This window comes from Erpetoichthys calabaricus, chromosome 12 (genome assembly GCF_900747795.2).
Source record: "Erpetoichthys calabaricus chromosome 12, fErpCal1.3, whole genome shotgun sequence".
In the NCBI taxonomy this organism is placed as follows: domain Eukaryota; kingdom Metazoa; phylum Chordata; class Cladistia; order Polypteriformes; family Polypteridae; genus Erpetoichthys; species Erpetoichthys calabaricus.
In genome coordinates this window covers 22087639-22159727 of record NC_041405.2, presented here as the reverse complement: position 1 = coordinate 22159727, position 72089 = coordinate 22087639, and the positions used below count along the sequence as shown (strand labels likewise).

The 72089-nt window shown below is 40.0% G+C and overlaps 4 protein-coding genes and 1 non-coding gene across 7 annotated transcripts; 3 read left to right on the top strand and 2 right to left on the bottom strand.

The window, feature by feature from the left end:
* Window positions 1-2814: 2814 nt before the first annotated feature.
* mpst (mercaptopyruvate sulfurtransferase) lies at window positions 2815-9257 on the bottom strand. The gene is made up of 2 exons (XM_028815218.2): window positions 8626-9257; window positions 2815-4039 (listed from the first exon to the last, which is right to left on the bottom strand). The coding sequence occupies exons 1-2, from the start codon at window positions 9212-9214 to the stop codon at window positions 3741-3743; spliced, it is 888 nt and encodes a 295-aa protein (XP_028671051.1). The 5' UTR covers window positions 9215-9257; the 3' UTR covers window positions 2815-3740.
* A 15161-nt stretch (window positions 9258-24418) lies between these two features.
* Window positions 24419-31093, top strand: rps19bp1 (ribosomal protein S19 binding protein 1). The gene is made up of 4 exons (XM_028815217.2): window positions 24419-24595; window positions 26619-26792; window positions 28014-28111; window positions 30075-31093. Exons 1-4 carry the CDS (start codon window positions 24457-24459, stop codon window positions 30216-30218), a joined length of 555 nt encoding a protein of 184 aa, XP_028671050.1. The 5' UTR covers window positions 24419-24456; the 3' UTR covers window positions 30219-31093.
* Window positions 31094-35529: 4436 nt separating this feature from the next.
* LOC127529836 (MIEF1 upstream open reading frame protein-like) lies at window positions 35530-39315 on the top strand. Of its 3 annotated transcripts, none has more exons than XM_051934807.1 (2): window positions 35530-35639; window positions 39057-39315. In XM_051934807.1, the coding sequence occupies exon 2, from the start codon at window positions 39096-39098 to the stop codon at window positions 39306-39308; it is 213 nt and encodes a 70-aa protein (XP_051790767.1). In that variant the 5' UTR covers window positions 35530-35639; window positions 39057-39095; the 3' UTR covers window positions 39309-39315. The 3 variants fall into 3 exon arrangements, with proteins under 3 accessions (XP_051790767.1, XP_051790768.1, XP_051790769.1); XM_051934808.1 differs by having other exon boundaries at window positions 35552-35678; XM_051934809.1 differs by having other exon boundaries at window positions 35638-35692.
* A 331-nt stretch (window positions 39316-39646) lies between these two features.
* On the top strand, window positions 39647-49903 carry mief1 (mitochondrial elongation factor 1). Its single transcript, XM_028815216.2, has 4 exons — window positions 39647-39806; window positions 42048-42228; window positions 42771-43048; window positions 46908-49903. The coding sequence occupies exons 1-4, from the start codon at window positions 39660-39662 to the stop codon at window positions 47712-47714; spliced, it is 1413 nt and encodes a 470-aa protein (XP_028671049.1). The 5' UTR covers window positions 39647-39659; the 3' UTR covers window positions 47715-49903.
* A 13701-nt stretch (window positions 49904-63604) lies between these two features.
* Window positions 63605-63678, bottom strand: trnai-aau (transfer RNA isoleucine (anticodon AAU)). Its single transcript has one exon. It is a non-coding gene; the product is annotated as a tRNA-Ile (tRNA).
* Between the last annotated feature and the right edge of the window lie 8411 nt (window positions 63679-72089).

The following is a 72089-nucleotide window of genomic DNA, read 5'->3' as shown; positions in this document are numbered from 1 at the left end:
GTGAAAAAAGTTTACTAGAGGTTTTTGCAAGTTTATGAAAAATGAAAAAACAGAAATCCCATGTACATAAGTATTCACAGCCTTTGCTCAATACTTTGTCGATGCACCTTTGGCAGCAATTACAGCCTCAAGTCTTGTTGAATATGATGCCACAAGCTTGGCACACCTATCCTTGGCCAGTTTCGCCCATTCCTCTTTGCAGCACCTCTCAAGCTCCATCAAGTTGGATGGGAAGTGTCGGTCCACAGCCATTGTAAGATCTCTCCAGAGATGTTCAATCGAATTCAAGTCTGGGCTCTGGCTGGGCCACTCAAGGACATTCACAGAGTTGTCCTGAAGCCACTTCTTTGATATCTTGGCTGTGTGCTTAGGGTCGTTGTCCTGCTGAAAGATGAACCGTCGCCCCAGTCTGAGGTCAAGAGCGCTCTGGAGTAGGTTTTCATCCAGGATGTCTCTGTACATTGCTGCAGTCATCTTTCCCTTCATCCTGACTAGTCTCCCAGTTCCTGCCGCTGAAAAACATCCCCACAGCATGATGCTGCCACCACCATGCTTCACTGTAGGGATGGTATTGGCCTGGTGATGAGTGGTGCCTGGTTTTCTCCAAATGTGACACCTGGCATTCACACCAAAGAGTTCAATCTTTGTCTCATCAGACCAGAGGATTTTCTTTCTCATTGTCTGAGAGTCCTTCAGGTGCCTTTTGGCAAACTCCAGGCGGGCTGCCATGTGCCTTTTACTAAGGAGTGGCTTCTGTCTGGCCACTCTACCACACAGGCCTGATTGGTGGATTGCTGCAGAGATGGTTGTCCTTCTGGAAGGTTCTCCTCTCTCCACAGAGGACATCTGGAGCTCTGACAGAGTGACCATCGGGTTCTTGGTCATCTCCCTGACTAAGGCCCTTCTCCCCTGATCGCTCAGTTTAGATGGCCGGCCAGCTCTAGTAAAAGTCCTGGTGGTTTCGAACTTCTTCCACTTACGGATGATGGAGGCCACTGTGCTCATTGGGACCTTCAAAGTAGCAGAAATTTTTCTGTAACCTTCCCCAGATTTGTGCCTCGAGACAATCCTGTCTCTGACGTCTACAGACAATTCCTTTGACTTCATGCTTGGTTTGTGCTCTGACATGAACTGTCAACTGTGGGACCTTATATAGACAGGTGTGTGCCTTTCCAAATCATGTCCAACCAACTGAATTTACCACAGGTGGACTCCAATGAAGCTACAGAAACATCTCAAGGATGATCAGGGGAAACAGGATGCACCTGAGCTCAATTTTGAGCTTCATGGCAAAGGCTGTGAATACTTATGTACATGTGCTTTCTCAAATTTTTTTATTTTTAATAAACTGGCAAAAATCTCAAGTAAACTCTTTTCACATTGTCATTATGGGATGTTGTGTGTAAAATTCTGAGGAAAAAAATGAATTTAATCCATTTTGGAATAAGGCTGTAACACAACAAAATGTGGAAAAAGTGATGCACTGTGAATACTTTCCGGATGCACTGTAGATAGATAGATAGACAGATAGGAAATGCACTATATAACAGATAGACATGCAGACAGACAGACATTATAGTATAGTAGGAAAGATTAGACAGATAATGTGAAAGGCACTATACACCACAGACTGACTACAGTACTAATAATACATTTTATTTATATAGCGCCTTTCCCATGCTCAGGTAGACAGACAGACAGGTAGATGTGAAAGGCCCTAGACAGACAGATCTTTTATCTGCTCACCAGATATTGATGTTTTAAGATGGTGGTATGCAGCGTCCAGAGTTTTGTGTTGCCAGCACAATATTACAGAGCTGGTTTAGATTGCCAGCCTGGCCACTGCCTTATCAGAATGTGGACTTTCTCCCCATTTCTGGGTTTTCCTTTTATATCCCAGGGACATGCAGAATGAGCGGATTGCGGACCCTAGACTGGCCATAAACTGGGTGGGCAGGTTAGAAAATGCAGATGTATACAATTGACCCCTACTGGCGTCTATCAAGCAGATTGTTACAAAGCGGAGGGAAAGCAAAGGCACATCTTTTTAAAATATCAAAATAATTTTAATATCTGTCCTGTACATTTAAGATCTTAATAGAAAGCAAATCTTTGAAGTATAGTAATTTCAAACCTTAAATTAAGGCGATTTGGGTTTTTAACACTATATAATTGTACTTTTATTTATAATAATACACAGATTATACAGAACCATATTTTTTAGACAAAATTATTTGCATTTGGGGTTCACCATTCAAAAAAATGTTTCATGTAAAAAATAGGCTTTTTTTTACTCTTTTATTCAAAAGTATTCATTTTCTGTATCCGAGTATGGAAAAAATTATTTTGAGTGCTTTTGCCCCCAACCTGTTCTGTAAAGATGCATGTTTTATTTCAGAAGGTGGTATTAAGTTGCTTCACTTCAGTTATCACCCGTTAAGTGCCATCGAAATGAAGACTGAAGACGGCAGGCTGATCAGGTGTATGACAGGTAAAGTATGGACTCTTTAAATCCAAACCAACCAGTCTCTTTTCAGGTAGACATGAACACATATGTAGAATATATAACGTAAAGAGATAAACTACTACTGCGTCTGTAAGTAAACCAAACTGGTAACAACTCATTCACTTACAGAGCAGCCTGTATGGCTAAGTGCCTCGAGTATCCATCCACCCTCAGGAATGTAGCCCGTCATGTCTTCCAAGAGCCATCATTGCCAATAAAAGCACACGTTAAAAATACAGTGCTGGCTTAGCAGGAATGGATTCGGGAGCTCACGCCAGCCAAGTTACCTTAGTTTCACTTTAACATCCTTTCTTTTAGGCCAGCCCTTCCATTACCCATTTACAGTAGAGCAGAACGCGCACATGGGGTAGGCGACTTATCAGCTCTTCGGGGTGCCAGTTTCCAAGAATGGGTGTGGTGTCCACAGCAAGGAAGGGTTTGGTCTCTATCTAAACCAGCCACGAGCAACACACATTTCTTGAGCCTTCAACTCTCCAGGTTTTTTTTTTTTAATCCTCTGACAGTTGACGTTATCAGAGTTTTAACCTGAAGTAATTCCTCACTAGGAGGTCACAAAAATATGAAAACCCCACACAGATAACCAAATGTAAGAGATCCTACTCAAGAAAAGCATGAAATTTACACTTTGGAAAATCCCTTTCCAATATATGCAGATGTGCATTTTAGAAATTTTCAATTGGGAGGTGACGTGCTCTGCTTTTACTCACTTGGTGACAATGACAGCCAGGTGATGCATCATTTAAGATGTGCTCTTTTATTGGTTTCACTTACTAGTGCAATTATTTTTAATGTGGGGTGAGTACATGTTGGAATTACAGTGAAGATGGGGAAGTTGTGGTGGAGCACTTGCGCTTCTCTTTTTATAACACACAGCTTATTGAATTGCTCGTCAGCTTGTCCAGGACACCTAACCGCCTAACAGTAACGCTAAGTGTGAGACCTAACTTTAGTTTAACTTTCAGTCACTAGTCACATTTAAGAGCTATAGTGACAAACAAGCATGCCCCATCACCACCACCAAGTGTATTGCATTTAAAACCAAATGATAAGCCTCTTGCTATATGAAGACCACACTGTGACTTACTGAGATGTGAATGGCACATAATCGTATCAAAATGAAGGCACAGGGAGGATTGTACACAAACTGAACATTCACTAACGTTTCTATCTGCATCTGCCGAGACTGGTATCACATAGGAGCCGTTTTAACCCATCAGTAATGCTTCCCCATGCCTTCAGACAGGACATGTTCAGGGAGGGCACGGGTATACCACTCGGACCAGGCCCCGTCATAGATAGTCACATCTGGCTGGCCACACTGGAAAGCAGCCAACGCAACGTGGCAAGCTGTAACCCCTGAGCCACATGTTGCACAGATGGGTCGTGACAGGTCAATACCCGCTCGCCGAAACATCTGCTGCAGCTCCTCTGGTGGCTTCTGCAGGCCGGCCTCTGTCAGGAAGCTGTAGAATGGCATGTTGATAGAACCTGGAATGTGGCCGGGCTCAGTATCTAAAGGAACAAAACACAAAATAAATTAAAAAATGAGAGATTGAACTAATGTATATCAAGTCACACTGAAAGGACGATTCAAAAGATTTTTTTTTAAATATTTTGATCAAGTATATAAACAAGTCCACTAAACTTCAGGCACTTCTTGATGTTGTAGCAACTGTAAATGAGAAAAAAGGGCTTAACAATTAACCAGAAGACTTCCTGCATGGCCTTGTCAAAATGAAATGATACACCAGCCAGCCATATTATAGTCAAAGGTGAAGAGACACTGAACGAGCCAAAGAGTTTTCTCATCTTGGAAGTTTGGGAAATATGAGAAGGAAACTGCATGATAGCAATTGCAAAAAGCACCTTTTGAAGCTTGGAGAAGGTTTTAACAACAAGATCTAAGACCACCTAATGAAATGCTACATCTGGCTGATACTTCTCTGTGGGGAGCGAAAGGTGAACTGTCACCAAGAAAGTGAAAACTCAGTTGGCAGCAGTAGAGACTTCCACATATCGCATGGGTTGATACGAGTCTCCAATTTTACACACTGACAATAATAAAAAAAAATAAATAAAAATGAGTACAATTGCAACCGGACAGATCTGATTTCTGAGGAAAAAACAAGCTGGAGATGTTAGTCCTGAAAGGTGACATAAGAAGAGGGAGACCACGATGAACCTACTTAGAGACTGGATGGCTGATGCTTGTGGTGGTGTTTGGAAGAATATCAACTTTATCAGGATATGTCAAAATACACAGGAGGATGGGTTAGTTGCCAACATCAGTGTCTTACTCAACACTCGCATTCAATGGAATACAAAATGTTTTTAGCTTATCGAGCACAATAATTCATCAAGTATTTGTTTAAATTTTATATTCAACTCAGTGCATAATGTTTTACAACTTTGGGGTGAAATAAACTAACACACCAATATGACAAGATGCCAGTGATTTACAGTTCCTATATCTAAGGAGAGGTGTAAGTAATCTCCATCTCCTTGTTCATTACTCTCTTTTGACAGAAAAATACATGATTTCTTTGAACGTAGATAGGTACTATGATTATTTTTTGACAATGTCATGTACCTCACCATTTCTGAATACACTATATTAGTAGTTTTTAAACAGATTCCTATGCCAAATAAACCTTCACCTTACATAAGTAACATTCTTCTTTGTTGTGTGTGGTAAACAGTAATCAATGTCAACTACTGGTGAAAGGCCTCTGGTAGACAAGGCCAAATGTTACTACAAAAGACGCATCATTAAAATAATTGTGAGGAGAATGGGCCATTCAGCCCAACAAGTTCTCTAAAGTAGCATCAAGTCCCACTCGCCACCATACTACCTGATAATCTATTCCATGGGTCTGTGGTTCTTTGCTTGAAGAAAAGCTTTCCAACTTTTGCGCAAAATCAGCCCTTAACAATTTTCCAACTGTGTTCTTGTTGACATACTGATTTTAAAGTAAAAGCTTGGATCACCTGTGCTAATTCCCTTCATAATTTTAAATACTTCAGTCTTGTCCCTCATTAATCTCTGTGCGCTTAAACCAACAGCTTCAACTCCTTCTCTTCATAGCCCTCAGTCCCAGAATCAGCCCGACTGCTCTTCTCTGGACTTCCTGTAGTGCTGCTATGTAGGACAAAATCATCACTTTGGAGTATTGCAAGGATAACTTTATTACGTATACCATGAGCTAATATAATAAAGTTAATGTACTATGACAGAATGAACATTTTAGCTTTGAGTTTTCAACTTCTTCTCTGTTTTAGGCATTCCAGAATTGTAGTTATCCACTTTTGGAGTGACGTCTGTGTGTCAGGATGTGAGTTTGTGGACATCACTCAAAAAGGAATCGCTCCCTCCAGCCATTAGGTGAGTGAAATACTAGGAGCCTCTTCATTTTGAGTAGGTAGGTAGGTAGGTAGGTAGGTAGGTAGGTAGGTAGGTAGGTAGGTAGGTAGGTAGGTAGGTAAACTTTATTAATCCCAAGGGGAAATTCACAAAGCAGTACTCCATGAGACTTTGCCATACAAAACTAATGATTTTGCAATTTTGTTCACCAAATGTATTAAGGAGAAAAAACAGTATCCAATTTTTCAATAAGATATTCTTCTATTCCATATTACACAATTAAATACTGACTTGTAATATTGATCACAGCTTCAAGTTGGGAAAGTTGTTTTGGGCACATTTTATTTTTTTCACAAATGCTTATATTGATGCTGTTGTCTCTTTCTCTCTGCATAAAGTTCATATAAAGATGCAGAACTGTACCGAATTGCGCAACACAGCTTAGCAACAAAAATGGGAGACGTTGGACTCTGGCATTTTACAGAGCAATGGTAGACTAGAAATTTGCTACACTTCACATTATCCTCCAAATTTGCAGTGTCCCAATGGCACAGGTGCCACTTTCCAGTATCCAATTCATATGAATATATTTTTATTTCAGATGGTGCCTTTTTTAGGGAGCAGAACCCAGTTGGCTATTTTTTCCCTACATTTATATTTACTACATTTACATAACACTTTTCTTGTTATTCAAAGCACTTACACAGAGGGGAGCCATTTCAACCACCACCACCAATATGTAGCACCCACCTGGATGATGCCATGGCAGCCATTTTTAGGCCAGTACACTCACCACACATTAGGTGGTGAAGTGGAGAGACAGGGGGATAATTAGGGGACCTGATTAAGTATTTGCGACCCGAGTTTTCATAACAGTTTTAATCGCGCCCCCCCTTAACGTTTTTTTGAAAGGGGCCCACTAATACCAATTTGTTCTTTTTTAATTAATGATATATCATAGATGCATATTTTATTATACCTACTTAACTTTTATCGACATTTATCTAACTCTATATTTATTTTTCTAGTATCAGAATGTAGTTTGTTTTGGTTTCAATAGATATATTTTTCATATTTTTGATTCTGGTTTTCTTTTTTTCACATCTTCGCGCCCCGCCCCACAGATTGAGAACCACTGAACTAGGCCATGGTGGGCAATTTGGCCAGGACATCAGGATACACCCTGCTTATTATAAAGGGTGCCCCAGGATCTTTTATGATCACTGATAGTCTGGACTTCAGTTTTACATTTCATCCAAAGGACAGCACCGTTTCTACAGCGCAGTGTCCTTGTCACTGTACTGGGGTCCACATACAGACCACAGGGTAAGCGCTGACCTCGCTAACACATATCCCAGCAGAAACCCAAGCTTTTCCTAGATGGTCTCCCTGAACATGCTTAGCTTCAGGTGGATGACCTCTTATAAAGTGCATGTGGTATCAACATCTCAACAGACTTGCATATCAGATTGACCCTGTGTGATTATGTCCTTAAGTGACACACTGGCCGAATGGCTCTGGTGACGCATGGTCCTGACCTGGATTATTAAGAACTCAATGTTTTTGGTTGGTTGTGGTGTTTTCTCCAGGTGTGCCCCTAGCATTAAGCACTTATAGGGGCTTAGCTCCCCTTATCGTTTCTGGCGCAGTCAAAGACAATGCACGGTGGAATATCACGGGGGTCACCTCATCAAGTTTTCTCCCAGGCATCCATACCTGTTAAACCGCAGGGGTTAGGGTGGGAGTGTTTCAGGGCTTGGCTCTCGACGATAAGCTGCTGGGCAGACAGAGGAGCCCCCCTCGCTCCCCACTGTATGCCTCTAACAATTACATCCCATAATAATGCGTTCTGTCATAAGTGACGATTCTAAACTGGACTCGTAAGTGTGTGCATGCGTGGGCTCAACAGGCTTGCGCACCGTCCATGTCTGGACCTGCGGTACGCCCGATGCACCGGCATAGACTCCTTACTAAATAAGATTTGATTTTATATTTAAACCACGCTTATTCGTCTTTGCTTACCAGATCCCGCATTACTAAAAAGTTGCGAATGACATTTGTGTACTGAAAGTAATTTTTAAATCCAAATGGGTGTAAACTCACTTATAATATCTGATAGCCGCCATTAAAAGTTTAGAAGGCAGCATCGATCACTTCCGACCTTACTTTGTAACTGACCTTCCTTCAGCATATCCGGGAGACCTTGAGATTGACGTACTCCGACCTCTGACCCCGGACACACCCTCCGAGTCTGTCACGTAGCTTTTTACTCAGCAGATTTGCCTCCATTGACAGTGTCTAACTGTGCGACTGTTGCCAGTTTTATGATGTATGCGACGTCTCAAGCGCTCAAAATACGACTGGTGCATTTTTTGTTAGATGTTAATGCATTTTGTCCACACTGTAAAAATTATGAATGGATAAACATTAAATAATTTGCTTCAATACTTTGTTTAACGGAACTCCCCAAGAATGAAACTGGAAACCACATGCACTATACTGGCCTCTTTCGGTACAGTACAAAGCGGTATGTCGATCGTGTCATTCTAATTAACAATCTAATTCGTTCATTCTTAGTTCCCGAGCTACACGTTGTAGTTTAAAGCACGGTGGCAGGGGTAGCTGATGTCCTATCACCCGCGTATTTTTATAAATTCGGCCTGTCGCCCCTGATGAGCTGTTTGCTCTTAATCATCTCGCAGCTTGCGAAAAGTAAACGGAGGTGGAGTGTACGTACTGTCTCTGGGCTCCGGCTCGATCCCCTTGAATCGGCCCTCCGACCTTGCATCCACAACTTGAAACTTCTTCGTCTCTATGTTGTCCAGTATGTCCTCGTACGTTTTCACCCAGCTGCGGCACAACTTCGCCCGAAATTCACACGGTTCGGGTTTCTTGCGGTCGCTGGTGATAGAATGGCCCTCCTGGGTCCAGTTTTTCAAGCCGCCATCCAGAACCGACACGGCATCATGTCCGAACACCCGGAACATCCACCAGACCCGCGGCGCCGCGAAACTGCCGAAGTCGCTGGCGTCGTAGACCACGACGTGGGTGCTGTTGCTGATGCCCAGGTTGCCCACATACTCTGCGAACTGGCTTTCGCTCGGGAGCATGTGATCCAGGGGAGACGTCTTGTCGCAGCATTGGTCGATGTTGAAAAAATACGCGCCGGGAATATGCCGCTGCTTGAACTCCTTGTATGGATTCCTCTTCAGTTTAGGCAGGTACCACGAGGTGTCCAGCACCCGCAGGCTGGGTCCGACAAGTTTATTTTTCACCGCATCAGCGAGCCACTTTGCAGAGACCAGAGAGCGGATCTGCTGCGCCATGCTGGATTTTCCTGCCACCGTGACGTCAGCAACAGTAGTAGTTCAGCAGACACCGCCCCCACCCGTCAGCCAAACACGTTAGGTGTTCTGTCGGTCACGCCCACGGGAGGGGCGGGGCTGCGTTATTGTACGGGTATTCCCCCAGCATCAGTACCGAAATTTACAAATCTTTATTATTAAACAAAATGCGATGTTTGTCTTTTAAGTCTTGCATAATATTTGAAAGAAATTGATTACTAGAGTGTCATGATGGTGTAATCGTTGAGTATTGGCGCTGCTCGAGATTTAATAAATTTAATAAGCTTGAAGTCTGCACATCGTTTATCTGGGCACTCTGGTTTGAACATACCTGAAAGTATACCCTGCAGTGGATTGGCATGCCGTCGACACACCCTGCCAGGATGTCCATCTGACCATTTTCAACCTTGATAATCTCCAGTAGGGTTATGGGGAACCTGGAGACAATTCTGAAAAGCATCGAGTGACACCTTAGAATGCTCATCTCAGTTTCTAATATTACGTGTTGGTTTCTAAGTAACTATTTTAGCTGCATACAAGCCGGTTTTGCCAGAGCAGTCCTTCTCTTGATTTCCCGATCAGTTCTTCCATATTGTGTTAACATGCTACCTCAGTAACAAAAGTGATTTTCAGATTTTACTTTTAACTGACATTCTGGCACTACTTTGTCTTTTGTAAACACAATACTGTTTTGTTGCAATTCAACTTTATTTTCTTCTCATCACTGTCTTCTACTCAAAAATGTAACATTTCTTGTTGTTCGTCTTCAGTTTTAGCAATAAATACGGTATCATCTGCAAATCTCCCACTGGTGACATTGACACCTCCTGCCCTTATTCCTTTCATTTCTTCAGTGTCTCTTGGAATCAATTTGCTGTACACTAAAACCTTCTGACAAAAGAACACAACCTTGGTGCAAACCTCCTCCTATCGACTTCCACTCTCCAAATTCACTGTTGATTCGTATAGCCAGGGCCGGATTTTCCTATAGGCTAACTAGGCTTCAGCCTAGGGCCTCAAGACCAAGAGGGGCCTACATTCAAATTGTTAGCAAAATTAAAATTACACTATTCTAAAAACAGTGAACACTAAAACACTGAACCGAAAATAAGGAGAAATTCTACGCATATGACTAATAAACAAACATAAAAATGTATTGGTTAAGATCAACGCGTTCGGCTCATTGGGTCTGTTCGTTTGTATATACTAGATTGCACCAAAGTATGGTTCATACGTTCACTGATTGCTATGGCAAATATTGACGTGCCTTATGCTACTAAGCTCTGGTTTGTTCTTGCATAAATAAAGTGCAGATTGGTGTAGATTGGAACAGACAAACGAACAGACCTATTGATATCCCGACGTTCGGTTATATTCGTGTTACTTCGATAATATGAAACACGTGTTAATGTTACTAGAAAAGATTCTTATTTTAGGATTGCGTACACAGTCATTTGATTCTCGCCTTTTGAGTTCAGTAGGTTCAATACTTTAGTGAAGTGTTTATAGACTATTGAAAATTTTTTTGTGACAATATCTTCATTTCGCGGAATTCTAGGTAAGTTCTTAACATATGTTTTAATTTGTATATTTTAAAATGTATATTACGTGCTTTATTTTATATTTTCATGATTATATATATATATATAATTCATTATTCATAATTGCTATTTTTTTCAATGAGACAAAATAACAGTTCCATACAATCTTGATTGAAAAATGATAATTTAGTTTCATTATTGAATTAAAGATATTTTGGAAATATTTTTTAAATTGATTAGTGTTTGAAATTCAGAAATTATGAAATTAACATTTATTATTTTATAAACAATGACTATTATAAGAGACGTGCTATTCACGGAAATGAGTTTTTGTTTTACTTCAATTTATTATTCGAAAATGAATTGTTTATCGAAAATTTTGATAAACAAAAGAAAACTTACCACAGTTCAAATACGTAAAATGTTATTTTTTGTATTAATAATAAATAATTAACTTTTATTTATGCACAATAATTAATAATTCAAATATTTTGTTCTAGATTCTAATCTAAGAATGAGTAAAAGATTTGAAAGTGGCGCTTGCAAACGCAAGAAAAAGAAAATATGATAATTTTTATTGCGTATTTTATTTTCGTAGTCAAAGATTTTCATTATTTGAATTTTGTTTCTTTGTAAATGTTGTGTGTTATTTTTGATTAGTTATTGTTACAAGTACTATATATGGTGCTGAGAATAAATGTCCAAATAAGTGTTCTCGACTTTTTTTTATTTATTATCCGTGCCACATTTTTTATAAAGGTTAGTACCAATCACAACATGTTTCATTTAACATATTGATATATATCACAGTAATGATGTATTTTATTATCTCTCATGTAATTTACAAACTTAAAAATGGAAGGTGAAAGGGCCTCATAAGTGGAATAGCCTAGGGCCTCTTTTCATATAAATCCGGCCCTGCGTATAGCTGCTGTTTGTTCCCATTACAGATAGATTCATTACCAATCAAATGACTTTTCCATCAATTGGTAGAATTCTTCAAATGTTTAACATTTCTTCTTGCTTCACTTTATCAAATGTCTTTGTGTAATCAGTGAAGCACACACACACATGTAAAGAAATGTACAGTATATGTGAGTATGTCTTTATATAAAGTGCCATGTTGGATGCACTGGCATCCCAGCCAGGATGGAGAGTGAATCCTTGCTTAGCCAGCAGGCCATAACAGAAGGACAACATGAGAGGAGGTGCCAGGCCAGGATCGTTATTGATTCCTATCTCAGTCACGATAAAAGAATAATGGATGGACAGAGAATGGCTGGGGATTCTGAACAGTTCACTCCCCAGTATAAGAGGCGGCAGTGCTCCTCTGGTTTGGCCCCAGTCTGGACACCTGTAGTGTTTTGAAGGGCGACGTTGTCGGGGGTCCTTGGGTGCTGCCGGGGGGATGTTGTCGGGAATACACCTCTCTGGTTTGGGTGGCTTCTGTATGACCTGGAACTGCTTCTGTTATACCGTAGCTCCGAAAGTACTCCTGAGTCTATCATGAAAGGAAGTGGTCTCGCTTCAAGGGCTGAGTCAGAGTCGGGAGGGCAGGGGGCAAAACTCAGCTGGAGGAGTGAAAGGAGACGTTGTGCTCCTTGGTGATTGTGCTGTGCACTTTGAATGCTGGAAAAAAGAAAGTATTGTGAATCAAGAACATTTATTTGCACCCAGGACTGTCTTGGTGTAATTGAGTCAGGGTGTTGGAAGCTTGGTGGTGCCCCTGGAGGTCATGTCATTTTATGTGAGTGCATATCCAATTAAATTCTTCTTATAAACATTGCATTTATTGTACGTTGTCCTTCCACAAATCCACACTGCACCTCTGAAATGTCAGTTCTGATCTTAACTTACCATCTGTTTAACATGACTCTTAAAGACATCTTTATAACATGACTCTTCAAACATATTGTTCATTGATTTTCACTTTCTAGTGTCTATTTTTTTTTTCTTTTAGTAAAGCAATAAATACTGACTTTATTAAGTCATTAGAATTTTTTCCACTGTTAATGTTTTTGTTAAGCAAATTAATCCAGTTTCACCAGCTGCCTCTTTCAGTTCTGCTGGTATCTAATCTGGTTTTGGATGCTTTCCATTTCTCCGTCTTCTTTTCAACATCACGTTCATGTTTGTGTTCTTTACACCTAGATGATCAGACTTTAATTGACTGAGCCAAGGCAGACCAGTTCCCAATGAGTTAATGGATGCTGAAATAATTCAAGGTGAGACTTCTTCTTCTTGTTCTGTAGCTATTCCCTATTCCTACAATAAAGTCTTCAACATGATTTTTAAGGCCAGGTGTCTTTTCTGATGCCAGCCCTCCCAAATTGTCTGGGTGATTTAAAGGAAATTAAAGTGAAAAATGAGGATTCAAAAGAAAACGTACACAAGGGTGAAAAAAACGCAACATGATGTTAAATAAATGAAAAAGTTGGAGCTCTTGTCTTCCTCAGTTGCAGGTCCAGAATGAATGCCAACCTCTGGTGGCCTCTGGGCTTTCATAAAGCAGTCCTGAAAGGGGCGGGGCTACGTTGGCACAAGTGTTTATGCAGGGGTCTGAACTGCAGTTCAAAAAAGGAGAAGATGTTACCAACAATGCCCATGCTCTTCTTGGGGTGGCATTGCTTATTTTGAAGATGTCCCCTAATCGCTTGTCGTTATCATTGAACATATTGAGGGAATGCCAATGGAGAAAGGTGATTAGACTAGAGTGATTATTAGAGGGAAATGTCTGCAGGATCATATGCAGAGAGCAGAGTAAAGAGTGGGGACAAGCTTCTTTTCAGGTGAAAAGGAATAAAAGAGCAAGGAATGAGGCTAGGAAGGAAGGTGGTCACACAGATAGATACCACATGACCTGAACACTGACTGGAGTAGCAAGTAAAACAAGATTGTTAGCAGGGAGGATTAAAGCAAGTCTGTACAGACTGGGATGTCATAAGACTGGTTGGTGAGTAGGCCAAGTCCCCAAATGCTTCTCGACACAAAGCCATTCGAAGACACGATTCTTGTGGAGAGCCTGAATTATTTTCATTTTTAAAGAGACTGATAGCAAGTCTTGTAAAGGTCACAGGTAGGCCAAATTGGATTCACTGTCTCTCAGTATTACAAGATCAGACCATATCTGTCAAAGCAGGCTGCACAACTCCTGGTCCAGTCTTTGATCTTGTCATGTCTGGACCACTCTAACTCGCTGCTGACAGGAGTACCTGCATTGGCACATCTGGTATTCAACCAGCCAAGGCGGGCACATGTCACTCCTCTTTTCAGATCACTCCCCGTGACACGTATTAAGTTCAAATCCTTGAAGCTTGCCTACAGAGTAGTCAACGAGTCAGCACCTATATATATGGAGACACTTGTGAGACCCTCTGCTCCTACTTGACCTCCCAAGTCTGCTGTTGAATGATGTCTGGTCATGCCATCTGTGCGTGTTATGAAATCTCAGTCCAGGCTCTTTTCATGTGCAGCTGCCCACCTCCATTTGAAATTCTGACACCCTCAATGCGTTTAAGACGCCTCTTGTTTGGTGAAGATCTGCCTAATTAGATTTTTAGAATCTAGGAACTGTAACTCGCTAGTATTTTGTTTCTGAGCTCTTCACTTGTGATTGTCAATTTTGTAACCTTGTCCTGTAACACTTGTTCCCAAACAGTCCTCCAGACAGATGTTTACTTGATTATGTTGACCTCCTTTGCAACTCGCTTTGCATAAAATGTAAATGTAACTGGATTCCATGTTTAGCCATGGAAGAGAATGGTACGTGGGACATTACTAGGTGTCACACATGTGTGCTTGTGAGACAGTTTATGGTCTCAAACATGTGTAAGTTCCTGCCAGACCAGGGTTGGCACTGCTCACTAATTCCTTTTCGTCTTCCCCTGCAGACCAGCCGACAAACCCTCCTCTTAAAGTCACTTCTGATCCTCAGAAGCCAGCCTATACCACTTCCTTTTCCGGTCTTCAGGAACGAGCCAACATCACTTACTCTTCCAGTCCTCAAGATCCCACCTCCAGGTCAGGACAGGTCAGGATGGGGAGCATGCACTGATACAGCACATTGCCGCTCCCACCACATGACAAAACAGCTTGGGATCCCAGTTGGCAAAACCCAGGCAAACATGCGGTTCAGTCCCACCCCCTGGAAACGATCCTCTATCTGCCACAGCCAGGTGTTACATGGGTGTCTCCTTGGCCTGGTCCAGCCACTTGGGTCCTCAACAATGAGGATCATGTGAAGCGGATCACCATCGGGGAATCGCGTCACATGGCCATAGTGCCATAACTGACGCTCCCTCACAGTGCAGGTAAAGTGCCTCATTCAGGACTCCATGAGCAACACAAAGTCAAACCAGCAGTACCTAAAGATTCTCTGAAGAGACACAGTACTGGAGGAGTCCAGTCTTCATCTCAGATCACTGGATAGTATCCATGTTTCGCAACCATCTAGCAAAACAGGAAGCACCAGGACTCTAAAGACATGGACCTTCATCCTTTTGTTGAGATATCGTGAGCGCCACACACCCTTTTCCAGCGACCTCATGACCCCCCCATGCTCTCTCAATCCGTCTACTGACTTCATAGGAAGAGTCACCAGAGATAAGAATGTCACTGCTGAGGTAAGCAACTTTCTCGACACCTCCACCTGATGTCATTTCTGGATCCCAGAATTCCATCATCCCATTACGTCACTTCCTGTTTATTAGCTATATATGGCAGCCATCTTTCATTTACTTCCGTTCTGTTTTGAGTTCATGTCTGTAAAAAACACATCAACCCCACCTTTTTTTTTTCAGGAATATGGGGTGGATCCCCAAACATTTTCTTTTGTTTCGTGTGTTCTTTTACACAGGACAGGCCAAGAGTTCTGAATCAGCAAGAGACACTCCGGCGCTCTGCGTGTCACGAATTAAAGTGAAATGTGTAGGTAATGGCTGGTCTCTTTGTCATTCGATAAAAATTTGAAAAGAACTGATCTGACATCCAACCTAAATTTATATTTAGTGGTGGGGAGTGGTTGGGGGAGTAGTATAAATCTAGCAAAATTAAAAGGAGGCACAATATTCATTTTAATAATATCAAAATGGATTCTAAAAGAGAGTGGGAGCTTAGACCACCTTACCGTTAGAGGCACTGGCATCACAGAGTCTGCAGCAGTAGTTGACAGAAGCCATGTCTGTGTGTAAGGAAGAGATGTCCGTTCCTATATATCTGAGCAGGGTGGACACAGATGGCCATGCTGACAGAGGTCACTATATTTTAAACAGTGGGCTTTGACCAGTTTATTTACTGTGCATGGGGGGTGTCGGAAGGGACATCACCGAAATAAAGGAGACTGTCATGTGTGTATAAGGACATTAAGTGTTGTGAACTGTGGTGGGAGTGAGAAGTTGAGAGTTACGGAGAGCAATAGCTTAACAGCTTGTGTGGAAGATGAATGTTCTCTTTGTTCCCTTGTACTAATCCTTGTCTAAGGAGTTAAGCAGAAGTAAGCTTTAAAAACATGCTTTGCTGAGCAAACAGAAAAATATTTGTCAAAAGGACTCAAGGTCTAAGCATTCCACACTGAGACTGCCTTATCACGTTTTCCCTTAGTTTACATCTGAACGCCATAACAAAGGAGCCAAAGAATCAAGTTGCACAAGGAGCATTGAAGGGGCTCAAGGATTGTGTATAATAAAGTGTTGACTGTTGCATTTTCATAATGAATATTAAATCACGCATTCTAGGGGTATAAAAACTTTGCCCCACCCAACAAACAGTGTTCAGAAGAGCCCTGACGCTGTCATGTAATATTGATTGCCTGCTTTTCTGAAACCTGCTCACTGTGACGATGAGAAAATAAAGCTGCTATATGACCACACCTGCTGTCTTGTCTAAGTGATCGTCCACACTTGAAAGAGAAAGTTGAACCTAATAATGGTGGTGCTGTGGAAGAAACATGCTTCACTCTTAGATCAGGAGTAAGAACGGCAAGCATTTTATGAAAAACTAGCTGTTCCCTGCGGCTCTGCCCGCGTAGTAGTGAAACAGAACAAACTTTAAAAATCATTAAACAGACAGGTATCGCTAGCTAACTGGAGGCAAGGTACGCACCAACACGTGGCCAGAGGTAGACTGACTTGAATGGAGGCTGGCACGTGACTGAGGAGGGCACCGCACCCCTCCCCTCGGCCCATTGCGTCTCTCTCGGATTCGCTCAAATAAATCGGTACCGCAAGCGAACTATGATATTTAATGTAATGCAATGAGAGAAGTCATAAAATCAACCGGAATGTTCAAGAAAATGATAGAAAAAAACCTGCTCTAAATCTGTGAAGTACAATACAATACAGTTTACAGTTTATTTTTGTATAGCCCAAAATCACACAGGAAGTGCCGCAATGGGCTTTAACAGGCCCTGCCTCTTGACAGCCCCCCAGCCTTGACTCTCTAAGAAGACAAGGAAAAACTCCCAAAAAAACCTAGTAGGGAAAAATGGAAGAAACCTTGGGAAAGGCAGTTCAAAGAGAGACCCCTTTCCAGGTAGGTTGGGCGTGCAGTGGGTGTCAAAAGAAGGGGGTCAATACAATACAATGCAGTTCACAGAACAGAACAATTCCTCAATATAGTAAGAAATAAAAAATATAAATTTTAGAAGTACAGAGCAGAATTTAACAGTAGATGATATATCCCATAATAAGATTTGGATTTGTATAGAGTCCTGGAGACCTCATCCTTCAAGCTGCCTCCCCCATTTGGCCATTCCACGGCTGAAACAGTGCTGGGCCAGCCAATCCGATGAAAGGACCCCTCTTTCCCACGATTCCCGCGATCCTCCATCTGGGATGACTTTTCCTTAGGCAGGCAAAACAACTTGGCAGGTGGGCCGTGGCACCAAGTGCCACATTTGAGTACCGAGATGAAAAACAGAATAAGTGAGGGTTAGTATACAATTATAACTGTCATGTTACTTATGTTTAAGTGCTAATGACTAACAACAGAGATGCAGTCTGTACAGTTAATCAGCAGCTCTAGTCAGGGTGTGCTAAACTGAAGTAGTGAGTCTTCAGCCGGGATTTAAAAGCTGAGACCGAGGGGGCATCTCTTATAGTAGCAGGCAGACCATTCCACAGTTTAGGGGCCCTGTAACTAAAAGCTCGACCTCCCACTGTTATTTTATTAATCCTTGGAATCATAAGCAGACCGGCATCTTGAGATCTTAATGTGCGCTCTGGTTTGTAAGTCATGATAAGTTCAGACAAGTAAGCCGGACCTCGACCATTTAATGCTTTATATGTTAAAAGAAGGATTTTGAAATCTGCCCTAAACTTAACCGGGAGCCAGTGTAAGGATTTAAGAACTGGAGTTATGTGTTCGTATTTTCTTGTTCTTGTAATAATTCTCGCAGCCGCATTTTGGATTAACTGGAGGCTGTATAAAGAACAGTTTGAACATCCAGTGAACACCGCACTGCAGTAGTCAATCCTACTAGAGATAAATGCACGAATTAGTTTCTCAGAATCCTGTTTATTTAAAAAGCGCCTTAATTTCCTAACATTTTTAAGATGGAAGAAACATGTTTTGGACAACTTTGTAATATGCGCTTTAAATGACATGCTAGAGTCAAAGATAACTCCTAGATTGCGGGCTGATTCAGTAAAATTGACTGGGATTCCCACTGAGTTAAATGATGACAAAATATTGTTGTGATCAGCATCATTCCCTCCAACAATTAACATCTCTGTTTTATCTGTATTTAAAGACAAGTAGTTCTTATTCATCCACTCTTTTAATTCACTAACACAACTAATTAAAGACAACATTGGAGAAACTTCATTTGATTTAAATGAAAGGTATAACTGGGTGTCATCTGCATTTGAGTGAAAATTAACATTATGTTTCCTAATGAGAGATCCCAGTGGAAGCATGTACAGTGAAAACAGTAAAGGTCCCAGTACTGAGCCCTGCGGGACACCATATTGAACTTCTGTGTATAATGATGGAGTACTGTCAGCACATTTCTGTACATATTGGAATCGATTTGATAAGTAAGAACTAAACCAAGTAGTTCTCTCATTCGCTAACTAAGCAGAGGTAAGTTATGCCCCAAGACTGGTGCATGAGTGAAGAGGACCCCCACCTCCCCTCCCCTCGGCCTGCTGCATGTCTTTCAGATTTGTGCAAATAAATTGGTACCACAAGTGAACTACGATGAGAGAGGCCACAAAATCAACCGGAATGTTCAAGCAAATTATAGAAAAAAACCTGATCTAAATCCGTTAAGTAGTTCTCTCGTGAAAAGCTGACAATCAGACAGATGTTGGATTTTATATATATATAGAGAGAGAGATAATAAGAAGAACCATGGAGGGATTCACACGTCATGAACATATCAATCCCATTTTGTGAATGTCACGGGATGTTTTCTGTAATGCAGCCCTAGTTGGCCCACGATATGTCCTGCACAAAGACCCTTCAAGTAAAACAGGGATGCTACACTTTGATCGATTAAATTACAAAATGTGTCCCTTGTCACTTAAAGGTGGGGGTCTTTGAGGAGGACAGCTAAATAACCTGATCAATAAAACCTGATAACATCAAAGCTCGGCCAAGCAGCTCGATCAAAGAGTTCAGAAAAGACTCCTGAAATGCAGCAGACGGTGGACAGGCGACCAGCCTCAAGTTTGGTTTTCTTCCACAGTGCATTCTGTTGTCCAGTCCTAATATGGCTTCTGTGTTCTTCTGTATTTGAATGTCAGTCATTTTCATTTTTTTTTTTACTAGAAATACTATCAAGGAGCTTTTTTTTTTTAACAATTTAGTAATGACGGTGTCTGGCCCCAACAACCCAGAAATGAGTTGCTCATATATGAAAATTAAATAAATGGCTGAAAGAAGATGGAAAAGTGACTGCTTTTTAAAATTTTGTTTCATTTTTAGCCGAGAGGAGCAAGGCTATAAATGAGAGTGACATTGATCCTGCTCTTAGTCCATGCGTATGTTTTATCTGTCTGAACTTTGATAACGCATTGTTTGTTCTTGAAGGGTAAGGAGCTGAACCATCAACTACAAAGTTTAAAGTTCTCTCAGTCTGTCCTGTCACCTTCACTATGTCTGACAAGGAGAGTTAAACTAAAGGAGCTCCAACTTTATAATTACACGTCTCTTGAGCGTGCTCTCGACGTGTACAGTGGTTTGCCATTGATTGTTTTATATGTGTATTACAAAGCCAATCTCTATGTTATGTTTACAATTAAGGTGCAGAAGATCAAAAGGTTACTCTCCTCCTGCTTAATTTGCTGTAGATTCACAATGAGTTTGCAAAACCAGCATTTGAAAAAATGTCAGAAAGCCTGTTTGTCAGGCATATATCAGGAAGTCCAAATCAGTTTCTACTAGATTTGATCGGTTAGTCAAGCAGGGGTGTCCAACTCCGGTCCTGGTGGGCCGCAGGTTTTCATTCTAACCCTTTTCCTAATCAGTGCTCAGTTTTCACTGCTAATTAATTTCTTTTCCCTTCATTTTAATAGCCCTGTTTTTAAGGATTCGGCCCTTGGAATTGATTTGTTTCTTCATTAAATGGCAGCTAAACGGAAATGAGATGTGAAACGAGCTAACAGATGACCAGGTAAACTGCAACATCAAACTCTGGCCAATGTCACTCCAACCAGTCTCTTAATAAGAAGCCAGTTCTTGCTGTTAATTAAAGCCATTACTGAATATCAGGACTTGTTGCTGCTCTCATTCTGCTGATTTTCTGTTTTTTCTAAGACCACCGTCAAGATGTTTTGGTGACCTGAGCAGACCAACGTGACCGAGACCTTCACCTTTCTTTATTTTCAGGTTAGCTGGTCATGTGGTGGCTTGTTTTGTGTCTCATTATTGTTTAAGGAAAAAGAAACAACTAAGGGGTCGGAGTCACGTCAATTAAAACAAAGGCAAAACAAGTTAATCAGCAGCAAAAATGGCTCACTAATTAAGAAGGTGGTTAGAAGGAAAACCTGCAGCCACTGCAGGCCACCAGGACCAGAGTCTGACACCCCTGGTAGTGTATACTGTGGTCGAAATAAGGCACTGCAGGCTCCCACAGGAACTTACTGGGGCACCAATCTGATCGTCCACGTTTAATACAGTCCAATAAACGAAACATAAAACAGGCACTTTGTGTGCCTCTGCAACTAATGATTAACAAAATTAGTAGGCCGATCTTTTCTGACAAGTTTTTCAGAGTTTTATCCTGTAATGCTGTTCTTCACTTCCCTCTCCCACTTGGACAGAGGCAGTAGTGCTGTAAGAATTATGTTTCTAGACTTCTCTAGCGCCTTCAACACAATCCAACCTCTGCTCCTTAGGGACAAGCTGACAGAGATGGGAGTTGATTCATACCTGGTGGCATGGATCGTGGACTATCTTAAAGACAGACCTCAGTATGTGCGTCTTGGGAACTGCAGGTCTGACATTGTGGTCAGCAACACGGGAGCGCCACAAGGGACTGTACTTTCTCCGGTCCTGTTCAGCCTATATACATCGGACTTCCAATACAACTCGGAGTCCTGCCATGTGCAAACGTTTGCTGATGACACTGCTATCATGGGCTGCATCAGGAGTGGGCAGGAGGAGGAGTATAGGGACCTAATCAATGAGTTTGTTAAATGGTGTGACTCAAACCACCTACAAAACCAAGGAGCTGGTGGTGGATTTTAGGAGGCCCAGACCCCTCATGGACCCCGTGATCATTAGAGGTAACTGTGTGCAGATGGTGCAGACCTATAAATACCTGGGAGTGCAGCTGGATGATAAATTAGACTGGACTGCCAATACTGATGCTCTGTGTAAGAAAGGACAGAGCCGGCTATACTTCCTTAGAAGGCTGGCGTCCTTCAACATCTGCAATAAGATGCTGCAGATGTTCTATCAGACAGTTGTGGCGAGCGCCCTCTTCTACCCGGTGGTGTGCTGGGGAGGCAGCATAAAGAAGAGGGACGCCTCACGCCTGGACAAACTGGTGAGGAAGGCAGGCTCTATTGTAGGCATGGAGCTGGACAGTTTGACATCTGTGGCAGAGCGACGGGCGCTGAGCAGGCTCCTATCAATTATGGAAAATCCACTGCATCCACTAAACAGTGTCATCTCCAGACAGAAGAGCAGCTTCAGCGACAGACTGAGGAGATTGTTCCTCCCCCAAACTATGCGATTCTTCAATTCCACCCGGGAGGGTAAACGTTAACATTATATAAAGTTATTGTCTGTTTTTACCTACATTATCATCAATCTTTAATTTAATATTGTTTTTTGTATCAGTAAGGTGCTGCTGGAGTATGTGAATTTCCCCTTGGGATTAATAAAGTATCTATCTATCTATCTATCTATCTATCTATCTATCTATCTATCTATCTATCTATCTATCTATCTATCTATCTATCTATCTATCTATCTATCTATCTATCTATCTTCACATGTGTCTTGGTGTGACTACTGAAGCTCCTCTCTGTGGGAAGTGCTACTCCAAAATGTGGTCTTCTGTGTGTGTGTTAATGTTCAGGCAGACTGCATTGAAGAGTAAAAGCTGTTCGGTGTCACTGGCATCCCTCTTAGGAGATCAAGCACAAAGGTTTTTATCATCTCTCGAGTAAGTGAAGAATTGTGACAGGAGCTAAATGTCAACTTCAAGTGTTCAACAGATTGACTTGTTGGACGCCATTTGAGCACTTTCAGAGCAAGACGTCCTGTCTGGGAGTCTACAGACATGTTACCTCAAAACCATTCTACACAACCTCAATGACGTTTGGACCATTTATTAAAATTCTAAATATATTTAAAGAGATTTGCATTCCCTACTAGGCTATTTTTTTGTGCTCCAACTTCAGTACATCCGGAGGAGCCCGTCAGTGTAACCCGATGAGGATTCTTTGGTTTTACTGTCCAACTTGAGAAGAAGCAGACTTCAGAACACAGAACTCCAAATGTTTATGGGGATTTCATGGAACATAAAACATTTTATAGAAAGTTCTAATTTAGATTGTTCAGTAAAAGAAAATATAATTCCATCCATCCATCCTCTTCCGCTTATCCGAGGTCGGGTCGCGGGGGCAGCTGCTTGAGCAGAGATGCCCAGACTTCCCTCTCCCCGGCCACTTCTTCTAGCTCTTCCGGGAGAATCCCGAGGCGACCCAGGCCAGCCGAGAGACATAGTCCCTCCAGCGTGTCCTGGGTCTTCCCCTGGGCCTCCTCCCGGTTAGACGTGCCCGGAACACCTCACCAGGGAGGCGTCCAGGAGGCATCCTGATCAGATGCCCGAGCCACCTCATCTGACTCCTCTCGATGTGGAGGGGCAGATGCTCTACTCTGAGCCCCTCCCGGATGACTGAGCTTCTCACCCTATCTTTAAGGGAAAGCCCAGTCACCCTGCGGAGGAAACTCATTTCAGCAGCTTGTATTCGCGATCTCGTTCTTTCGGTCACTACCCATAGCTCATGACCATAGGTGAGGGTAGGAACATAGATCGACTGGTAAATTGAGAGCTTCGTCTTGCGGCTCAGCTCCTTTTTCACCACGACAGACCGATGCAGAGCCCGCATTACTGCGGACGCCGCACCGATCCGCCTGTCGATTTCACGCTCCATTCTTAACTCACTCGTGAACAAGACCCCGAGATACTTGAACTCCTCCACTTGAGGCAGGATCTCGCTCCCAACCCTGAGAGGGCACTCCACCCTTTTCCGGCTGAGGACCATGGTCTCGGATTTGGAGGTGCTGATTCCCATTGAACGCTATAATTCATTGAACGCTATTCCTTCAGTGTTCGTTAAACTAAAAGAGGGTATGTTACAGTTTTTCTTTACCACTGTGTCTTTTATTAAAATCATTGTTATTAAGCAATATAAACTTCAAAGGAAAATATTGTAATACAATTTATTGAAATAACCCTGAGTAGGAACTATACCAAGGAAAGGGTAAAAGAAATTGCATATTCAAAGATTATACAAACAGGCAGCACTAGAATTAGAGCAGAAGGTCTTTCTTTTCCTGTTCCCCCAAAACAAACAGAATTGCAGTTTAAAGTTTTGAATGAGTCATAGTCTTTTAATGACCTCTTGAGATTGGAATTTAATGTAACTGTAATAATTGGTTTTATTGTAATGATATAGAAACTACAAATCATGTTTCAGGCTCCTATACTTTAGTAGAAAGTTTTGGTGTTCTGTAAACAACCGACTTTGTGCAGAAAATCTAATCCTACCTACTTACCTGCCAGTTACAGGACATTATTTTTGGTGTGTTTATAAAGGTCATTATCAAATTTCTAACTTTAGGTAAATACTTTAAACACAAATTCAGATTTTTAAAATTTCATATAATCATTACTTTTTATGAATTCGCATTATTTTTAATTCCAAAAAAATTCTGAAACCTAATCAAGTCCTGGCATTTTCATGTTTTGAAGACTTTTAATTCAACTTAGATCCCGTCTTTTCAATTATTTGTATTATTTTCAAAGTTTAATATACTGTATTTTCTTAAACGACATATATTTTAATTATGTATATACTATACGTTTAATGATTTCGATATACAGTACGTAATTCAGATTACATCGTTAATAAAGATTGACTAAATAAAACACAGAACGCAGAATTCTGTGACATTAGTGCCGCCAGAAGTGCGGACAGTTTAGTCGACGGACCGGAGGTGAGGCGCATGCGTGATTCTTGTGCGTCTCTCGGCTTTTACCCAGATAAAGTAACCCGTTCTTCACAAAATCTAAGTGTAGGCTTCACTGAGATGTCTGCGTCTTTGATCCGGAAAGGCCTGGATCTGTTCAGCGATGATATAAAAGGTAAAAAGAGATTCAGCATATACATATCGATTTAATAACAATGACAATGAGTATTACACCGGCGTGCGAGTTCAACTTTAAAGTGAGATATATTGTTTTCGGAACTGCGGCATTTGCATCATTGAATGGATGAGAATAATTGCAGATATAATTGAGGTAAATACATATTTATACAGGTAATTTATTTGAACACAGGAGCTTCATAATATTGTATCTGTCGCGTAAATATATACACGCAGCATTGCTAAGCATGGCTGGCGCATGCGCATGTTCCGAGTTCTCCCTTTGTTGAGTTTGCACGTGCTCTCCGGTTGCTTCAGTTTCTACCATCAATCCAACGACATACAGGACAAGTGGACTGGTATTGCTAAATTTGTCCTAGTGTGGGTTTGGTGTGTACGTGTGTGTTTGTTTTCACACTGTGATGGACTTGCACCCCGTCCAAGGATTGTCCTTGCCATGCGCCTTGTACTTCCGGGTTCCCCGTCACCCACCTCAGGATTAGAAAATGGTATGGCATGGTATTATTGAGCAGGTAGATGGCACTCGAGTGACAAGACGCATATTTCATACTCCAGACAAAAGCACTGGCCGAGTAATAAATGTCTGAATGTCAACAAAAAAGTCAAAGAAGATTGTATTTGTCATGTGTATATAGGACCTTGATATTCTGACTTTCATATGCTAATCAGCCTGCAACGTGGCGCCATACTCAGTGAGTTGCACTAACTTACTTTAAATGGTACAGACTTACTTAAAATATATAATCAGTTATTGGTGGGGGACATAAAGCAGCAGGTGGATATTGTCAATGAAATGACAGTTGGAAAGCTGAGGCATTCAATCGCTGGAAAACTGTCAATGCAGAACTCTGTGTTGCTCCCTCCCTCATTGTTCTGAGAAAGAATATAAACATAGTGCCTGAATGTCCACCGACAGAGCAAATTATTAGGAATACCGGTGAACCTGCTTATCCATGCAATGATCAAGCAACAAGAACTGAATAAAAGTTACAGGTAAACATTTAGTTTTAATTGCTTTGGAGTTTAGTAAGTTTAGTACAGATGTTTTTACATATAGGCAGGGTGGTAGCGGAGAGGTGGCATTCCTGGCTTGGAGCACCAGGGTTTGCATGGCCGTTGTGTGTTCTGCCTGAGTATTTCTGGATGGATTGGTATCAGTGAGTGCGCTTGAGTTTGTACGATTACCTGCTTTAACTGCAAACACTAGAAACGTGTCACCAATACTTCTCAGTTAATAAACTACATTTAGACCTTCATGTGATGTGGAGTAAATAACACCCACCCCCTTTTTACATGCCCAAACTTAGCCCCCTGTGATTTGTGGAAGAAACCACCACATCACACTGTTCAAAATATCTGTAGGAAATAACTGAATTAAAACTAAGCTGATACTTTATTTATGGGAATTTGCTACTGGATTGCACACAGCACCCTGTTGCAACTGAGACCTGCAAAGGACCACCGTAATGTCCATCACATTTGCTTCTTGCCTTACTGGGCTGATGAACTACGCCATTCAGCACATGAGGGATTAAATGTATAAGAAAATAGGTTTTGTTCTTGTCACTTGAGTGCTTAAGCTCTTTTATACTAGTAGTCACTACATGGCCACAGTACACACGTGCACAATATTGTCATTGTCACCAGCCCCAGCCGGAAAACTCTTTGCGACATAACAATTATTGTGAAATAAAGCGATGACTTTTTTTTTTGAGTTTCAGGAATAAGCTGTTGTATTTCTGGAGGGTGAAATTAACATTTTCACACACCTCAGGATTGCACATTGATTACGTTACACACCAAGCAAATGGAATAAAAAGTGTCAAGCATTAGAATTTTCCAATCATTTGTGCTGTTGTTCTCTTGCATAATTTATGAAAAGTTCTGTCTGCATTCACCGTAAACAAAAAAAAGATAATAAAAATAACAGTCTGGAATACAACAGTATCTGTGTTTTAATGACACCTAATGCTTATAACAAATTTTTCTTCCTTCCGCAGATGAAACAAAGACAGAAAGACAGAAGAAGAAGAAAAAAGCAGGAGCTGAAGTAATGGAGCAGATTAGCTCCAACAGGATTGGGGTCAAGCGGCAAGTAAGGAGAATACGAGGCATGGTTGGCAAGAAGAAGAATCAGGCCACCGTGAAGAGCAAAGTTGTTAAGTCGGCTGTCGGTATGTGTTCCAGACAAAATGCAAAACTGGCATGATAGGGCAAGGATGGTATTAACACTAAGATTGGAATGCCTGCTAATGTTGCCCTCATTTTTCCCTGTTAGGGAAATCTACTGCATTGACTTAGTTCTAATATATTGATATATATATATATATAAATACTATATTGCAAAAAGTATTGATACACCTGCCTTTACACAGGGATCTGCACTGGCAATCGGAAGGTTGCCGGTTCAAATCCCATAAATGCCAATAAGGACTCTGCTCTGTTGGGCCCTTGAACAAGGCCCTTAACCTGCAATTGCTGAGCGCTTTGAGTAGTGAGAAAAGCGCTATATATAGAATTATTATTAATACATAATCCCCGTCCTCCAAACTTTGCCCATGGCACAATGCAGTCAGACAAGTACCGTTCTCCTGGCAACCGTCAAACCCAGACTCGTCCATCAGATTGCCTGATTCGTCACTCCAGAGGACATGTCTGCACTGCTTCAGAGTCCAGTGGTGCTGTGCTTTATACCACTGCATCCGACGCTTTGCACTTGGTGATGTAAGGCTTGCATACAGCTGCTCGGCAATGGAAACCCATTCCATGAGGCTATGTGCGCATTGTTCTTGAGCTAATCTGGAGGCCACATGAAGTTTGGAGGTCTGTAGCTATTGACCCTGAAGAAAGTTGGCGACTTCTGCACACCTCAGCATGCGCTGTCCCTGCTCTGTGATTTTACATGGCCTACCATTTCATAGCTGAATTGCTGTTGTTCCCAGTTGCTTCCATTTTGTTATAATACCACTAACAGTTGACAGTGGAATATTTAGTAGCAAGGAAATTTCACGAATATTGAACAAGTGGCATCCTATTACGGTACCACGCTTGAATTTACTGAGCTCCTGAGAGCGACCCATTCTTTCACAAATGTTTGTAGAAGCCGTCTGCATATCTAGGTGTTTGTGGCCATGGAAGTGATTGGAACACCAGGTAATTCAATGATTTGGAGGGGGGGTCCCAATACGTTTAGCTATATTTTAAATATACACTATATTGCCAATCTAATAAAATATATAATATATAAATGTAATATATATATAAATTTTGAAACTATTTTGTAGCATTTTGTACATTAAACAATAAATCTTTGTATGTTGGGTTTTGGGTGCACCAAAGAACAGGCTAGTGTTTTTTCAAGATTTTTACTGATTAACATTTGTTTTTTCTTCTAGAGGAATATAAGAAAAGAGCAAACAACAGTCATCTAGAAAAAAACCTGAAGTATATGCTGTATACAAGGTTTTCCCCTGACTGTTCCATAACAGAGAAGGTGAGACAGAAGTTTAAATAAATAAAGATCTGTTTCATTTTGTAGATGACCTTTTAGACAGAAACTTTTGTGATAAAAATTATGGTTTGCCTCATCATCCATACAGTCATAGTTTAGTAACACACACGAGCTACTAAAATATTCTTCAGCTCTAATCTGGGCCCCAGTGCTAAGACTACTGATTTTCATTCTCATTTCTAAATTGAGCGTTATTTTATAAATAAGATCTTTTTTATTTAGATATTATTGTTGTTTGTGGTTGTCACTATTAAAAATCCTAACTATAAAATTGAATAGTTTAACAAAAATTGAGTGCAAAAATGTCAGAGAAGAGTGAACACTTTTTATTGCCATGGTGTTTCAGTATTTTTTTCTTTTTTTGCCTCATTACCGGTGTAGTGTCACATGAGCATGGCACTAAGGGTGCAAAGGCACACTGGCCAAATCTGGGCATACACTTTCTTTAAAATGTTGGTTTTTGTCAGGAAATACAATAAAGTTTGTGTAGAAGTCCCCCGGACAAACTGACCTTACTTTGATTTTTTTCACATGCAGAAATTTCTCAAGATAATAAAGTTGATCGATTATTAAAGGAATATATCGCCCAAAAAGAAATATATATATATATATATATGTTATTTAAACACTACGTTATTTGTAGTAATATCTGAAGAATATCTCAAATTTTCATTGAAATGGAAGTAACAAAGTTTCTTACAATGGGCTTCATTGGGGCCAGCACTGAAGAACAGAAAATGATATTAAGAGATCTCTCTATTATAAAAAAAAAAATCTTGGAAGGAGACGGGACGTAATTTTCTTGGAAAGACACTTATACGTCCCGAGAGAAAGAGATTCAACTACGCGTGGGGCCGAAAATAAAGGACAAAGAGTAGATAACAAAGTAGAACGTTGTAAAGATTTCAAAAACGTTGGCATGGTACACATGCACAGCAGGTTAGAGATAATGGAAGTACGAAAATTCAAAAGTCAAAAAAATGATAATAAAGATCGCATTAGCACAAACAAATGGAAATTCCATCCATCCATCCATTTCCCAACCCGCTGAATCCGAACACAGGGCCACGGGGGTCTGCTGGAGCCAATCCCAGCCGACACAGGGCACAAGGCAGGGAACCAATCCTGGGCAGGGTGCCAACCCACCGCAGGACACACACAAACACACCCACACACCAAGCACACACTAGGGCCAATTTAGAATTGCCAATCCACCTAACCTGCATGTCTTTGGACTGTGGGAGGAAACCGGAGCGCCCGGAGGAAACCCACGCAGACACGGGGAGAACATGCAAACTCCACGCAGGGTGGACCCGGGAAGCGAACCCGGGTCTCCTAACTGCGAGGCAGCAGCGCTACCACTGTGCCACCGTGCCGCCCCAAATGGAAATTATTACATGAAATAATTGAACGGCAAAAAGAGATTGAATATATTGTTTGGATTTAAACTTTAAATATTTCTTGACAATGTGAAAGAAAAAGGCCAGTTAACATTTTTGAAATAACAGACATCTCCAGAGTTTGTCAAAATTTCTAGTAGCTGTTTGCCATAAAACTGAGTGAGATTTTCAGCAGGGCTTTGGGTGAGTGATGAGAGGAGTGTCAGAAGATGGCATGAGCAGGAGAAGTCGGGTTTCAGACTGTTTGTTATGTAGAGGAGTTTGAGAGAGCAGCTAAAAATTTTTGGAAACTGGCACAAAGACAGTCTGGTTATGCTATGCTGAATTGCGGTATGTCTGTTACTGCTCTCTGTGTTATTTCTGTCAGAAAGTTCTGTTTGTAATAAACCGGCAATGATGAAAAGGAAGGGTTAACTGTTTTTCTGGATGGATTTATTGTTTTGAAATCATATTTTAAAGGTAGAGTGTATTTTTATCTAATACTACATATCAGAATTTCGGAAAACATCATTATGGCTAACTGTATCTGTCTTTTGATTTTTAAGGTTATACACCAGAATTATGGCAGAAAATCCCGTGATCAACCTAGTCAAAAGAAGGAAAACAAATCTGAGAAGTCTATATTCACAGAAGCAGATTTCCAGCATTTCCAGAAGGATTACTTTGGACGTCAAGTGGAGAGGAAATGAGATTTTACAAGACACTACTTGAAAAGGCGCCTTTGCTGCTTTTTGAGGGTTAATGTGTAACAAATGAATTCAGCCTGAATGTTTTGGAATGGACTTATTTCTCTTCCAGAGAGAGAGATCAACATTTGGAGAAATTCAAAAATGAATATGTGCCAAGGTATAAATCTGTTACTATTCAGGCCTGAAGAGAGATGGCAGAAAACCACGAGGGCCAGTTGTGCTCTAGTGAAATGTGCAGAATGTAATGTACTGAAGTTAATAACTGCCACCCACTGTGAATGTCTTCTTTCACTTTTTATTGTCTTGGTAAAGTCAACATACTTTACGTTATGATCATTGTTAGGGGGGAAAAAAAAATGAACGAAGAGATTTGGTATCATTTCAGTAATGAATTGCATTGGTATAATTTCATTTTGTAAATTACTGGGCAACCTTTTTTGGGTACTGGCAATAAGCAGAAGGAAATACTAAACTTTTATTCATATAAAAATAATAGTAATAATGTAATAGAATTGGTTTACACTGCCTGCAAGGATGATCCAGCCGTCTACAGTGCACATATGTTTTGAAAAAAATCTGCATTTCAGAAAGATGAATTTTTAATTTATAAAGACAATAAAACAATTCCTAAAATCAAACAAACCTTTTACAGACATTCTTGCTACTGCCTAGTAAAACCTGGATACATTATTAGATAAAATGTATATACACTCATAGGTTGATTTTTTTTTTTTCGTTGAAGATTGGCTGCTGTCAATTCTTTATTACATCATTTATATTAACCATTACTTCATTATCTTTAACATGTGTACTGTAGTATGGCTGACTCTTCATGATTTGTGTACTTATTTATCTAAAATAAATGAATTTATAATATATTCTGCTTTGATTTATTTATTTACTTGGAAGCCTGTGTGGGAAACAATCTCATTTAGTTTATACATAAAAAATTGCTTCCTTGTTACTTTGTTTTTCCATTCATTTGTACATCAGTTTAAAGTTGACCTTCTGTGCAAATCAGTCAGTTTTAGAATTTGCAACTTCAACAATAATAACTTGGAGAACATTAATGAGATACTGTGAAAGATAAAAATGTTCAAGTTTACACAAATTCTGCATCTTTCATTCTTGTTTCCTCAGACATCACCAATGCAGCACGCATATATCTAGGATGTGGAAGGAAAGCCCATACAGACACGTCACAAAGAATTGGATTGGTTTCTTTCTTGTCTCCCTCCCATAAAGGCTATTGTCACACTAAAGTATTGGTCTGATATTGCACCTTTACTCTTCTCTCGGCCATTCAGTTTTTGTAGACTTTCTAAGGTGATTATTGGCCTCACGGTGGCTTACGTCACATGTCTACTGCTTGCTCAGATGACACATTTTGACTCCATTTCTAGGAAATGTGGTGCAATTCTGTTTCTTGATTACTGATTTACTGGTGCTTAGAGGAGATCCTAATGCTGAATATGCTTTTGAACTTGATTCCTAATTTATCCTCTTAGAGTTTTCTTTGGTTTTTGTTATAATATCTCTCCTTCACATTTACCATGTGACCAATGATTCCTTTGGGAATCTTGACTTTTTATCCATAAAATGTGATTTTTGACAGTTCAGTCTTCCTTACTGCATTTTTTTTAATGCTTAAGCAAACAAATGTTTCACTTTCAGATGTTTTAATGTCTTGACATATACATAATTTGGCCTTTAAAGTGTGTCTACAAATTATTTTTAATCAACAGAATTTGAAAAACTTGACCGTGTCTGAATACTTTTGCAAGGCATTGTACAAGGGAGTGTGCAAGATAGTAGAAACACCCATCAATGCAGTAGTACCAGAAAGTATTCTGATTGCTTCATTTTCTGCACACTTTATTGTGTTGTACATTTACTTTTAAATAGATAAATGTCATTTCTCAGTACCAATCTTCACTCAATAATCCGTAACGACAAAGTGAAAACATGTTTTCAGAAAGGTATCACATTCTTTAAAAATCAAAAACTGTCATTCATATCAGTATGAAGAGCCTTAATCCAGTACTTTGTAGAAGCTCCTTTGGCAGCAATTACAGCTTCTAGTCATCTTGGCAAATCTCTACAAACTTTGCACTCCTGGATTTGAGCAGTTTATCTCAGTCTTCTTGGGAGATCCTCTCAAGCTCCGTTAAATTGGATGGCATGTGTCTATAAACGGACATCTTCAGGTGTCTCTGCAGCTGTTCTGTGGGGTTTAAGTCTAAGCTTTGTCTAGGCCTCTCAGGGACACACAGAGACTTGTCCTGAAGAAGCCATTTCAGCATTGTCTTGGTTGTATGCTTTGAGTCATTGTCAAACTGAAAGGTGAACTGTTGCCCCATTGTAAGGTTGAGGGAACTTTAGAGCAATTTTTCTTCAAGGACTTCTCTGCATTAGGCTGAATTCATCTTTCCCTCAATTCTGGCCAGCCTCCCTGTCTGTGCCACAGAGAAGCCTCAAACCAAAAATAGTATGATGCTGTCATCACCATGCTTTACCATAGGAATTTTATTACACAGGTGATGAGCACTACCTGGTTCTGTCCGGAGATCAATTTTTGCCTCTGGAGTTCTGTTAAGAGTGACCACTGGGTTCTCAGTCACCTCCGTGACCCCACACTTACTCAGTTTGACCAGACAACTTACTGTAGGAGGAGTCCTGGTGGTTTCAAATTTCTTCCATTGCACAAATACTGGGGCCACTGTGGTCCTGAGAACACTCAAAGCATTGCAAATGGTTTTATATCCTTGTCCCAATTTCTGGTCCACCACAGTTTGATTGCACAGAATTCTATAGATTTCCTTCAACTTCATGGCTTCATATTTTTTGTCCTGAAATGCAGTGTGAAATGGTGGACCTTATATACACAGGTGTGTGCCTTTCTAAATGATGTCCAGCCAATTCATTTTTCCACAAGTGGACTCCACTCAAGGTCTGGACGCAACTCAAGGAGAATGAAAGTAAACTGGATATACCTGAGCTAAAATTGGAATGCAACAGCAAAGGGCCTAAATACTTCCATGAATGAGAGTTTTCAGTTTTTGATTTTTATTAAATTTGTAAACCTTTCTGAAAACACTTTTTCACTTTGTCCTTATGGGTTATGGAGTGGAGTGTGTAAGAGTTGAATTTGAACTCTGGTCTAATGTGCACCTAGCATGTGCCGAGTTTCACATTTTTATCTTCTGAGATTATGCTTAGAACACTTTTTAGTTATGTTATGGCAAAAATATACTGTACAAAGCTTAATAGAAAATGTCATATTTTAAGGCATAATCATTGTTGTATTCTAATGCTTGGGCTAAGCCTCCAGTTGATGATCTCAACTGGATTAAAAAGGAAAAGCCCATTGTCCCGCAGACCTTGAGAAACGAAATGATCGTGCAAACCCTTTGCATGTAGCATACTTTTGCACACATTTTTAAAGTCGCATACTCCTAACCTGACAGGATGATCAATCAAGCTAGTGGGCCAGGTTAGTTGTGGTTATTTAAGATATCAACGTTTGTCATGTCCCGTTAGCAACTGGGTGTAACCAATCATGTTAAACATTTTCTGATTGTGTAATGAATTCATTGGAATTGTGATCTAATCAATGAAGTATAAATATAGAGCAGATCATGCTCCTTTCTTTTGTAACACTTGCTAATAAGTTTCTTCCTCATGCAAGAGTTGGATGATAAAGAAGAATGACTGGCGTTTTTTTCTGCCTGCTGTATTGCATAATAAACCAAGGCATCCAGTGGTGGGTAGGGGTCTGAATGCTTTTGCAAGGCACTGCACAGGGTGTGAACAAAATAATAGAGACAGCCAACAATATATTAATCTCTCTCTTTAGGTGCCACGTCCAATGGAGATGTTGGTGGCCATGATCCTCGACATGTCTCTTTTCCTTGCTATACTATACATTGTAACTCTTGTTGTTCCCTAAATATTTCACAGCATTTCCACTGATGGCATTTCTCTGCCTTCCTATTGCTCTCTTTCTGTTACTTTTACCCAGCATTGCGTCACTTTCAGTGCCTTCAGTTCTGATCCTGTTTCCTAAATATTTTAATTATCTATTTTTTATCAAGGGTGGCACAGTGGAGCAGTGGTAGCACTGCTGCCTCGCGGTAAAGAGATCAGGGTTCACTTCCTGGGTTCTCCCGGCGTGGAGTTTGCATGTTCTCCCCATGTCTATGTAGGTTTCTTCCAGGTGCTCCGGTTTCCTCCCACTGTCCAAAGACATGCAGGTTAGGTGCATTGGTGATCCTAAATTGTCCCCAGTGTGTGGGTGTCCTGCAGTGGGTTGGCATCCTGGCCCGGGATTGGTTCCTGCCTTGTGCCCTGTGTTGGCTGGGATTGGCTCCAGCAGACCCCCGTGACCCTGTGTTCGGATTCAGCAGGTTGAAAAATGGATAGATATTTTTTTTTATCAAACTCAGTAAATGTCTTTTTCCCTGTGCTCTCTTTTAATACTCTTTCATTTGTTACTATATCTGTCCACACATGTTAATAGCCTTCTTCTCAAGCACTTAATAAGAATTCTGAGCAGAGTCACGCGGGGCTGAAGCATATTCCAGAAAGTATAAGGCACAAGGCAGGGACAATCCCTGGGCAGGACGCCAGTCCATCGTAGGATGAATAACGACACACACACGGTCCAATTTCGCATTGCCAGTCCACCTTACCTGCATTTGTTTGGACTGTGGGAGGAAGCCGTAGCACCCTGTGGGGACCCATGCAGGAACAATTAACATGCAAACTCCACACAGGGAGGTCCCGGACCTGAACCCCGGTCTTTCTGCGACTGTGCTTCCGTGTAACGTGCAGTGTTGTTAAGTTTATGCACGATTCTTTGTCGCTCGTATGATGGAGAAATACTGTATTAAGAACATTTTCAATATGACTGATACATTAATGTCGGCGTTAATTAACTCTATAGCAGCACATCACCACAAGACTAATGGGCATGGGAAAGGCGCTATATAAATAAAATGTATTATTAACTGTGCAATATAATCCAAATGTGAGTAACGCGGAAGATTTCAAAATGTTTACGTTACGCAAACTTAATTTTTTAAATTTGCATCCGATATTCGATAAACGCAACATTTATACTTACATTCTTTTATTTTATGAACGCGCTTAGAGTGTGACTACAACAAGAAACATACCTGTATGTTCTAAATATCATAAGTCTTAATAGGTATAACAGTAAAATGAATATCCTACTTGCAAGAACGTCATTATCGGAGAATTATCGCGATCTTGACCGTGTAGCTATACAGACGAGAGCACGACAGGAAGCGCGTAATCGTCTCTTTGACGCAACTTCCTGTTTGTCCTGTTGACCCAGAAGTGTTCCATCTCTGCCAAGGCGGCCATACCTATTTCATGGTGGTGACCCTAGGGGTACAGGTAAAGAATCCGTTGGCTGGTGGTTGATGGCTCTTTATGGTATTTTTGCACAGGTCATTTTTCTTTACTGTATCACATATATATGGGCGGCTAAAACGTTTCTAAAAATCCCATAAGGTTAAATTGGGAAAGCCTCACGAGTGGCAACTTGACTTTAATGCAAGTGCGGTTTTTATTTTGCTCATACTATCATACAGTTAGTACGTTTACAGATGGTCTTGAAAGCTAGTGAAATTGACAGCGAATAAATGTATTTGAGTACAGTTCATCTTTTGTAACATATGTGTATATTTTGAATGTTTGACCGAAAACAGCTGAACAGCGCAGCGATGAAGTACTTTGAAGAAGCGCGGTGCAAATTAAGTCTCAAATGAAATCGGAGAACCCTTTAGTGATTTTTTTTTTTAAGGTATACAAATTATATGAAGAATCTTAAGCTAGTTTGCATTTTTATCTTCATTTTCAAGTAATAGTATAATTATATTTACCAGCGTCTATCGTGGACTGCTCATTACACATAAAGAAGTTAGAATTTTAGTTTCCAAAGTTTCATAGATGCACTTAAGTTCCTATGTTTAGTTATAGCCAGCTGGAGCATCTTTGTTTTCATCGGCCGTTATTCCCTACATAATATTCCAGCACCCCCCATTACCTGATGCTTTACTAAGAAACGAAAAATAGATCAAAATAAAGTGTTGTAAAGCAAGAGAGTTTCATTTTTACAGGTTTATGTACTTTATTTTATTGGACCAATGTAAGCAAAATCAACAGAGGCCTCCTAAATAACAATCTGCAGTGTGTTTCATACTTTATGGAAATAAACTTCTTGTACCCAGTAAGAAGTGTGCCAAACTTCAGGATTGCATCTTCATTCATTTCTCAGAAATGGAGGCTTTAATAAGGGGCTTCGGTCCAAATTTCTCTTTAAAAGCGAGTGCCTCTAAAAACGAGAATGCTTCATAAAATAATTCCGGGATTGTTCTTTTGTATCTGATGTCATTAAATTCTAAAATAGTTGGTCCACCGTTGCATATTTGCCAATTTATGTCTTCCTGAAAATTGTTTAAAAAGATGTTGTTCATTCTTTAGAGTAGGAATTCCCAGCTTATTTCACCCTGTGGCAACTTTTCGAAAATAAATTTACCCCCACCCTGTTTTGGTCAGTAATTTGAGTTTATACATCTACCATAATAAAGCTATCAATGAAGGGGAAATTTTAATATACTGTTTGTAACATTTAAGTTCAAATAACAATAATAATAGCACGTAATAATGCAATTTCACTTATTAAAAACCAACTAAGCAGATGCTGGTATTGTAGAATGAAACATACTGAGTCGATGAGAGCACATCAGTCAGTAAGACAATTGTTGCTTTTCACCTACGATTTTGAATTATCTTGGTGCAGTAGTCGAAAGAGCAAGTCTCCTGTCTTGTTTGAGAATTAATCAAAATCTTCATGACTTCAGCTTTTTTTAAGCAAATTTTACCCTCTGAGTAGGCAAAATTTACCCCTGGTTGTTAACCCCTGCTTTAGAGCAAATTTGGCCCTTCTATATCTCCACATTAAGCTAAATCAGATTGTTTGAATTTTGTTAGTTATTACTCATGTTATAGTTCTTCTTTAGCAGTTAGGTGCCTGTCTGAAAGAAATAAAACTTTCTGTTTTGTGAGGGCTTAAATGGAAAAAAATAATTTCACGTCTGTTTCAAATGCATATTGACCATTTATGACAAAGTTTTCCATATAAAGAATTATAGTACTGGAAAGAGCTTGTTTTAATTAACAAATATACAACATATGAAGTGGGTACTTTGAACCAAATTACTGTTTATTTACGGAGGTATCCAATAAGATGTGTTATAGTACTTGTAAATAGAAATGTTCTTTTATGGTATATTTTTATTATCATTGTTACTGTATATACAGATTCTACTGGTAATCTTTAAAACCTGTGAATCAACCAAATTTGTTATGTTTTGATGACTATCTTTTAGAAGTGCATTACTGTGTGCTTCTACTTACCAGACTTACATGATTGTTGAGGTCAGCAGAGGTGTGCTTCTCTTGATTATCTGGGTCAGCCCCAATTCTTCGGACAAAAGACATCTGCTCATTTGTTATACTCCTCCTCGTTTCATTGTGGATTTGAACAAGAATCATCCAAGACCAATGGATTGAACTGCTGTGAAATCAGTGGTTTCTCACAGATAATTCTTGGGAAATTTACTGTGTATGTCTTTGACCAATGTTGCTGGATGGGCAACATCAGAGGAGGAACAAGATATACAAGTAGTATTTATTCCTCCTTGTGATCCCTCTAAGGCTTACGGTCAGCTCAAGTGAGAGGGTATCTGTTGGGTCTGTCTTGAGCATGTTGTGTAACTCATTGATGCTCCTCTAACAACAATGAGGAGGCAGTTTAAATTACCAAATTACGAAAAATATATCAATGTATTGTTGCAACTCTCAAAGCTGGCACAATTTCTTTGCAGTTTGTCTAACTTGTAAAACTGTGATTAACAGAATATGCCAAAATAAAAACATTGACTATTGATACATTTTTTTAATTGTATAACACAATTCTGTGATTATAAGCAGTATGCCTCTGTACTTTGTATTTCTCTTTATAGTAAAACATGGCATGTTTGATACCTTAAAAAAATAGTTTTGTTTTCAAGGTACCAACTTCGTATTTTGTGTGTTTACTAATTAAAACAAACTCTTTCCAGTGGTATAATTCTTTTTATGCAAAACATTGCCATACATGGCCAATATGCTTTTGAAATACAGGCATGATTGGTTTTTTTTTTATTATTATGTATAATTGTTGCAAGTGAACTAGAACACAAGTCATACTTATACTTATGATCTGTGTCCTTATCTATCCAGCATTTCAAAACATGATTGTGTTAAATGTAGAACTGAAATACACAAATGAGATCCTGGCATAAATAGCTGAAAGTCTAAGTGCTTCACAATGTAGTAGAGAGCCATGTTGACTGCTCCCTCAACTGAGCAAACTGTAGTGGGTCAAGGAGAGAATTTGTGACAGATGTGAATGCTGAAGAACCGGAAGTTCAGTTGTTTTTATTTTTGCAGAAATCTGCGCCACTGGTCTGTATTCATTTAGACAGTAAATCTTTTGCTTCTTAGGCACAGGGATAATAGTGGACTTTTTGAAACCGGCAGGGACTTTGCATTGAGCCAATGACTGAGTGAAAATTTCTGTACATACAGCTAATATTACAGTTCATTAAAAGAAAGCATCAACATACTGATGCCTGTCCAGTGATTGTTTGTTCCTTATACCTGAATAAGCAGGTTGAGAAGATGGATTAATGGATGTCTTAGCTCCAATGTATGATTGGTTATTGGTTTGCACTTTTAATTTTTGTCTTTTTTTTTTCCTTGCAGGTGTTACATCTGCCCTAGGCTGCAATCTTCCTCTACCTGATGGGTGGCTGGTCACGATCATCTGTTTTGGGGCTATATCGAGCTCTCCTGAGGGCAGGACACCACCTTCAGTACACTGACAGAGATTATTACCGCTCTGTTGTCGCACGCGAGTTTCGCCGCAGTAAGAACTTGTCCTCTCTGGAGGACAAGGAGAGAGCTTTTCAGAAGGGACTGTTCTTCTTAAACACCAAGCTAGGTGGACTTGTTTAGGTCAACAAATTGCATAGCAATAAGCTGGTACCAAGAATTTTTAATCTAATGGTACTCGTTTCTTCCATAATTCTAGATGTTTTCCTGTTCTTAAATTGTCCTGTAATAATTTCTAATCAATAGCAAAGCATGCTTTCATACAGAGTATAAAAGTTAAAATGTTAAAGTAATAAAAACTACTTACCAGTAGGCAATAGATTTTGTTATGAGGCAAAATTTCCCCCTATAACCTAATCAGTTGTTACTGTATAAACTATGTGTGATTGGCTATGAATATTAACACGCTTTCTGTGGTAGGAAAGTATCAAAATTATCACTGCTGCCTTTGCTGTATCCAAGCAGTACTAGGCTATGGCAGGAGTTAACGGCAGCCAAAAAAGTAAGAAGGAGGACAATGGAATTGGCACGGCTATTGACTTTGTCCTGTCCAATGCCAGACTGGTACTGGGTGTTGGCGGGGCTGCAATGCTGGGAATCGCAACACTGGCAGTTAAAAGGGTGAGTAGAGCATTGTATCGTAGTGTTTTTAACCATCCTGCTTTTCTGTGGTTAAAATGTATTTTCCATTTGTCTTTGTAGCAATTCTGTAATAACACAGTTGCATACATATACACATATACATGGTTATATGTGTGTACATTTCATTTTATTATATAAAATTCCATATTCACATTAATTGTCATTATATGAATTTCGTTATATTATGTTTGCTCTGTAACTTTTAATTCTGTTAATACATATTTATTGATTTTTATTCTCATTATATTTTGTGTGTTTTTTTTTTTTTTGTTTTTCTGATTATGAAATTTTAGTATACTATTTACAGCTACATTCCTATGTAATTTGATTTTTTTTTTTTGGTATTGTGATTATAGCAAGCTTATTATCATTTTTACTCTGAACAAATGATTTTTTTTCCTGTGCAAGGAAGAAAGATTAAAATACTTCAATCCTTTCATTTTAAGCAGAGAGTTTAAGAGGTGAAATGATTTAATTTTTTAAAATAATAAGATGTATAAAGGGTGGATGCAGGTAATACCAGAACAACACAGGCAAGTCAGCTATAGCAAATTTTCCACAAAGGCAGAGGAGTATTTTTTTTTCTTCACACAGTAAACTGAAGATAACATGTGGTATAACTCAGAGTAATGTTTAGGGAAACCTTTACATTCTGACTTGATGATATTTTTAAAACATTAGGAAATTCCCTACATGAAGAGAAACTCTAATGTGTTTTGTCTAAATAATTACTATCCCATCAGTTTATGTACTGTAGATGTGTATATTTGCGAGACTCTTTACATAGCAGTATTTTGTTTGTTTTTCTACTGTAGTGACATAGACAATGGGCTTTTACTTTTGAGTTTTCACCCTATGCTGGGCTGTAAAAATGTCTGTGTTTTGAACATGCTTATTCCATTAGAAGCTGCTGAAGTCTTGTCTGGCAGTATCAGGTACAAAGCAGGAACCATATCTAGTAGTAAGAGTAATATCCCATATACAGAGCACAAGTCTTAAGCATGCTGGTTTATCATCGGTCACATTCAAGCAGACTCACCATCATATTGGGCCACTGCTTGAACCATATAAACACAATGTATATTTACAGAAAAGGGTAACCATTAGTTTTGGGTGAAATTCAGGAATCATTAAATATACACAAAAATACTTAATCAGTTTTGTTGGTGGATCAAAACGAGCAAAATAGTGTTAAAATGTAGTCTTGGTAAAATATCGGGTCTGAACATTTTACAGTAATCCCTCCTCCATCGCGGGGGTTGCGTTCCAGAGCCACCCGCGAAATAAGAAAATCCGCGAAGTAGAAACCATATGTTTATATGGTTATTTTTATATTGTCATGCTTGGGTCACAGATTTGTGCAGAAACACAGGAGGTTGTAGAGAGACATGAACTTTATTCAAACACTGCAAACAAACATTTGTCTCTTTTTCAAAAGTTTAAACTGTGCTCCATGACAAGACAGAGATGACAGTTCCGTCTCACAATTAAAAGAATGCAAACATATCTTCCTCTTCAAAGGAGTGCTTGTCAGGAGCAGTGACTGTCACAGAGATAGAGAGAAAAGCAAACAGATCAATAGGGCTGTTTTTCTTTTAAGTATGTGAAGCACTGCGGCACAAAGCTGTTGAAGGCGGCAGCTCACACCCCCTCCGTCAGGAGCAGACAAAGTGAGACAGAGTTTGTTTTTCAATCAAAAATCAATACGTGCCCTTCGAGCTTTTAAGTATGCGAAGCTCCGTGCAGCATGTCGTTTCAGGAAGCAGCTGCACAAAAGATCACAACGTGAAGATAATCTTTCAGCATTTTTAGACGAGCGTCCCTATCGTCTAGGTGTGCGAACAGCCCCCCTGCTCACACCCCTACGTCAGGATCAGAGAAAGTCGGCGCAGGAGACAGAGAAAAGTAAGCTGGGTAGCTTCTCAGCCATCTGCCAATAGCGTCCCTTGTATGAAATCAACTGGGCAAACCAACTGAGGAAGCATGTACCAGAAATTAAAAGACCCATTGTCCGCAGAAACCCGCGAAGCAGCGAAAAATCCGCGATATATATTTAAATATGCTTACATATAAAATCCGCGATGGAGTGAAGCCGCGAAGTGCGATATAGCGAGGGATTACTGTATTGTAATTATGCACAATTGTGATTAGTAGATCATTTTGGATTTTTATCTGTTTTACTTTAAGTTTAATTGATTCCAATTAATTTCTACTTTTCAGATGTATGACCGGGCTATTAGTGCGCCAGTAAGCCCCACAAAAATTGGTCAGTCAGGGAAAAGAAGCTGGGAGGAGCCCAGCTGGGTGGGATCCTCTCCCAGACTGCTAAACCAGGACATGAAGTCTAACCTGAGTAGATCCTTGCAAACACTGCCTACCAGTACATCTGCATTTGATTCTGGTGAGTTGTGCTTTCTGGAGAGCAGTGATTATTTATATGTTGAAAATGAGTGAACATTGTTGATGACAGAGCAATTGAAATTATTTTATTCATATACTGAGATATGGTGATTTATGATATTAGAAGATACAAATATGTCAGTTAACAGTGCAAGAAAGAGCCATCAGGTTATAAATCTGCAATATGTACTTGCATATTTTCAAATTGTGCTAGGAGTTGCCAGCATTTCTTACAAAGCTAATCTGAAAGTCAAGGAATACTTTTATTATAACTTCATGCTAGGCAACAAAATAAGAATTTTCAAATATTCAAGCTAATGTAAGTTGTATTAATTATATTAAGCCTTGTAAAAATCTAAGCTTTACAAAGATTTTCAAGACTTTACGTTAGTCTGTTTTGTGTTGTTCTGACCAGAATGCTCATTATCTGGACTAGGTTACACTGAACCACTCATAGATTATTTAATATAGGTATTACTTTTTTAGATTGTGCTGGCTTTACTAGTAACTTAGTTAGTTTCTGTCCTTTTTCTTTATATTTAGACTCGCTACCTCCACGTTTTCCAAAAGGGGATGTTTCCAGTGTCAAGAAGAAGAAAAGTCAAGCAGATCTCCAAAAAGCCCGTCAGCGATTTTCTCTTCAGGACAAGCTGTTTAGCTATTATCGTCGGAAAGTGTCCATTTCTGAAACCGAGCAGAACCAAGCCCGCCAGGCAGCAATGGATATTTGTTCTGAAGTACGCACCTTTCTACGTGCCAAACTTCCCGATATGCCACTTCGTGAGATGTTCCTGGGTGGCAGCCTATATGATGATCTGCAGGTAGGTTACTGTAGGTACCAGCTAGCTTAATGTTATCATTAAAGCCAGGGTCTTGAAAGCACTTCTGATTTCATATATTGTTACGAATATTTAAATTCTTTTCTAGCACGCTGTCTGTCATACTGGTCAACATCAGTCATAGTTAAGTAGAATGTAAACAGAAACCATAATTGTTCTTCGATTTGTTTTTTCTGTAAAGAAAAGCCAAGCAAAATGACACCTTTTATTGGCTAACTAGAAAGATTACAATAAAAGGTGTCATTTTGCTTGGCTTTTCTCTACATTCATAATGGCTAACACGGTACAACACCCTTTTTTCTGTAATATAAACTTTGCAATAACTTCCATTATATCCTTTATCCATGGCACTGACAACCAAAAGAATTGGGCTTAGGTTTAGTGCTATTAAAGTATAAAATATAACTAGCTGAATTATCTTGCATTGCATTTGAGAGTAAGTGGAACAATACAATACAGTTTATTTTTGTATAGCCCAAAATCACACAGGAAGTGCCGCAATGGGCTTTAACAGGCCCTGCCTCTTGACAGCCCCCCAGCCTTGACTCTCTAAGAAGACAAGGAAAAACTCCCAAAAAAAACCTAGTAGGGAAAAAATGGAAGAAACCTTGGGAAAGGTAGTTCAAAGAGAGACCCCTTTCGAGGTAGGTTGGGCGTGAAGTGGGTGTCAAAAGAAGGGGGTCAACACAACACAATACAATACAATACACAGAACAGAACAAATCCTCAATAAAAAATTTAAAAAATTTTTTAGAAGTACAGAGCAGAATTTAACAGTAGATGATATCACATAATAAGATGTAGATCATTTTAGACTCCTGGAGACCTCATCCATCAAGCTGCCTCCCCCATTTGGCCATTCCACGGCCGAAACAGTGTTGGGCCAGCCAATCCGATAAAAGGACCCCTCTTTCTCACGATTCCTGCAATCCTCCATCAGGGATGACTTTACCTTAGGCAGGCAAAACAACTTGGCAGGTGGGCCATGGCACCAAGTGCCAAATTTGAGTACCGAGAAGAGAAACAGAATAGGTGAGGAACAATACAAAGGTTGAAAAAATAAATTGTATTTACCAAGCTGGGGTGTCACTGTGGTACAGCAGTAGTGCTGCTGCATCACACCAAGGAGGCTGGGGTTCATATCACCGGTCCTCCCTGCATGGAGTTCGCATGTTCTAACCTTGTCTGGCCCTACGCTGAGTGCTTTGGCCCTTGTGTATGGTGTTAGTGTGTGTGTCTGTGTGTTCACTTTGTGACTTTCCAAGGGATTGTTCCTGCCCTGTGCTCTATGCTTGCTAGGATAAGTTCCCACAATTCCCGCAAACCCTACTCAGTATAAAGCAGGGTTTAGAATATAGATGTATACTTTATTACCAGTAGACTTGTATTTATTATATACAGTATATATTTTTTAGAATTAAGACAGCTTATTTGTATTCAATAGTCCTAGTTTTCCATATAGATGTGTACTTTTTTACCAGTAGACTTGTATTTATTATATACAGTATATATTTTTTAGCATTAAGACAGCTTATTTGTATTAATTAGTTCTAGTTTTTCCATCTGGTGCCAAGATCCCCGAATTGCAGTTAATAACTCCGGAGACCATATAAGCACCACCTGGGGTGGCTTGGATCCAGGAAAAAAATGGTCAAAGAAATGCTTGATTAAAGAAGAGGGTAAATCTAAAAGGTTGGAATCCAACCTGGATTTCTTGGTTCAAAACAAAGCATTCTCACTAGGACAAACTTTGATGTGCTGTTTTCCTGTTGATGGATCACAGACTAGTATTTCATACCACTCCACTCACTGTGTTAAAACTGTGGCTCCCTTTTCCCATTTTGCTTGGTATTCTTTCTGAACTTTGCTGTAAATTTGAATTCTAATTGTTTGTAGAAAAAATACGACAGTGACTTCAGTTCATTATGACATTTTACAGTACTAGCGGATTTTACAATCACTTGGTGTTGCCCTGAACTGCCCACGTCTCCCCCAAAGGTGAGAGCAAGGGCAAAAGTTAAATGTGGAAAAACCTGACTTTCAGAGCTTCAGATACAACAGAGCAACAGTGCTGGACAGGTTTAGACTATAGTGAAATGGAGAGAGATTATACTTTTGAACCCAAATTACAGTAAATGGCTGAGAAGAAAATGGCCGCTTTCCCACTTGTAGAATTGAAAAGTCTAAATTGCACCAACCTGCATGAACCAGGGACTTTTTAGAAACTCTGGAACATTTGTTGTATTCCCACCACAGGAACTCAGGCCATTTGTAGTTCTGGTACTTTTTGTTCAACCAGGAACTGCTGTTGGTGGGGCTCAGGTGATGAATTGTACTGGTTATTTGGCCACAGGCACTGGCCCCATCTTACAAATATATTAGTAGTTTTGACTTAAGAGAGTTATCAATGAAGATGGAGCAGAGCACTTCACACCGCATCACTCTTCGTAGCTCTCTACTTGGTTTGCTATGCCATGCAGCACATTGAAGAAATAATCTTCCCTGTGAACTCACAATCTCTTTGAAGCAATATGTGTGTAATACCACAATTGCTTCAGAGCATTCTGTGTGTAAGAAACATAGATACAGAGGATTTAGCTTGTTAAGCCTTATGAAATACACATTCAGGCTGTTGATTCCATTGATAAAATCCCATAATCCCCCCACCCGAGTGTCATTTTGTTTTTAAAAAAGAGCTGTTGGGTTTTTAGCAAAAGTCAATTTTTAAGTGAGAATCAATATTATATATGGATATTAAATTAAATATATTAGTGGTAACAATATACTTTTTTTTTCTGAAGTAGTAAGATAAAGCAGTACTGCTAGCTAGACTGAATTCTTAAAACAGCAAGTGTCTGCTTACAAACTTGACTGAAGAAAGGATCTTTATAAATGAGTATTCCACCTAAATTGTTTTTATTCACCTCATGTTATTTGTAGTTATTTCCAAGAAAAAAATTGTAATCAATATAACCCTTAAACAATATTGTAGCAAAATTGTGTTTGGAATATTGTGAGCATATAAACGGATATTTGACATATGGATTATACAGCAGGAGTAAGCACAGTTTTTTGGGGGAACTTTTGATTGTTTGCTGAGCTTTGATCCGTATTGAACGCTGTGGTGTCCAGCACCTTGTTATCTTGAATTGTAACACATGACATGAAATTAGAAAAGATTTCTCCACCATTACTAGAAATAACTTGGGTTACGTAACAGATCAATTATTTTATGGTGGAGTATTCCTTTAACAATGAGTCAGTAGTCAGATGATTGCCATGCTGTTTAATTGCCACTTTTTTATGCAAACCTGATGTTCATAAACCAGTGCAGGCAGCAAATATGTTAAGAATTTCTCTAAATTTCCAGAGCTATGAGGAACAAAAGCATCCTTTTTTATTTAAATCTATCCAGTTTGTTTGGTTTGACATAGGGCTGCAGGCCAACATAGCAGATCTTGGCTTGTGTACGGTAAAGAACTTCACCCTTGGCAGAATACTTTTGGATTGCAGTCAAAAATGAAACGGACTTTAAGCTGTCTGCTGCAGACTTGTTGAGGTAGAACATCTTAGTATTTGATAGGCTGGTAGTATTTAAAGAATAAATTTCTTTGCTAACCCAATAGCCAAGAAAAGTATTTCTCCAATTTTAAGTTTTCAGTGATTCCTTTGCTTTATTTTGGTGTAATATTTTGCATTGAGGAGGTGAAACTATAATGTAGATAAAACATCAGATTTCGTGTTTCTTTGTGCTCATAGAAAAGCTTTATTTTTTTTTCTCCTCCATGTTTTAAGATCATTGAATGTTATTTTACTGACTACCTCCTTTTTGGCCTTTCAGGTGGTTACTGCAGACCATGCTCAGCTTATTTTGCCCTTGGTCCTGGAGAAGAATCTTTGGTCACCCATTCCAGGTGAGGAGACCATCATGAATGTACCTGGCTTCTGCTTGATCCGGCGTGAAAATCTTGAGTACTTTCCACGTGGGAACAGTTACTGGGACCGCTGTGTCGTGGGTGGTTACCTTTCCCCTCGCACAGTGCTGGAGGCTTTTGAAAAAGTGGTTTGTGGCACCATCAACTGGCCAGCCATAGGCAGTGCATTGGACTATATCATCAGACCTGTGCTCCCAACAGAGAACTTGACTCTGGAAATACAGTATGAAGAGGACCGTAGGTTGTACGTGGATTTCCTGCCACTGGTGGTCTTTGATGATATCTTACTTATTGCTAAGCCGCACCGAATAACCAGGCATGAAAACATGTGGCGTCAAAGCTTTCGGACTGCTGAAACAACACGGCTACGCAGCCTGGATCAGGAGGATGGTGGCTGTCGCAGTCTATGCCTCAAATTGCTTAAAGCCATCTGCAAACTCAATCCATCTCTTTCAAAGCTGAACGCCAGCCAGCTGACCAATGCCATTCTCTTAGCCAGTGAAAAGGAAAGGGACTGGTCTCAGGAAGTCCTGGCTGACCGGTTTTTGCAGCTCCTGCGAGAACTAGTTGGTTACCTGGAGGCAGGACACCTGCCTTGCATGCTTTGCCCGAAGGTGAATCTGTTCTCTGAGCTCACACCTGAAGAGGTGGATGAACTTGGATACACCCTTTACTGTTCCTTATCCGAACCTGAAACCTTGCTGCAAACATAACTGAAGAAGGAGGTGCCTGCAGTCTTCCACTTGTTGGAAACAAGAGTCTAAATCTCACTAACCTGCAGATGCCATCACGTTTTGCTCTCTCCTACTTTTCAAAATGCATATTTAATTTTAAATGCTTCTTGACCTTGAAGTAAGTTTGAGTCATAGCCTTTCTTCACAGTAGAGGAGTAGAAAAATCTCCACTTAGCTAGATCAGGGGATTTGGTTTTATGAGAGCAGAATAATGTCAGGTTCTCCACAACACTCGGCAAAACACTGTGCAACTTCCAACCATCTACAAAAACATGTTAACATTTTGCATGGTATTAAGTCTTTTATGAAGAAAAAAAAAATCAGACCTCATAATCATATCATTGCTTGACAGCTTTGTGTAATCAGTCATCAAATGCTGGTGTCATGATAAGCAAACTTGGTCATGGTAAATTGAGTTTGCATTTTAGTTTTCTTCCCTTTAAAACTTTGAATGCTGCTTTCTCATTAGTCTTGTATTTTTTTGTGTCTGTACCTTTTACATAACCGTTTTGGTATACAAGCAATATTTACTAATCTCTGTATCTGCTGCAGTGGGCTGGCGCCCTGCCCGGGGTTTGTTTCCTGCCTTGCGCCCTGTGTTGGCTGGGATTGGCACCAGCAGACCCCCGTGACCCTGTAGGCAGGATATAGATGGATGGATGTATCTATCTGTGTCTGTATATGCTCCATTTTTCAGACGGCTCTTTGTAATGAACTGTATTAGTTTCACCTAAAAACTTCATTATACTGTCATATTTAGGCACTCACACATTTTCTTGTGACTATTCCTAGGATGAGATGGTAGTTGTACAGTGTGTTTGTGGAGTAATTCCAAAACACAATTTAGAGGTTTTTTTTTTTGTTTGTTTCTTTTTTAAATCTACCCTGGAAGAAAGATGCCGACAAATCCAAAGACTGATGCCAGCCACCCACTACTTTGCTAATGAATTGTGCTGACTTGTCCTCCACATTGCAGTGTTTGTTTGTGTTTCTACAGATAATCACTTACCTCTTACACAAGCCATTACACTGTAAACATAAACACAATAAAGCCATGACAAAGCCGAGAGACTAGTGCATACGATTTTTCAAGGTGTGTGTCATAGTTATGTTAGAATTTGAGATGGCCTAAGTAGCAGTGCTTTTTATTAATAATAAAAAAAAAAAATTGGAACCTCTAATTAGTAAAAAAAACAAAAAAAAAAACCCTGAACTGACATTCACAACAGATCGGTGCATCCATGAAGTATGAACACTCAAGCTGCTCGTGTGTAGGGAAGGAATACATTCCAGTCTTTTTCAAAAAAAAATGTAAAGGTGGCCTAATACGCCATATAGCCTCAGTATGGTGCTCTACAAGCCGGGCATTGAAAGCAATCCCACGTAATCTTATGTTTGAAGGTAACAAGCAAAATGCATAACAAGCAAAATGCACTTTTCTTTGAAACAGAACAAGTAATGTTAGTTTTAACTAAGCATCAGGAGCTTTTCTCAAGATTGTGTGTCCCCCCCTGTTAGGTGCAACCAAAATGAATTTTTCAAACATACACCTCAAGACTTGAATGTGGAAAAGTCCTTTAAAGACAAATATGTCCGCTTTTTTAAGTATTATTTTATTTACTTGTTTGTATGGCTGCTACTGTCATTCTGACTCCTAACCCTCAACCCCCCTTTTTCCTTTTAAACCTGCATGGCCGTAGTGTTGAGAGCCTGGGATTCACACTGTGACCGATTGGGCCCAGTTTGTTCATTTCACTTTCTCTGATAATGCAGCCATCCTTTTATTAATTTTAATGCACCTTGAAACTCGGGGAGTCCAGTCTCTATCTTCTGATGTTAATTTTTTTTAAGCAGGTGTTGGCACTTTGTAAAAGGTGATATAGAAAGACTATTATGTAGGCACCTGGTGTTGTGGGTATTTAGTATTGGAATAACTAGTGGTGTGAATGAGAAGGGCTGTCAATGTTACCTTTTTTTTTGGGGGGTGTGTGTGTGTGTGTGTGTGTCTTACATTTATTGTGTGCGCCCAGTCTGGGATTTCAGATTGAAGTTTGAGTCAGAAAAACCTACAGCTCTTATCCCAACAGTATTTACTTAAAAATCCATTCAAGCAAGATGTCTGAAATGCACTGTGAAAACCAATAAAGTTTATTTTCTTTTTAAAAATGGTCAGCCTGCCAAAGGTGTGTTTTTGTTTTAGTGGTGGTATTGCAACAAATTCTCTACCTCAGTCTAGTCTTGTTTGTAGAACGAGTCAACCAAAGCACCATTAATGGCTGCAGTTTGGTTCTGTGAATTTGCTACTGGAGTTGCCTGTAGTGTTCCACAAGGCATTGGGGGAATGCAGGTGACTTGTAACTCTCATGCCACTTCATTCTTAAGAGAGAGAGAGAGAGATGGGTTTCCAGGCTTCCTTTTTGCTAAACACTTTTTTTGGGGGTAGGCAGAGTTGGTCCTGGAGGGCCAGTGACTGCTTGCTTATACAGTGATCCCTCGCTATATCGCGCTTCGCCTTTCGCGGCTTCACTCTATCGCGGATTTTATATGTAAGCATATTTAAATATATATCGCGGATTTTTTGCTGGTTCGCGGATTTCTGAGGACAATGGGTCTTTTAATTTCTGGTACATGCTTCCTCAGTTGGTTTGCCCAGTTGATTTCATACAAGGGACGCTATTGGCAGATGGCTGAGAAGCTACCCAACTTACTTTTGTTTCTCTCTCTCTCTCTCTTGCGCTGACTTTCTCTGATCCTGACGTAGGGGGTGTGAGCAGGGGGGCTGTTCGCACACCTAGACGATACGGACCCTTGTCTAAAAATGCTGAAAGATTATCTTCACGTTGCTACCTTCTGTGTGCAGCTGCTTCTTGAAGCGACATGCTGCACGGTGCTTCACATACTTAAAAGCTCAAAGGGCACGTATTGATTTTTCACTGTTTGTTTTCCTCTGTCTCTCTCTCTCTTCTCTCTCTCTCTGCTCCTGACGGAGGGGGTGTGAGCTGCCGCCTTCAACAGCTTTGTGCCGCGGTGCTTTGCATACTTAAAAGCAAACAGCCCTATTGATTTGTTTGGTTTTCTCTCACTTTCTGACATTCAGTGCTCCTGACACGCACTCCTTTGAAGAGGAAGATATGTTTGCATTCTTTTAATTGTGAGACAGAACTGTCATCTCTGTCTTGTCATGGAGCACAGTTTAAACATTTGAAAAAGAGACAAATGTTTGTTTGCAGTGTTTGAATAACGTTCCTGTCTCTCTACAACCTCCTGTGTTTCTGCGCAAATCTGTGACCCAAGCATGACAATATAAAAATAACCATATAAATATGGTTTCTACTTCGCGGATTTTCTTATTTCGCGGGTGGCTCTGGAACGCAACCCCCGCGATGGAGGAGGGATTACTGTAGTTACAAACTGGTTTGCTTAATTAAAAAACAATTTTTTGCCAATATCCAGTCTTATTTAATTGTATGGCTTGTAAATTGTTTTCATTCTGCCATGTCAGCTCAGTCTTACATCAGATTTTCTTTTTCATCTCCTAGGATATCGTAAATAATTTGTAGACTGAAGCGAATTAGTGATTCTTCATCCTTTTTTCGTTTCAGTGTTTCTTCCTTAAATTTCATTAAACCAGATTGTTCATGTTGAATATACACAGTTTTAAATGGAAACACTTAGACAGAGAACTTTTGGTTCCTTTGTTATTTGCATTTTGTTGCTAGTAAGGAGCAATTAAAAATGGCAAATGCTGCCGTTTGAAGACTAAAATAAGGAATTAAGGGTGAGGAAATCTTAACAAGACAACCAAAATGAAGCAGAAATGTGTTGGTTAAGCAATAAGTGGTTCAACAGTAATAGTTGACTTCTCATTCAGAATTTGGATTGGTACAAAAACTTGCAGCCAATATGGCCTTGAGGACCAACTTTGCCAATCATTGCTGTTGTGAATGCCGAATATAGTTAAGCCATGTATAATTTGAGGACGGTATCTATGTAAAATGCATGATGGGCATATTTACATTATTGCTAGGCATTACTCCTATTAGAGGAAAGCTAATTGTGTGTCAAAATACATCATACTTTGGGTTGACAGCAGCTAAAACAACGAGGGAAAATCAAAGGCTTTGTACAAACATTGGGCATAGCCAATACAACAGTCTGGAAAGTTCCAAAAAAGGAACCACTAGTGTACTAAGCAATGGACATCAAACTGGTCTGCCCTGGAAAACAACAGCTAATGACCGGAACATTGTAGGAGCTGTGACAAAAAAATAGTTGTCAGTGACCGTCTTATCACCAATAACCTCCACACAGCAAGGATGAAGGAATCGCAACCCACCACTTGAAGATTTTGAGAGCAGAAATATAGAGATCATACCACAAGATGCAAACCAACCATATCAGTAGTAAGACCTGGAAACCAGGTTGATCTGGCAAAAAAAAAAGTACAAATAGGAGAGACAGGTTCTGGAACAAAGTTTTATGGACAGATGAGACTAAGATTAATCACAACCAAAGTGATGGAAAAGTTAAAAGTATGGATGAAGACAGGATCTGCTGATTAGCTCATCTGTCAAACGTGTTAGAGGTAGTGTTACGGCTTGAGCTTTCATGGCTACTTTCTGGAACAGGCTCATTAAGCATTATTGATGATATAACCCATGATGGTAACAGCAGAATATATTAAAAAATTAGAAACATTTTGTCTGGTAATTTATAGAGAAATGCATTCAAATTGATCAGAAGGAGCTTCATGCAGTAGAGAAATTTCAACAAAGGACTTAATCAGGGAGGAAAAAAAAGTGGAAGTTCGAGCTCTTTTTGTCTGTTCCTGATCTTAAAAAGGTGACTCATGCCTTTATTTCTTCATGACTGGACCACTGGAACTGCTCAGTAATCCCTTTCCTGTCTACAACTTGTCCAAAATGCTGTGGCTAGACGTTGAATGGGCACACGTAAGCGTAATCATAGTTTTCCTTTTTAGCGTCCTCTGCTTGGCCTCCAGTCTGTTACAGGATTGATTTAAGATGCCGTTTTGTTTGTTTAGCACCTTTCTAACATTTTACCCACCTTACATTCTGTCTTGCCAGTTTATGCTACGTTCCCATGTCAATACACCAGCCCCGGAATTCCGAGTTAGAACTCCAACCTCAGGGGGCATTCTGGTTGAAAATTCCACCTAGGAACTCCGAAATTCCAACTTGCCATTTCAAACCGAATACAGCATTAAGCTGGCCAAGACATTCACCAGACCTTAACCTTATTGAGTCTGAAGAAGACACTGAAGGGTAAAAACTCTGAAATAAACAAAAACTGAAAGAGGTTGTGGTAACAGCCTGAACAAACAGAAGGAAAAAAGAAACCAACCACTGATGGAATGGTTTGGCAACCAAATATTAAGCGTTATTTACTTTGCCTAAAACATTAGGGGGCCTGCTACAAAAGGTGCTCTCTTCTACATCGTTTAATACATCTTGGTGTCATTTATCATTTGATCTCAAACCCTGGCCGTTCCAATACTTTCTGAGGGGACTTTACATTTCCAAGCAAATCCATAATGTCTCTCAGGAGTTTAATTCTGAGTAATTAAGCGGGTTCAGTAAATGGGTATATGGTGTAGCAGATTTGCCCTTTGTCCACCTCTCGGACCCTCAGGTACCACTCCAAACACAGGGTAAAAGCACAATAACTTTATTTTGTTGTCACGTGCACAAAGCACCCTCCACTCCACACTACTCATGTAATAAATCACTACAATAATCACAAATCCTCCTTGCCCAGACACTTCGCCACCCTACCTCCCAGCTCAGCTCAATGTCTGGGCTTTCCCACAATCCTTTTATACACCCTGACCCGGAGGTGTTCCTGTCCAACAGTCCACAGTTCCTTATTCCTTCCGGGTCAGGGTAAACAGTCCTTTTCTTCACCCCGGGAGCACGTCGTTTCTTCCCGTAATGTGACCATGACGTACTCCCGGGTTATAGGGCACATACGAGCCTCCGAGTCCCCCTACTGCGACTCCTGGTGGCCCCCAATGTATCCAGCAGGGCTGTGTATAAAAACTACATAGTCCATGAGGCCCTGCTGGAACTCGGGGCACGTCCACGCTCCTGGGAGAGCTCCTCCTGGTGGCCTGGGGGTGAGGGCCAGAGTAAAAAGCCGGCAATCCATCACAATGGGTATACAAACACTCCAGCTCCTGTGATTATATAGTTTCAGAGATGACTTGTTCACTAAAATGAAAAACTGACTTGTGTATGAGAAAGACAAAATGCTCAGGTGTTTAGTTCAAAGACTGTGATAATCTCTCTAATTATCACTTGTCCATGACTCTCATTATCACTGGCATGTACACCCAAACAAAGACATCTGTGACAATGTCGTCACGTTAGTAATCAGTAAGATTTCCTGGGAAAAAAAAAATTGAATTTGTGGGATCAAATTATCGGTGGTATTCTGTTTAAGGTGACACAATAACATTTGATCAAAGAACGGAGAACAGGCCCACGTGTAGCACTGACTGGACAGGTATGTGATGAAGCCCCCTGGGGTTGTATAGCGAGATTAACAATAAGAGGATTTTTCTACCGAATACAGAATATAACAGTTTAATAAATGTGGTCACTGTAAAGTCTGTAATGCATTACCTTTGTTTGTCTGATGGTAGCTCAGTGGTTTGTCCTGCTTCCTCAGTGCTCTTGAACTGTGGGATCAAGTGCTGCCGTTGCAGGCTCTCTCCTTCTTATCATCTTATAATGGATAAGCAGATGGATGGTGGGATTAATTAAAGCAACACTTTAACGCAGCCTACTTACACATTTCTAAATGTCTTATTCTCTTATTCTTAGGAGCTGAAGTGACTTGCTCAAGGTCACAAGTCACTCATAGTAGGGACTGAGTCTGGTTTTACTGTCCAGCATGTTTAGCCGCTGGTCCCCACAGCCCAAGCAAAAAACAAACAGGCAGCAAATACAGACTTGAATCACAAACTCGATGGGAAAAGCAGCAATAAAGTGATAACGGCTGCAGCAGGCCTTGGACGCAATTTCCTAGTCTCACTAGTGTGACCTTCATCTGAATTTCATCCATCTTTTGTTTTGACCTTCACCAGAGGTGGATTTGCTTATATGCCTACGACAGAATTTACAAATTGCAGTTTTCTCTATTGTCTTTGTGCCTTCCATGCATACATTGCTAAACTTACTTAGTCCAATTTAGAGCACAAGATGGGAATCTGACTTGGGTGTGGAGTCAATGATTTAGCAGGGCCTCACACCCATAACCCTAACGCTGATGCCTTTGCATACAATCAGTAAGATTTAGTGGAGAGAAGAAAAGTGAATAGTCTGAAAGCAGTGTTAGAAGTGGGAACAAATTGTGAGAACATGCAAACTCCACACAGATGATGACTGGCCCTGTCATTTGAACCCAGGAGACTTGATCCACAGGGCTTTAGTACTAACTACTGTGGTAATTTTCAGTACAATGAATAGGAATTATGGCCTGTAAGACTAGTGCAGAAACAGGCAGTGAGGAATCAAAACCTTGTAAAGCAATAGACATGTTATTAAATAGAGCAATGGCAATTAGAACAAAAAATCTGTGCAGATGTGCTTTACATACAGAACACACTCAAACCCACGTAATCCAAGTCATGGTATTTGGGGGCCGTAGCATATGGACGCAAGACATAGAAATAAAAAAAAAAGTTCACAGGGTGTAGTCCACAGGACCCACTCTTGTACACAACCCACCCTCAGGCACATGTTTTCTGGGGTGGGAAGCACCACATGGAAGTGGAAGGGAGAGCAAACTTCACACAGACAACGGTGTATGAGCCAGTAGGAATGCACCATTGTGTTGTCCTAATGAATATTTACCCTTTCCAGATTTATGTCACATTAAAACATCCATCTTAATAAAAGAGTAACGACTGTTTGTGTGTCTGTGTAAGTACAGTATGTGACAGTGCAGTTGCTATGTCTCTGTCATTCCAACAGATGGCGAATCAGAAACATTTGCAGTCATAAAATGTATTGCATTTTCTAATGGCTACTTCAAGCATGATAATGCGCTATGTCACTAAGTAAAATGTTATCTCAAACTGGTTTCATAAACATGACGATGAGTTCAATGTTCTTCAGTGGCCTTTCCAGTCCCTGGATCATGTGGCAGAACAGGATATTCGCTCCACGACAGGGCAGCTGACAAATCTGCAGAAAATCAGCATGGACCGGAATCTTAAAAGAATGTCTCAAACATCTTGTGGAATCCATGCCATGAAGATCCGAGGGTGTTTTCAAAGCAAAAGAAGGCCCAACCCAGTAAAAGCATAGCGTACCTAATAATTTGCTCAATGTGTGTGCTTGTGAAACCTTTGGAATTATGTGGATTTCTTCATTACTTGCTGCTAAAAATGTGATCAGATCCCCAGCTGACAATAACAGACAAACACAAACCCTAACCCTCACAAACAATTAGACTTGAATTGTTTAAACATTCACAGCCCAGTCTGGAATATGGCCGTGAAGATTTGTAGTTAGTAACTGGCAGAACCTCCTTTAGCAGCGAAACCACCACCAAACATTTCCAGAAGCCGCCGGTCACACTTGCACAACAGTTAATAAGTTGGGGAAAAAAGCCAAGAACCCAGCAGCAACGCAGCATCAAAGAATCCACAACCACAACTACATGAAAGGTCAAGTCAGAGAAGATTTATGAATCAGAGCAGAGACAGCTAAAACAGGCCCAGCGAGAGGGGAGGAGAAGTCGTCACACCCTCGCAGGTGTTGGTTCACATTCCAACCCAGTTAATGAGTCCATACAAATTCCTTGCTCTCTCTGTAGGAATTTGCATTATTTTCTCCAGGTACTCCAGTTTCTCTCCCACATCACAAAGATGTGCACTGAACATGCATGACTGATTCTGAGTGTACCTCGATATGTTCTGCCATCCCATACAGGGATGGGTCCTCCCTTAGTCTAAACCAGGGGTCCCAGAGAGCTACTGTGGCTGCAGGTTTTCATTCTAACTCTTTTCTTAATTAGTTACCAGTTTTTGCTGCTAATGAACTATTTCCCTTTATTTTAATTGACTTTTCTTGATACTTTGACCGCTGAACTGATTCTTTTTTCCTTAAACGGCACCTAAACATAAATTTGATGTGAAGTGAGCCAACAGATGACCAACGAAGTTGGGGCCTCAAACTCCAACCAACTTCACTTCATTCAGTTTCTTAATTTGAAGCCAATTCTCGTTGCTAATTGAACACGTTATTTAATTCCATGGCACTCGCTCATTCTCCCATGGCAGACATTTCCAAAACTGTTGATTTTCTTTTTTAAGAGCGCTGGCCATCAAAATGTTTTGTGGACCTGAGCAGATCAATATTACTGAGGCCTTCGCCTTTCTTTATTTTCAGTTATTGCGTGATGGACGCAGGTTGTTGTTTATGTGTTGGTACATTTTGTGTCTTAATATTGTTTGGTTGCTAATTAAGGAAAAAAGAAATAATTAAGGGGCCTGAGTCTTAAGTTGTGTAAGGCAAAGAGTTAATTAGCAGCAAAATGTGGTCATTAATTAAGAAAAGTGTTAGAATGAAAACCTGCAGCCACAGTAGCTCTCCAGGACTGGAGTTGGAGATCCCTGGTCTAAACACTGCTAGGGAAAAACTGCAGATTGAGCTCCTTGGGACTCTGTGGTGGAATAAACTGGAACAAGGGGATGGATTGACATCAATCCCATTTTTACAGGGGTACAAAGAGTACTTTATTAGCCTCAAAAGAAGTCACTGAATCACAGAAGGCCTTTTCCCTAAGGCTTATGCACAAGTGTGAAGTAAAACACTAGGACTGGCCAGCAAAAGGATGACACAAAATGGTCACTTTCCTGAGCCACTGAGAGGCCACATCCCACATAGCCTTTATTGCGTTCAGCTCCTTTCAGTGTCATTCACCTCACTGGAGTTTCCAGAACCAATTCAGCTAAACTGAGCCCATTCAATAGGCCCGCACTTCTTTTCTACTCTACTAAATAAATGAAATGTGTGTGTGCGGTCCTGCTGACTACAAATGAATCGACTTTTTGTACTCCCACTATGCAAAGCAGAGAATGGCAGCCTTTATGCTGGTCAGCTGACTGCATGGCCTGTCGCTTCACTTTAAGGTCAGCAGCGCAGTGCATTGGGCTCGCTGTTCAGTGCCTTCATTAGGGCCGATTTCCATTTTTTTTAAAAAATCATCCGAGCAATGAGCAACCAACTGAAGGTAGCCTGGAGCCTGTCCTGACAATACTTGGTACAAGGTGGGAACCTATCTATTGTGGGGGACACCCACAGCAAGCCACATTTTTGTAATGGAGAGATCATGCAAACTCCATGTAGAGACCAGACCAGGATTAGAACTGTGAAGAAGCCCAAGCGAGCAGAGCGACAACAATGCAAACTCCATACAGAAAGTTATCAGACTAGGATTATAGCTGTGAGGCTGCAATGCTAACCATTGCACCACTCACTAGTGAAAGTCACGTCTTCACATCTAAAATTTGGCACACATTCAAAGCTGATGCTGAATCACTTGACTATGAATCACAAAGACAACTTTTTTTATTCACTCACTCATTGTAAAGAGCATTACATAGCGAAGTCATGTCATGCTTTCAGGAGATAAAAAGTTAGATTAGTTTTATACAGGCTGTGACCACAAGGGGGCGCAAGAGCTCCCTGAACCACAGGCACAGTAAAGCATCTCAAATTAAATGAATAAAATAAAGGCTTTTATTCTTCCAAACCACCTCTTCCCAGTCTTGATGATAATAAGCCACAATTATACAATAGATAAGCACAATAAACTGACAATTCTTTCTTCCTTTCGTCCTCCAGCTGAGTGTTGCCCACTTCCTCCCGACTCTGAATCCAAGAGCTATGGAAGCGGGCTCCTTTAATGGTGAACCTGGTGATGTTACACGGTCAGTTGGAAGCACTTCCGGGTTACAAGAAAACCAGGGAGATCCTCCCCCGGCAGCGCCTCTTACCGTCCCTCCGGAAACCCTACAGGGCTGCAGTTCTAGACCCCAATTCCCATGCAGCCCTGTAGGGTGTCCAGACTGGAACTCTACATGAGAACACTGCCACCTAGAATGGTGGGAGATGAATTGCTCCCCTGCTGGTTTCTGACGTCTTTGTGCATCCCAATCAGGATGGAATCATAAGGCATCCCTGTGAGGTATTGCTCCCACTTATTCCATCCTTCTGTTATGGTATCCCGGCCAGGTAAGAAATTCACCTCCATCCTGGGTGGGACACCCACTCATCCTGTGGGGCATCTACAGGGCTTAACTAACATCTGACTAGACATTGTCTGTGTGGAGATTGCATGTTCTTTATGTGTCTATGTCAATTTTCTTACAAATCCTCTTGTTTTCCTCCCTTGTCTCCAAACATATGTGGGTTACGTTAACTGGAAAATCCAAACTGGTCCTGTTTCTTCCTGCCTTGTGCTCTGTGCCTACAGGACAGGCAGTGCCCTAAAATAAAGAATCATGTTAGGTGACTGGATGATAGTGTCATTTAATGTTATATTTCTTACATTATAACCTGTTGAGTTCCTACTTCCATCTCCTGAACCTGCTTTCTTTTATTATATTAAATGGAGTTGTAGCATCAAGAGCAAGAAAGGAATCAACTTCAGATTGCTTTTCACTAATCACTGACATACTCCGACTCACTCAGATCAAGTCAACAAACAGACATCAGTCAATCTAAAAGAATTTCTTTTGATCAATTTCTCCATCCACCTGTTTTGTTAAATTAGATTTTTTCATAACAGGGTTAAATGGAGTTGTAATTGTTCCTAGCACATAATAAATGAACATAGGACTAAACATTAAGCATGAACCTAATAGGATGCTAGCCCAGCATGTAGTAGACATGCACACTGACTCATATGGAGCTAATTTAGATGTGCCAGTGAATGTAAAGCCTGACTTTGGATTCATTCATAGATCCATCCATCCATCCAACATCCCCAATCCATCCATCCATTTTCTGAACCAATATTTTAAATGACTGGGTTCCTAGAACCAGGAATCTAGCCTGGCAGCTTTGCACAGAAGCCAAGGACCAGTCATGGATATAGTATCAATCATCGGGATGTCTAGGCACCTGCCCACAATCTCTTCCTTTCTGGTTATCTGTGTGTCACCAAGTCATTTAAAAATCTGTCTTTGACTCATTTCATCTATCCATTCATTTTCTACACCAGAATTGTACACTACAGAGCCATGGATTCATTAGTCATAAAACCCAGTGAGCGGGGAAACAAGAATGCTTACAAAAATTACATAAAATATCATAAAACTATTAACATACACACATGTAAAGCACAGTTCATATACAGTATGCATGTATTTGCAAGAATGAACATTTTAAAATTTCCTTTAAACTTATCTGGAAGCCTGTGCAGTGATCTTAGAACTGGGGTTATACAGTATGGTGGTAATTAGTTCTAGTTATTATCCTTGTTAATGCTGTGTGTTGTATGTAAGTAAATCATAAGATATAACTTTGAATATACCATCCATCCATTATCCACCGCTTATCCAAGGTCGGGTCGCGGGGGCAGTAGCCTAAGCTGGGAAGCCCAGACCACCCTCTCCCCGGCCACCTCCTCCAGCTCCTCTGGAAGGACCCCGAGGCATTCCCAGGCCAGCCAGGAGATATAATCCTTCCAGCGTGTCCTGGGTCTGCCCCGTGGCCTTCTCCCAGTGGGACATGGCCGGAACACCCCCGCAGGGAGGCGTCCAGGGGGCATCCTGACCAGAGGCCCAAACCACCTCAACTGACTCCTCTCAATGCGGTGGAGCAGCGACTCTACTCCGAGTGTCTCTCAGATAACTGAACTCCTCACATAAATATACATTTTACATAACTATATACAATACATATTTGCTCTCTTTCTGATTTCTTCTAATTTTGACACTGCATGTTTTCTGGTCTGCAGCCACATTTTAATGTTAAAAGAAGGGCGCCTGTATAAACAGATCTTGCATTTCTATTTCATTTATAACATGAACAAAGTTATCCAATGCCAGTTGACACCATAAAAAAATAAAATAAAATAAAAGCATTGCCTAATTAGTTAATTCAATCTAATTAAAAATGATAATTCGAGTCAAATGATTGATCACAGCCAGACATGCTTACTGCCATTCCTACTTAATATAAACCTTGCTTATTTTGGCCATTACTATCAAAGTCAATTTACCAGACAAAGGTTCATCTAGAAAATAATTCCACAATAAAATGCAATTCCCGAATTAATCAAAAAAAAGTTATTGATGCCTGTCAGGCCTGGGAAGGAATACAAAACTATTTTTAAGACACTGGGACTCCACTGAATGACAATGAGAGCCATAATCTGCAAACTGAGAAACACCCGGAACAGTTGTGAATCTTTAGTGACCAGCCTGCCAAAAGTACTCTACAATAAGGGAGATACTTCAGACAAATCATATGGATTGATACAAACAGTTATTTGTCTTTTCCAAGGACAGTAGCTTTGGTATCATAAAAAAATCCAAAGAATGGCAGGCTTCATTTATTTCAAAATAGTTCAGTGTTCCCTGTTAGACAGACACTGGGCTTCGGGAGAGTAACAAGGTGGTAATTACTGTTAATCATAAAGATCATAACTGCTCATCTCTCACTTTCCTGGAAAAATCTGGATGATCCCTAATACGTATGGAGGAATATTTGATGGACAGATGAGACAAATATAGAACTTACTAGATAACACAAGTCCTATTATTTCCCATGTAAGGCAAAAACAGTATTTCATAGTCATACCAATAGTTAAACTTGGTGGGGTGAGTGTGATAGTGTGGGGATGCTCTGCTGCCTCAAAACCTGGATGACCTGGCATAAGTGAAGGACTCATGAACCATTCCCTACATCAGAAACTTGTTAGAGAGAATTTTAATTTGTTCATCCCTGAGCTGGAGCTGAAGTATAGATGGGTCCTGCAGCAGGACTATGATTCAAAACACAAAAGAATTAGAAGGTACCATTAGAACAATCTAGACGAGAACAGGCCATTCAGCCCAACAAAGCTTGCCAGTCCTATTGACTTAATTCTTCTAAGATAACTTCAAGTTTAGTTTTAAAGGTCCTACTGTCTACCACACATCTTGGTCACGTATTCTACATGTCTGTGGTTCTCTGTGTAAAGAAAAACTTCCTAATGTTTGTGTGAACTTTTCCCTTAACACTTTTCCAACTGTGTTCCCATGTTCTTGTTCATTTTAAAGCCACATTCTCTATCTACTGGAATAATTCTCTTCATAATTGTAAACATTTCAGTCATGTCTCCTCCTAGTCTTCTTTTGCTTAAACTGATTGTGCTCAGCTCTTTTATCCATCCATCCATTATCCAACCTGCTATATCCTAACTACAGGGTCACTGGGGTCTGCTGGAGCCAATCCCAGCCAACACAGGACGCAAGGCAGGAAACAAACCCCAGGCAGGGCACCAGCCCACCACAGGGCGCACACACACACACACACACACCAAGCACACACTAGGGACAATTTAGAATCGCCAATGCACCTAACCTGCATGTCTTTGGACTGTGGGTCAGCTCTTTTAATTTTTCCTAATCACTAATCCCCTGTAGCCCTGAAATCAACCTAGTCACTCTTCCCTGGAGTTTTTCAAGTGCTGCTATGTCCTTTTTGTATCTTTATCAGAATGGCTGAAAAGAAGCAAAGTTAAACTTTTGGACTGACCTAATCAAAAGTCTAAACCTAAATCTAGCAGAATCTGACAAGGGTAGTTGCGCTTGAAACCCTATCAATGTTTCTGAGTAAAAGCAATTCTGCAAGGAAGAGTGGGCTAAAACTTACTCCTTTGTTGTGAAAGACTGGTACTGAGTTATAAAAAAAAAAAAAAAAAAACTTTGGTTGCAGCCACTGCAGCTAAAGATGGTGCAAACAGTTATTACAGTAAGTGTAAGGAAGCATTCCCTTTTCATTTAAGTTTGACTCTTTCAGTCACAGTCTTTATATAATATTTGTTTAAAGACCAGAAAGCATCCAATCTTAAGAATTTCCAATAATGGGAGAAATCAGAAAGGGACAGATACTTTACAGAACTATGCATGCAAAGACTCAAGTGTACACCCATTTTTCGTACGCTAGACACAACATCCTCACAAGCACTTAATCCAGTTGTAAGCCACAGGGGCCTAAGAGTATTTTAAGAGCAATGGGAGCAAAGCATTTGTGAACGGCACGCACACATGCAGTCAGCCTAAATTGTTAACCAGCCTTTTTTACGCATGTTTGTTGATGTAGAAGGAAATCTAGAGTATAGGAGGAAAACCACATAGTCACTTGGAGAATGTGTGAACGTAATAAGAACAACGTCCAAGCGTCTGCTTCGAGCTCCACACGCTGCGCCGCTCTTTACGGGATATACAGGCGCGGGTATTGGGGTGTCGTCGCGCTTTAAGCACAGCCACTTGTAAAAGCAACTTTGCCATGTTGTGCAGAAAATTGTTTCCAATGTAGTTTCGCAAAAATCAAAGAGATTTGATTTCTCAAAAAGAGAGCTAAATCGCTTGAAATGACAGTGCTAAAGACTCGTAACACGTTTCACTTGCTATGCTTAGTATGCTTCGTTTACATTCATTTGCATTGAACTTCTCTGTGAAATGGCAATATTAAGTGCCTCAGACTGCCACCCGTTAAATAATCAAAATAAACACAAAACCCTAAAGAGCCATTCTTAACGTGCAAATGCTGCTGGTGCAGTTGTCGTGTACGCTCAAGCGTAAAAAAATAATAGATCAAATAGAAAAAAAATAAAAATTGTATTGGCCCGTACGGGGATCGAACCCGCGACCTTGGCGTTATTAGCACCACGCTCTAACCAACTGAGCTAACCGGCCACATACGTCACTTTATGTCGACTCCTATATCTCTATAGTTTTCAGGTAAAAAAAAAAGCCTAATAAAAATGTCTAGGTTGAATTTGTCTCTGGCAACTATAAATTGATTCCACACACACGACTGACCGTGCACTGTGATGCACTACCGTCTCACCTTATATTCGCCACTCTCGCTCTCGCGCACTCTTAAAATGAGCGGTTCTTTAATAGCACTTTACTGGATTGTGTGGTTCTTCTTTGAATCATTGCTTACCAAAGTGTCGTTCCATTCTGGAAACGATTCTTCACATATGAAATTGGTAATTTCCCCTTTGAAAAAGTTTCCAAAATTGAAACCTTTTAGGTGTGGTCGACTACTGATACTATCAAATTAAGAAAACCTGTTATTGTATGCAGTAAGAGTCTTTTGAAAATCAGAAACCCACTGGTATTTTACAAATCTGTTATAAGCTGCTCATGGCTATTTATTAAACCTGTCATGGTTCAAAATAAAAGTTCTTTCTAGAACATGTATGTGGATGGCTTTTTGGAGAATCAGAATGGTCCTCCTATGATATCACGCTGAAGAACCTTTCTGGCACCTTTGCTTTGAGTGCAGGCACTCACTACTATCCAGAGCAAACCCCAAACTAACCTCGATCCTCATCGATATAAACCTCTCCAATCATAGATAAATAAAAAGCTCTTATTATATACGAGTTCAGGTTTTGAAGGGTGGGGGCTATAGGATCAGTGCAGATGTATAATACGTCACATTAATGAGATATCATACATTTGATGTGTTACAATGCCGCAAAAAAGAAAAAGGCCAAACGGGTTATCATTCGGAAAGACAGCCCGGTGGTGCAGCGAATAACAGCACAAAATAAACATTACATACATATATGTAATTAAAAAAAAAAGATGTAAATAAAATATACTGCTTTGGTGAAAAGCATAATTTACATTTTCAAAAAAAAATAAGAACCAAACCAAACAATAATCAGAACAAGCACTGAACAAGACGCAAATAACTGGAGTTGAGACTAATAAAACCATTGTTACAGATTATCAGGTCAGGAACAGGCTAAAATCGCCGCTTCAAGCAGAAATGTGCAGTCCGATTCTGCGGTGTTACATAGAAGTGAACGACAAAGAGGAGGACAACGAGGTTAACGCTGGAAACAAGACGGATCAAACAACGCCACACCCGAACGAAGGGTCTTTTATTTTACTTGGAGGAAATCTGCGAACCCATAATGCTCAACATATCACCTTTTTACCACAAAGTGGCAAAGTCTTTTTACAAAAGCTGCGCTATCAAAAGTACTTTTATTTTCGCCGATGTGATTGCATCAGTCATCAAATAGTTAATTACATTTATTAAAATATACAAATAAACAAACAAGGAAAGATGATGTTGACCAGATATAAATTGTATCCCTGACTTGTTGACATATGTGATGTGCCTTGTGGGGCAGTGAGGTGAAGTGAGGGTAGCCTTTTGAGCTGCGACGTCAAGGGCCCGTGGAGGTCTTTTCCTACCTGACCTTTCACCCTGAGCTGCCAGGATTAGCACCTGCACCTCATGAGCCTATATAAAATTGGGTTAGAAAGGCGGATATATATACAATGAATACAATTTATGTTCGGCAGATAACAATGAGAGGGCAATAGTCTCAAACCACGTTAACACAATTCAGGGGGTATTGGGTTGGGATTAGATGACAGAGCCACACTGGGCTCAAGGCAGGAAAGAGCCAAGGGCAGGATGGGTATAAGACCTACAATTTCATAATTGCTTTAGTTGACATGTGCATCTACATCGATCTTGTTCAAGTGTGGATGAAGGAGTTTGTATGGAGCCTTGTCATGCTGGCTGTTTTTCCAGGACTGATTCCTGCCTTGAGCTAATACTACGGTGATCGGCTTCGAACCCCAGGCGAATCTGCTTTGTATAACGTAATTCAGAGAACACGTTCTACAACTTCGCCTGTGTTCCTGGGCTACTTCTCTGTTCAGGACACTTAACGTTCCATTCCCAGCGGGATATTACCATCTTGGACTTGGCACGTTTTTTCCGCCTAGTCTTATGTTACTTGACTGCCCAAAACGCGGTGTGCGTGCACATATCTTGCGTGTGTGTCCTTCTTGCTGTACTGTGCCCAATTACAGGCTCCGACTTAATCGACAGAGAAGTGCGTGTTTTTAGTTTTTCTTAACGAAATATTTGCAAGTTATTCGTTGCAGCCCTTATACTGCCATTATCCTTTTGAGAATGTCTTTGCTTTGCATTTATTTGCGTTGTGGCTTTGAAATGTATTAGTGCATCTTTTGTGGATGTGCTCCGCTAAAGGTTCTAAATCTTAAAAATGGACGAAATGGCTGGTGTTTTAAAATACTTGACATTCGCATAAAATTAACCATTTGTAATTAATATTAACAACAAAGACAACATAATCTGTGGAAAACAATAATTATGGTACAATTTCAGAATCACGTACTGCTCTGAAACACAATTGAAGTCTTCGTCAACGCCTTAATACTAATACAGCATGGTTAGCAGTACAGAGACGTATACAGGTATAGGCAATACACACTCTTAAAAACATTATTTCTTTAATGGCGCTATATGGTTCTTTCCTGGGTCATGTGATTCTAGAACCATTGCTTGACAGCGAACCATTTCATTCTATGGAGTTCCCGGATTTAGACTGTTTTACTGAACGTATCTTTTTGAAATCATAACTCATCGATATTTCGCAAATCTGTTACAATCTATATGATCATTTATTGTATATGGAGTCTTTTACAGACATACATAAATAAAGGTTCTTTCTGGAAGCATCATTTGAATGGGTCTTTTGGGAACCACAAATGGTTCCCCTATGTGGAATCGCTTTGAAGAACCACTCTGCCCCACATCCGCCCTTATTTTTAAGAGTGCAATTAAATGCATGGAGAACATTGAAATATGGAGAGCCATGCTGAAAAAACTAAGTTAATGACGAAATCTGAGTAAATCAATCACAGCGAAGATCGCAGATTAAGGGCATGAGTTGGGAACCGATAAGTTCAAGTATCTGGGTCCCATCATCAGCGAAGAGAGCTTTAAAGCTGAAGTTAAAACAAGATCTGCACGGACAAAAGCAAGTCTGGCCCGAGTGACACACGGATCAGCCTTAAGGTTAGTTAACATTACCGCGGGCCCTCTTTCAGTCGTTTATATGCAATCCTGGCCCTTGACAGCATAACTGCAGAAAAAAATCAAGCCGTTCATGTGCAACAGAACTGTTCTGATTATTTCGTTTACTTCCACCGTGTAACCAACGACGAGATCAGTTGCATCATTCAGTAAGCATCAGGCAAATGAAGACCTCCTAAAGAAGAGGAAGCTAAGTTTCTGAGTGCCTCTCAAAAACAATCTTGCACGGAATGTTCCAAGCAAGGTAAGGAAGAGGCAGACCAACAAAAAGTTAATTGACAGCATCTTCGAGTGGACCGAGATGACGTGACAAATAAGTGACAGTTGACAGGCAAGTGTGCAGTCTGCTGGCTGAATGTTCAAATGCACAAGGGCCGCCATGCATAAACGCACCCGGTCAAGAGACCAGAGAGAAGCTTTAGAGCAAACGAGGGTTTTTTAAGGTCATCCTACATCGAATTAACTGCATGCAACATTTGGACCAAGGCTACTATTCTAAAGTTTTACAAACACACGCACGCACATATTCACACAAAATACTACTTTTACAAATAAAAGTATCAAAGTGGTTATTCAGAGTGATGCCTATAGGGGAAGTTTTGTATCCCAAAAGAACCATTCACTCGAGGATTCCAGACCTATTTGGATCCGTAACAGGTTCCATAAATATACCATGAGTAGATGATAACATATTTCCGAGATACCAATGGGTTCCTCATTTTAAAGGGCTCTTGCTGCTCTTAAAAATAACAGTACTTCATGGGTTGTGTGTTTCGTTGTTCAACATTTGCTTGACAAAGTACCATTTCATTCTGAGAAGGGCTTTTTGCATACGAAGTTGGTTCTTCGTGCTTTGAAAAACGTCCTAATATGTCGGAGAAAAATAAATCTTTAATGTTTGGCAGGCTACCTAGCAGGGTACAAGCAAATTAAGAAAACCAATAGCCTGTGTTACTGCATGTATACTGTGAGAGTCCTTTTAAAATCAGGAACCCATTAGTATTTCACAAATCTGTTATCGCCTCAGTTACGGATCTAAATAAATGAAGTCTCTTTATAGAACCATTATGCGGATGGGTCTTTTGGGAACCAAAAATGGTTCCCCTGTGGCATCGCTCTGAAGAAACACTTGTTTTTAAACCTTTATTTTTAAAAGTGTACGATATCACAGGCTACGTTCAGGTTTTCTTGATCTGTTGGCTTAGCAGAATACTGTTCATTATAAATTTCTGTTTTGTGCACATACGAATCTTCATACAAATATACAAGCGACACTTCTCTAATAAACCTCGGCAACACATTTGTCATCCCTAAAAATCGACGCTTATTCAGTTTAATCTAATTAGACATTTTTTTAATATGAGAAAGAGATAAACCACAAAGCTTAGATTCCAATCTCAAACTCTAATGAATGGAGTGAGCCAAAACGGAATTGTAAATATTTCTGCTTTCACGCGTTGGCCATTGTATTCTGAGCTATTTTGTGCTTTTATCACTGTTAAAAGACATATACAGGGAGAAGATATATTAATTTGACAGCTGCCCGCCTCTAACGAAACACTTCCGACAGCTGTCTAAGGAACAGACAGGGTAATTTCACAGCTATAAAAAGGTTTCCGGCAGATTCAAAGGCTTTACAATGATAACAGAGGTGTGCCCATGGCTTTGTAATTTAAAAATAAAAAAGTATACTTTACACCATTTTTTCCCAAACCCGGTCTTGGGGACCCCCTGTGGCTGCAGGTTTTTGTTCCAACCAGCTTCTGCTTTTAATTGAACTTCTGGACTAATTAAGTGAACTGATATTTCCCAAGTTCTGTGTTTAGGGAACGATATAGAAATTGGAAAACTAAATTTGCTAAAAAAAAAAAAAATTAATAAGTACCAAGCAATTATATAGGAATAATATATTTTCTTCTTTTTAACAGTATTTTCATCTTGATTTTCATTCTACTTTTCTAGGTGTTCTAACTGTTTAATTAATCCATTATTTACTAATTAGTGGGTCTGACTCTAAAGTAGCTGCAGCCTTTGATTTTTCAGTGTTGTTTTCCTGGGTGTCTGATCTGCTCGTTTTAAATTGTCATTATTAAGATACAACGAAGGGGGAAAACTGCACAGAGAAAGGGCAAAGTATAATGAAATCAACAAAAGAGAGTTAAGCATTTAAATCAATAGCAAAAGCAGAAATATTTCTAAATGTCTTATAAATGTAAAAATTATGCTGCTATGCTTTTCTGAAGGTCGAATAAAAGAAAAGAAAAGCTTAAATGAGATTAGTGTTATCAGGTGTTGTCACTGATTAGGAATCCGGTTAGAACAAAAACCTGCACCCACAGGGGGTCCCCAGGACAGAGTTTAGGGAACACTGCTTTACACGCTTACAAAAAGTAAGCTTTTTTAAACTAAAATTAATCAAAAATGTTTACCAAAGTCAAGGCCAAAGGTTTATGATTATGTATTTTGGCTGAAGTTATACTGTAATCCGCTATATCAAATGAAGACAAATTAAATAAAGATAAATGTATTTTCGGTCTTCTACCCACCGACGCGTGATCTTTCCTTTTAAAGAAGAAAAGCGCAAGTGATGACCTTGGAAAGATAAAGCGGCACCTGCAACTGCGGCAGTGAATTTTTAACAACTCATAGTTTGCGTTTCTACATGTTTGGAGACCTAACAGCAGTAATTTAGGCAGCACGGTTTGCCCCGAAGCTGTCACGTTAATCATCACCCTCAGCAGAGACGCGTCTGGAAGTTTTTTTTTTTACTTTCTAAAACCAGACATTTTGTCGCATTTTAATCTACTTTACAGAAACTCGACCTTTTTTTATTTGTAGCCCTATATTCATGGATTTCAAATAGCACGACCTTGTATTACCTTAACTGACATATATCGCTAACATACACTTAATGACTTATTGTAATAAGAGGTCGGGTTTAGCACATCTGACTCCTTGGAATATTGTCTTGTTATGACTCCCGGTTTAAACAGATAGGATAAATTGGTGCAGTAGATTCAGTCGGTACACAGTTTCGGATGTATTAGAAACTGCATACACTTGTGTGATGAATCAAACAGGAATGCTTCCTCACAATTCGGTGGAGTGACTCATATGAAACATTAGAATGCTCTCTCGGTGACTTGTTACTCTCATTCCCCAGTTAAAAACAAGCAGTTCGTTTAATTCATCCATCTAATCATTCATCATTTGAACCACTGTTTACCAATTTTTTTCCATCAATTGCTATATGTACGGTAAACAATTTAAATGCTATCTTCATTAACATCCATCCATCCATTTTCCAACCCGCTGAATCCGAACACAGGGTCACGGGGGTCTGCTGGAGCCAATCCCAGCCAACACAGGGCACAAGGCAGGAACCAATCCCGAGCAGGGTGCCAACCCACCGCAGGACATTATTTATTATTAAGGAGCAAAAATATTGCCCTTCTAGCCATTATTAAAATATTGATAAACAATCTGCACCATTGCTCTTTTATTAGTAGATCTATTCATTAAAATACAGCAGCATTTAGAGTCAGGATTTTAAGTAACATTAGAAAAAACTAAATGAGGTGGACCAGCTATTTTAGGGAACATCGGTACAATTTTGCCGAATTTCATACAAAATCTTTTTCAAGCATTCAGTGTTTAATAAAACATCTTCATAAGTGTTTGGCAATACAACACTTTTCAATAAAATATTCTTGCAGGTTGCAACAATTAATTGGCATGTTAAAGCACTGCTTCACTGTAAATATAAACACATTAATCTGTATTAAATCTTTTATTTATTTTACTTGTATTTATTATTTGTATATACTTCTATGATAAGGGAGTAAACATATTTAGGCTTCGCATTGTTGCGAGTTTGTAAAAATAAGTTGAGCTCTGCAGCAAGGAAGTGAAACTTGGGTCTTGTACAATCACAGTTGTTGCTGTTTTTTTCCTTAAATCCAGCTTGTCACCAAAATCTAATTTTACCTTCTAACTGATGCTGTTACAGTTTATCCTCAGTCACTTTGGTACATTTCTCAAATGATAACTGAAATTCTCAAAACTATAGTTATCCAACCGCCACATCATCTAGTCACTTGTGCACATCATTAGAGGAATGTCTCATTGTTTTGAACAAACTGCAAATGCTTTACCACATTCACGCCAATGATTATGTATAAGTGTCTGCGCTTTCCTATCAATTGCTTATGTCAGGTTGATCAAAATGTGATCAGTCGAATAGTCTTGCCCTCCAAAACATTGGGCATTAGTTCATTGCATAAGTCATTTAATGCAAACAGGTTGAATCCATTGTCCTAATCTGTTAAGGATATATTCTGTACATTTCTATTAGACTTTTACACTAAATGTGCCCTGAATTGGTGAATTGCTTTCAGGTGAATCTGGAATTTCACCAGTGAAATGGGGAATGTTTGACGCGTTAGATCAATGAATGATCAGCTAGTCCTCAGAATAGATCAGATGTGCATCTCATGAACCTTCAATTGGCAAGCATATTTTCACAGAGCACAACACAGTGTTTCAATTTCTGACAATAGAAAAACAACAAGGAAATGAAAAAGGTCAACAGCCAGGAAAAATAAGAGGAGCAAGGCTGTGTGGTCGAAGGGACGGGAGGCTAAACAGAGGAAGAGGTAGAAGAGGCCAAAGATACAGGCACATTCCCGATGAAATAAGGGCCACATATGTGGACCTTGGTCTCAACCATGGCCTTACAATGGCCAAGGCGGGTCGAAGGGTGCAGTCAAATGTTGGGAGAAAATGCATATCCTCAATCATTCAGACGTTTCATGGAGACAACAGGTATGTAATCCAACAATGTGCACTGTACTGCTGCACTTACTGTAATACTTCATATTACAGAATGCCAGTTGCATTTTACAGTACACAGTAAATATTCTTCATACAGATACATACTGTATATATACACTGTAAAACACAAACACATGCATACACATAGATATATACAGTATATACATATATAGATACAGTATATAGTGTATATGCACAGTGACATATTTTTTGAAGTCTTACTCAGTCTTCCGTTTTATATTACTGTATTTTTTCCACATGCAACATTAGCTCTAAGGGATGGCATGACTTTTATGGACAGAATTTCTAGGCGCAGCCAGGGTGTTGAGGGGGTCCAGTTTGGTGGGCTCAGGATTGGGTCACTGCTTTTTGCAGATGATGTTGTCCTGTTTGC

Coding starts and splice junctions, on each gene's coding strand:
- mpst (XM_028815218.2), bottom strand. CDS start 9,214: ATGGCGCAGCAGATCCGCTCTCTGGTCTCTGCAAAGTGGCTCGCTGAT. Junction 4,040..8,625: donor CGAGCCGGAGCCCAGAGACA/GTACGTACACTC, acceptor TTGTTCCTTTAG/ATACTGAGCCCGGCCACATT.
- rps19bp1 (XM_028815217.2), top strand. CDS start 24,457: ATGCGTGATTCTTGTGCGTCTCTCGGCTTTTACCCAGATAAAGTAACC. Junction 24,596..26,618: donor GTTCAGCGATGATATAAAAG/GTAAAAAGAGAT, acceptor TTCCTTCCGCAG/ATGAAACAAAGACAGAAAGA. Junction 28,112..30,074: donor ACTGTTCCATAACAGAGAAG/GTGAGACAGAAG, acceptor TTGATTTTTAAG/GTTATACACCAGAATTATGG.
- LOC127529836 (XM_051934807.1), top strand. CDS start 39,096: ATGGGTGGCTGGTCACGATCATCTGTTTTGGGGCTATATCGAGCTCTC.
- mief1 (XM_028815216.2), top strand. CDS start 39,660: ATGGCAGGAGTTAACGGCAGCCAAAAAAGTAAGAAGGAGGACAATGGA. Junction 42,229..42,770: donor TACATCTGCATTTGATTCTG/GTGAGTTGTGCT, acceptor CTTTATATTTAG/ACTCGCTACCTCCACGTTTT. Junction 43,049..46,907: donor GCCTATATGATGATCTGCAG/GTAGGTTACTGT, acceptor TTGGCCTTTCAG/GTGGTTACTGCAGACCATGC.